This window comes from Pyrus communis, chromosome 17 (assembly GCF_041283825.1).
Source record: "Pyrus communis isolate YQ-2024b chromosome 17, ASM4128382v1, whole genome shotgun sequence".
NCBI classification, from domain to species: Eukaryota; Viridiplantae; Streptophyta; class Magnoliopsida; order Rosales; family Rosaceae; genus Pyrus; species Pyrus communis.
This window is the reverse complement of record NC_142581.1, coordinates 18,404,733-18,468,947: the sequence shown is the minus strand read 5'-3', so window position 1 is coordinate 18,468,947 and position 64,215 is coordinate 18,404,733. Positions and strand designations below refer to the sequence as shown.

Below are 64,215 nucleotides of genomic sequence, written 5' to 3'. Positions count from 1 at the left end.
ACTTCCTTCGACCTCTCTAAAAAAACCGGGTATAGTTTTCTCTCCTCGTTATCCTTCTTCTTCCTCTTTTTCTTTCTTTTTCTTTTCCCCTATTCTCTTCTCCTCCTCATTCAGGTTCCTCCTCCCCCTTTTTCCACCCACTCCACTTTTTAGAAGATTCTCCCATTTTCTTTTCTTTAATTAATACCAACACCGTATTGCCCTTATAACACTTAGAAAAATATTGAGTTTCACAAACTTGGGTTGTCTGCGTGAAATATTTTTCTTGTTGAACACAGATGCAACCCAAATATAAAATTTCTCGTTGTAGGTGTGAATAAAAGGCGCCCTATTTAAAACTTTTGGAAAATTATAGCGGGAATGCTACAGCAAGAACCCATTTTCCTCGCTAAAAATTTTATTCAGCGAGAAAAACAACAGTTTCCTCGCTAATATTTTTGTAGGAAGGGAATATAATTCCCGCTAAACCTAGAGCGAGAAGACCAATTTTGACTCACTAACATTATGTACAGCAACAAAATAATTTTCTCGCCAAAATTATTTTTTCCTCGCTGTTTTTTAGGGATGTAAGGAGACCAAATGAGCTCACTTTTTGCAAGAACTTAAAATTTTCCTAGCTAAAACGTTTCTCGCTAAAGGACCAATTTGTTGTAGTGGTTATTTGGCGAGGGAGTTGTGGTTGTCTATAATTTGGATTGTTTTTAAGCCGTTGATGGTTTCTGACTTCAATGTGTTTCCTATGCTACATAATATTTGGGCTCACCAGAGATAGGATTGATGAGGGGTCCACGAGTCATTTGCGTTTGCGTTTGTACTGTGCCCAGAGCAACCTTGATGTGCAATATAATCCACTGGCGTGAGACAAGATAGGTGGCTTGATAGTTAGGGATATTAGCCAATTTCACACTGAAGACTGGGAAGGTATCTATGAGAGCATTTTTGGGTTATCAAATTCAGGATAGGCCAGGTCACAATGACACCATGTTGAAAGAGGGCATATTGTTTCAACAATATTTAGTTTATGCATATGCAACGTTTGAAGAATATAGGTTAGATTTCATTAGGGCAAATCAAGCTCCTTTGAGAACAAAAGGTCTTAAAAGAATTCATGAAGCATTGAAAAAAAGGAAATGCAAGCAGTTCTACTGTTGCCAAAAATGTTATTTTGCCAACTTCGTTTGCTGGCAATGTTAGATATATAATAAATAATTATCAGGATATCATGGCTACATGTTGTCACTTTAGAAATCTTGATTTATTTTTCACGTTTACCTGCAGTGGTAAGTGGCCTGAAATTGTTGAAGATATGTGTAATAAACCTAGTTGTATGGCTGAAGATAGGACACATATAGTTTCCAAAAGTTTTAAAGCAAAGATCAATATGATTGAATACATGAAATCAGAAAAACCTTTTGGCCATGTCGAATCTGGCTAGTTCATTACTTTTGACCAATTGTTTTCTTTATTTGTTTCTCTATCTTTTTGCCGTAAGTCCGAAGTGTTTTTCTTGGATGTCTCTGCATTTTTTTTTTTTAAAACCAGTAATTTACATGGTGGAGTTCCAAAAAAGAGGATTCCATCATTGTCATATCTTGCTCTGGGTCAATAACTATTATAAATATCATTCTCCTTATGATGTGGACTCTATCATTTTGGTTAAGATTCCTAATGAAAAATGTGAGAAAGCTGGGTATGGTGCAGTGTCGCAGTACATGGTCCATGGCCCATGTGGTATGCGAATCAATTTTTGCTTTGTATGAAAGAAAAAAAATATTCGAAAAAATTTCCTAAACTTTTCACAAATGAAGCAACATTTGTTTCTAATGGTTATGTTGCATATAAGCGTCGAGATATAGAAAATCATTTTTTTTTCTCTGAAAAATGGAATCAAGCTTGATAATGCATTTGTTGTCCTTTACAATCATGAGTTTTATTGAAATATGAAGCGCATATAAATGTTGAATCATGTTATCAATCAAGTATCCTTTTAAGTACATAACTAAAGGCGCTGATAGGACTAGAGTTGTTTTTGAGGATGAAGATTTGATGATGTTGTACTAAATTGCAGATATTTATGCCCTTATGAAGCAATTTGGAGATTGTTACAATTTCATATTCATTTTTAGAGAACCATTGGTTGATAGGTTGTGTGTGCACCTTCCATCTTACCAAAATATTGTTTTTAGGGAGACTGATGATCTAAACTATGTTGTTAACCAACTTAATCTTGAAAGCACAATGTTAACACTATGGTTTGAAACCAATGCTCAATTTGATGCATGTAAATTGTCTTATGTTAAAAATTTCCTACCAAGTATGTTTGGAAAAATGATAAGAAACAGTGGACTTGTAGAAAACTTAGTAAATCTCTGGGTAGGGTTGCGTATGTTCACCCTGTTGCTGGTGAATTATATTATTTTAGGTTATTGCTGAATTATTAGAAAGATAGCTTTAGTTTTGATCATTTGAGGACGGTTAAAGGCGTTCTTAAGCCTACATTCCAAGTTGTATGTCACTTAGTTTGTTGGGAGATGATAGGGAATGGAATATCGCTATGTTAGAAGCAGTTGTCACTGCAACATCCTTTCAATTGAGACAGTTGTTTGTTACATTGGTTTTCTTTTGTGATGTTGCTAATCCATTAGCTTTATTTGAAGCGCATTAGAAAACAATGTGTGATGAAATTTCCAAAAACATCCTTAATGATTTTGGGTTGCAAGATGTCTCTAAGTATGAGGATAACTTAGAATTCCCTTTTGTATGAGTTAGAAAAATCGTTTGCAGTTTCTAATAGTTCTCTGTCGAAGCATCATTTCCCTTAACCAAACAAGCTAATGATGGATATACTTAAGAAAATGAGTTTGAAAGAAATGTTGAGTTACGATATTGAGTCATTGAAACAGAAGCACTTGCTGCTAATCATTCACTTAAGCAAATAGTAAAAACATGTTTATGATAATGTCGTGGAAATAATGAGAACAAGTTTGGCTACAATTTTTTTTTTTTTTTTTTTTTTTGCATGGTCAAGGTGGAACATGCAAAACTTTTTGTGGACCACCATTATAACTAGAATTAGATCACACTATCATATTATTTTGGCGATGACTTCATCTGGAATTGCCTCCTTCTTGCTTCCTGGTAGAAGAACTACTCACTCTAGATTAAAAAAATCCCATTAACGTTACAAATTGTTTGATATATGAAATTAAAAAAGGAACTCATCTTGCAAAACTAATCATTGATGCTGCTCTCATTGTTTGGGATGAAGGCCTAATGAATCATAAACGATATTTTGAAACTCCAGATAGGTCCATTTGTTATGTTCTTAAAGGGTCAAAAGTAGGTTTTGCCCATTTGCCATTTGGTGATAAACCAATTCTTTTCGGAGGTGATTTTAGGAAAATTCTTCATGTTGTTCTGAACGGAAGTATGGTTGACATTGTTGAAGCTTCATCGACAAGTTCATACCTTTGGCCTTATTTAACTGTATTCTTTCTTAAGCAAAACATGAGACTTTCGATAATAGGTTTGAACGAACGGGAAAAATGAGAGCTGGCTGATTTTGCAAGTTGAATATTGGAACTTGGAAACTGTGATGCTGCCAAATCTATATCTTCAGCTAATGAAGAAAGCTCTTGGGCTGAGCAATTTCTCATTAGTTATGATGAAGATCCCATCAAAGCCATGAATTTAGTTGTGTATACAAATTTCGAAACAAATTATGAGATGTGTCATATTTGGAAGAAAAAGGTGTTGTGACATCACGAAATGATACAGTGGTTGAAACAAACAATTTTATGTTGGGTATAGTTCCCGGGGAAAGTTGTATGTATCTCAGTTTTGATCCGATGTCTTCTTCAACAGAAAATTCTGAAAATTTAGATGTTTTTTATTCAATGGAATTTCTGAACCAACTTGAGTTAGCTTGTTTGCCGGACCCCAAGTTGGCTTTAAAAGTTGGTACCCCCGTGATGTTGATTAGAAATTTAAATTAATGTTGTGTAACAGAACACGGTTGGTTGTGATGCAATTAAGCGATGGAATTGTGGAAGCAAAGATCATAACGGGGAGCAACATTGGTGAAAAAGTTTATATCCCAAGAATAATTACTGAATCATCTCAACATAAATATCCATTTACTCTGCAAAGGCAACAATTTCCTCTCGTAATTTGCTATGCAATGACAATAAAAAAAAGCCAAAGACAATCCTTGAAATTTGTTGGGTTGTTTCTATCATATACTATTTTTTTCTCATGGGCAACTATATGTTGCGCTATCCAAGGTCACCTCAAAAAAAGGGTCTCATAATTGTCATTACTCACGATAGTGAGATGCCTTATGGTTATACAAAAAACATAATTCATATAGATATTCTGAAACATTTACATAAAGGTATCTTGGTTTCTATTTATGCTTTTGAGTTATTTTTCTATCTCTTTGTTTATTGTTCTAAATATGACTCAATCTTTTCTTTGATGAATGAGCTTATTCAATTTTGAATTTAATTTGCTTCAAATTCTTCAGTTCTCTAGATTGATGGAGTCAATGTCAGTTTGTTTTACGAGGCTACTAGCATTTTTATGTCTCTAAACGCTACAAGTCTCAATTGTGTGTACGTTAATAAATAGGAGAGAATTTTAGACCTTTTACTTATCATTAGATACCAGCATTTTTATATCTCCAGATGCGCACACCGTGTTGTTAGCACAGAAAACTTTTGTGATCACATATATTCTAAAATTCATAAACAAACTACTCTGTGCTTTTCCTTGGCCAATTTTATTTTGCCTGCACATAATTAACATTTGTCTAGTTAATTTTTTTCCTAGATTCAATTAACAAACTACTATGAAATTTGTTTTTATGCTGGGTTAACAATTTCATGCAAATGGAAAAGAAATGAAAATTTCATTTTCCCGATATAATGGCATAACTTAGAATAAATTTTGTTTTTAAAAAGATAAGATTCAAAGTTTTCGATATGGACACTTTTACTCTCTTTGATTTTCACTAGAAATATCAATTTATGTTCTATTTAAGGAAGAATTTAGAGTTATACAAACAAAACTAAGTATGAATTATCAACTTGTTTTCTTATTTTGTTTTTGTTTTTTTTTGTTTTTCTTTTTTTTTTGAAGTTCACTTGAGTTTGTTTTCCATTTAAAATTTTAAATAATATTTCATCAGTTAATGTTTAATCAATGTCGACCTGATTTAATTAGTAATATGTTTTTACAAAATTGCCTCAATTGCTGACAGTTTGATTCTGAAAACAATCTCCATTGTTGTCTTACATATGATCTTAAATGTTATCTTTGTAATTGGAACTGCGTTTTACGTGCCATTAACGTGATTCTTAAACCATCTGTGTTAACACAGATTTAATATTCAGTCTAATTTTGTTTTTCTCCTTCTGAAAAGGGATGCGGCTCCAATTTTATTTGGACCATCTGAAAGTTGGCTTCACATACAAAATTAACAGATTTCATGTTGTTCGCAACAAGACATCAAGCAAGGTTGTCCATCATGCTGCCATAGTTGAATTGAACAAGAAAACCACAATCGTTCTTGTTGACAAAACAAGCCAAGAGATCCCAATGCAGCGGTTTAATTAAATTGAGTTTGATCAGCTTTATAAAAGAGTTGATAGGAATGCCGAGCTTACAGGTAACAAATTTGGGTTTAAGTGCTGTTGTAAAATCTGAGATATGATTTTAAGTTTTTTGTTGACTTTAGTCTATCCTCATTCTGGTTGCTAAATATCGTCTGTAGATGTATTTAGTTGCTTGACGGCTATACAACCGACTGAAGAGGTCACTATCTAGAGCACAAGAATTACGAAGGAAAGAAATCTTAAGCTCCAAAATATCAAGTAAGTTATGCTTGTATTAAATTCTTATTGCAATTTGCACATGTAACATTATATATATGACATATAGAAAACGATCACTCTACCTATTAATTACAAAGGAGAAGAAGTAAAGGTCACCTTATGGACATAAATTGCAACGAGTTTTGAGAACAGTGCAATACAATCACTTTTGCCACCCATCTTCGTTGCTTTGACTACCCTTAAAGTCAAACAAAACCAAGGTTATAACCCAACACACTTTATTTAGTTACTTCAAATTTCAGTTTGTTGATTGTTATGTTTTATTTATTGGAAAACATGTTCTTGAAAGCACATGATCAACCGTTTGTTTTTTCAATCCTGACATTGCATAGCTTTGCGAATACAAACAGCCGTAAATCAACAATCCTTCTTTAATATTTTATGCATTTATATTTTTTCAATAAATCTCACCTTAAATATGCGCAAAACAAGTTTGAGCATCTAAAATCACAAGTTCAAATCCTACCCACCTCAGCTGACATGTTTATGGGGTGTGCTATCAATGTTGATTCTGAGTTAAAAACAATTGACAATTGTTTTTGCTTAACCCTGCATTGAACAAGGTTAGTCCGTTTTTGTCAACCTATTAACAAAAATCATTTTTTTAATTGAATTTTTGTGCTGCATCTTGCTTAATTGTCAGTATTAATTGGCAAAATGCCTCTTATTTGTTGTTGCGTATTGTGTTGCGCTAGCAAAATGCCCTATGGTTTGTTTATTTGTCTGCTTATACTTTCATGTTTCCGAGATGATGCTTAAATGTCTCTAATGATTTGAAAATCATGTGATTTTATAACAGAGTGCAAGTTTCGTATGCCATGCAACGATTGTTGGATTCGATTTAACCAAGGGATGGTGATATAAGTCGTGCCCGTCTTACCATAAAGCTGTCAAGAAAGCATCTGGGTCGTTTGAGTGCCATGAGCATGGTTTCATAAAAAAATTACCTAAACCATGGTAATGTTCTTTTACATCATTTATAACTTTTTCCGATAAATATGGTGTTCCTTGCAACTGTGGATTACTTAACTGACTAACATAGTATCATCTTCTCTTGCATAGGTTCAAAATGAACGAACCAACTCTACTTCTTGATGATAGGAAAGCAAGCCAAAAAGCTACTTGGTGTTTCTTGCCACAGTCTGGTATAGACGACGAGTATGAAGATCTTTTGGTGGTACCGTCAAATTTGAAAAAAAATTGGTTGGCAAAAAAAAAAAAAAAAATTTCAAGCCCATTTTGGAAATCAAAACAATGACTTTGGAAATGAACTTCATAGGTCATGGACTGCTTGAAGACTAGGCACCCTCAAACCCAATAATTGCCTTAATCGAACCATAGACACCTGTTGCCACCACAGGAAAACATATTATGGGTAAAGCAACCCTTACCCCATTGACGCCCTTGCAACGATTAAATCAGCAACCCAAGTAAGTTACGTCCAGTAAGAGTTCGAAGAGAGTGTTGTTCCCTAATCAACGGGACTAATCTAATAGGTGAAATTTTCCTCTCAATTAATGTTCTTATGTGTAAATCTTGATATACTTGCCTCTCTTGGGTATAATGAATATGTTTTGCTGCTCATAAAAAACGCCCTATGGTTTGTTTATTTGTCTGTTTATACTTTCATGTTTGCGAGATGATGCTTAAATGTCTCTAATGATTTGAAAATCATGCAATTTTATAACAGAGTGCAAGTTTCGCATGCCATGCAACGATTGTTGGATTCGATTTAACCAAGGAGTATCGTCAAATCTAATAAAAAATTGGTTGGCAAAAAAAAAAAAAAAAAAAATTTCAAGTCCATTTTGGAAATCAAAACAATGACTTTGGAAACGAACTTCATAGGTCATGGACTGCTTGAAGACCAGGCACCCTTAAACTCAATAATTACCTCAATTGAACCACAGACACCTGCTGCCACCACAGGAAAACGGATTATGGGTGAAGCAACCCTTACCCCATTGACGCCCTTGCAACGATTAAATTAGCAACCCCACTAAGTTACGTCTAGTAAGAGTTCGAAGAGAGTGTTGTTCCCTAATCAACCGAACTAATCTAACAGGTGAAATTTTCCTCTCAATTAATGTTCTTATGTGTAAATCTTGATATACTTGCCTCTCTTGGGTATAATGAATATGTTTTGCTACTCATAAAAAAGGCTTGAATAATCTTTTCACATCACTGTTTAGCACTTTTTTTTCGTGTTTATCACGTATCTCTCTAACCTTTGTACCTTGATTCATGGCAAAAAGGCTCGTAGGGAATAAGCAGAGACAACGAATTTTGTCATAATTACTGGATAATTCACCAAATTGGTTGTCCCCAAAATTGAACCAACAGACAAAACATTGATAGCCACGCACAAAAGCAGATTTCAGACTAAAAAAATGAAAGATAGGGAAATTACAGTTTGTTTTTCGCTCACACGCCTAAATAGCACCCATTATAACGACAGTTATTAAATTATGGTTTATGTTTTTTGTTGTAGTGCGAATGATGTCCACTCTTAAAAGAAATAAACTGCCAAAGTCTTCATGATCAACTGGTGCAAGGGAATCTGCATATATTTTGGTTTAAACATTTGTAATAGCTGTTGGGACTTGAACATAAAACTTTTTATATTTTTTTGTTAACTACTGAAACAGGTACATAGCTTGTAGGATATGTATTTTGCCATGTTGATTGCACATACAAAATATATGTAAACTACATGCTGCTTTTGTTTCTTATGGAAACAGAGTATGTTTTGCGATCATGACTTTTATAATTAGTTGTACAATGCCTTTTCACATTAGCTGAATTGAATCTATATAAAAACTAAACTGCTGATCTTACTAGCCCCAATCAACCATATGTTGCTTATATTATTTGAAGACTCCTATGTTCATTCATGATCTTGTTGAATTTACTAAGCAACATTTCAGGATATCATTCCGTTCATGCCGCCAATTTCGTTTACTTTATGTGAAAATTATTTATGCTTGTTTCAACTAATACATTCAATCCGCATAGTAAAGTCCAAATATTTTTTCTAGTGTATTCAATAATGATGCTAAAGAAATCTATAAAAGTATAGGTGCAATCAATTAATTTGGTAGATTTTTTTAGTACTTTTTTATTATGAAAGTTTTTAAAGTACTTCAAAAAGTGAAAGATTTTGGTACATTTTAGTTAATTTGTAGTGTATTTTAGGCCATGACAAATTATGCCTTCCTTTCAAGATTTTGATGGATTTTATTTTTCCCTTTCTTATGGGATAATCACACCATCTTTACTATCACTAGTATCTTCCCCCACCACCCACCATTCCCACTACCATGCCATCCCACTTTCACGCCCATCATGTCGCCACCACCACAACCACCACAATTGCCTTCATCACGGTTGATGCCATTACCTTACCACTTTCACCGCCATAGCCACTAAAACAACCATTGTCCCCATCACCACCTTGTCACAGCCGTCACTACCCTACCACCATGACACAACTTGCCACTATCACTACCACCATCACCACCACCACTTCCAGCACCATCTTCACCATCACCCTACCATCATCGCCATCACCACTGAAACTACCATTGTCCTCACTGCCACCCTTCCTTGTCACGATCATCCCCACCGCTACTTCCATCACCACCTCTATCACTGCCACCACCAACATCACACATGATGGCCTACCATTATTTCAAAATTTTAAAACTAGTGAAATGCCCATTAAATAAGGCATTAAAAGTTCATGAGAATACATGCAAGCACAGTAAAGCCTATAATAAAGACTCACAAACCCCATTAAATTCCAAACAGAATTCACTGAAACCTATGTGAAGTCTCAAAAACTCTCTCAAAATTAATGAATTTCTATAGATTTATAACTCCTTCAAAATCATTTAAAATCTTATTTGAACACTCTCCCTTAAACTTATGATTTAGATTTTTCAAGCACGTTTGGGGGGCTAGACAGGATAACATGAATTATTCTGGACTTGTTAGGTTAGGATTAGATTTGATAGGTTGGGTTTTTTGTCCATTGTCTGGTGTAGATTGACTCAATCAGATAGGGCTTGGATTTAAAACTATCAGCCATGTCGGATCCGGGTCGACTTTTAGTTTTTTGCTATTTTTGCTTTGTAAAAGTGGCAATTTTTCTCACGACCCACACTCAACACCGTCATGTCGCTCATGACGCTGTTACGACGACGTACTCAACACCCACCTCGTTACTCGCCCATGACGTCATTCTCCGACGATCCACCCAAGACCCTGCTTGCGACCCATAATCCATGGCCCTTTCAAACCTACAAATTTGATTTTAGATTAGCTGGTGTTGCCTAGTTTTGGTTAGGGTTTGGTGGCGACAAAAAAATTCAATTCTCTAGTGAGAATGAGGTGCAAAGTCCGATGCCAACCAAAATGTTGTGGTGGTTATTGGGTTGAGATTGATTCGGGTTTTATGTGAATTACAAAGATCCATTAGTATTTCATGAAGACAAAGTGGAAAAGAAGATAAGGTAAGGAACCATAGCAAAGAAGAAAGTAGGAAAAAAAGAAAGGGAAAGATTACATCTTCACATTCGCAAAAAGAGGCTTGCAAGACTCATAACCCATGTCTTTGGTCGGGTACATAGCCGTTGCTATTTTGGACACAAGTACAAGATCCGGAATCCAGTCCATGTTACACTTTGTTTCATCCAACAAGGATTAAGATTTGTAGCCATTTTAATTGGTCATAACCTATCCTAGCTGGCCCCCAAACGGGTTCTTCATGACCTTGCAACTATAGATGTTGAATGTCTTGCAAATTATGGGTTGAATATAATCTGGGTCGTTTGCCCCTTTGTCTATGGTGTGGTTTGGGCTTTATCCTATTCCCTTATGTCCACTTAGATATGAGTGATTTCTTCTAAAATTTGTTTTCATTGTATTTTTTGCTTTCTAAATATAATCATAATTATCAATAGAAAGTGCAATGAAAATGAATTTTTAATAAAATTTCTACAAGTTATATTAAAAATACTTTTAAACTATGAGCAAAATTACATTTTACAAAACTAGTTAGTCAGAAATAGAGTGAGTCCATAAAATGGTAATTTCCATCTCTTTTCTCCAAGTCTATAAGAGGAAGTCTCTGAGGCAAAGAAAACAAGTTAATTTCCATCTCTTTTCTCCAGTTCAAATTTTCTTTGAGTTCACATTGTATTCAAAGAAATCAAATATTGCACTCTCATTCTAGAAAAGAAGAAGGATGCTTACGAGCACCATCATCAAGTTCTTTCAGTAAATTTTATCAGTCAATTGTAAGTTTTCAAAAGTCAATAATAAATTCTATTTTCAATATATATATATATATGTATGTATGTACGTATGCATGTATGTATGTATGTGTGTATGTATGTATGTACAAACAATATTGGGAAGAGAAATCGAAGTTAAGAATAATGGTCAATAATGAGTTTGTCTGACTCAATTCGCCCCTAAAACTTTAGGCTCAAAACAAGTTTGGGGCAAACCATTTCAAACCTAAAGACTTCTATGGGTCGAGGCATGGTTGGGTTTCAAAATTGTAGCCCTTGCCCATATATGCTGGGAATGGATTTCCCCACACTATTGTTTTTTTACACACTGCATATTTTTTATCTTAATTTTCTTTAATTCATTATTACCAAATATTAAATATAAACAAAAGTGTGTAAAAGTAGGAAAAAAAATTTGCAAAAAAATTTCCATAAAATAAAGGATTAAATACTTAAAACCCCTCAACCTTTTAGTGTCATTCTAAATTGGTCTCAACCTTTTTTAACATTCCAAATAAGTATGCCACCTATTGGATATGTCACATCTCTTAAGCCTCAGTTAAAAATTTGTTACATTAACTAGGCTTACTTTGTCTCCAAAATCCATAGAAGGTCATGGAAGCATAGCCTCCACCAACCAACGGTTACCACCATTTGCATCATGCTATCACCTCCAAACCTAATGCAAGTCCACCAACTCCACCCTACAACTCAAGCCGCCAACATCAAGAAGAAAGTCATGGACTTTGCTGAAATGGTGTGAATTGCCATGATGTGATGACCACCATCTTCATCGCCTGCAAAGAAGAACTGAAAGATTTACGAGCCGAGAATCGGCAAATAAGGAAATCACATGAGTAGAAACAATTCATTAAAACCATATTTGAATTCTTAACCCTCTTCTCCGTTAAGAGATTGCCCTCCTCATGCAATTCAATTTGGGTTAATTTTCAATTCAATTCAATACCTATTTGATCATTGGGTTTCATTTTATATAATTTATGTTTCAAATTTAGATTTTGAGGCAACTAATATTAATATTGTCCATGGTACATCGAGTTTGGGTTTGAATATAATCCATGTTTGAAAAAACAAAGAAAAAGAAAAAGTAATTAAGGCTCAACGGATGTGACATTTTTAATAAGTTTGGTACTAGTTTAGAATGTTTAAAAATGTTAAAACTAATTTGGACTGACACTAAAAAGTTGGAAAGAGTTTTAGGTATTTAATCCTAAAATAAAATAGGTACAAAACTCGTTGTGGGCTATTAATAATGGGCCGTTCCCAAAATTTTCCATAAGAGTGAATTAAAAAAAAAAAAAAAAAAAAAAAAAAAAAAAATCCCTGAACTATAAAGATAAACAGGTGGAAACGTAATTGAGAGCGGATGAGAAGTCGAGCAGTACACCATGCCGGTTGAATTGCTGATGCAGGACCGTATAAACCCTAACCCACACTCCGACTCTCGTACAGATTATTCTTGGGGAGACCGCCGGACCAGGTATTTCCATCCTCACAATTCTTATTCCTTTCAATTTATCTTCCTTGCTCAAATTCAATTGGTATTCGACGGCGATCATCTGTTTTTCTATCCAATTTCCAGGTCCAAGATTGATGCTTGTTTTCTGAAAAGAACCCTAATTTTTGTTTATCTTGTAATTTAATCTGGGTTTTTATTTGCTGATAACTTAATCATGTTCTATGTATGTGTTTGTGGTTTGATTTTTTTTGTGGAAATTGTTTTCTTGTCGCTTGTTTTTCTTGAAAGAACCCTAATTTTTTTTTCTTGTAACTTAATCTGGGTTTTATTTGCTGAGTAATTTAATCATGTTCTATGTATGTCTTTGTGTTTTGAGTTTTTTTTGTGGAAATTGGAATTTTTTTTTTTTTTTTTTTTTTTTTTTTTTTTGAAGGAGATAAAATATTTGATGATAACAGATAAATAATTTTCAATCAGGTCCCTTTCAAGTAGTTGATAGATAATGTTGAAGAGAGCCCTGCATAAAAATTTAGGAGTACCTCGTGATAGGAAGAGGAGGAAAAGGGAAAGCGTCTCTGGCGCGTTAGGTATTGATTTGTGTACAGAAGCATCTGGAATTGAAAGAAAAAGAAAGAGAGGAGAATTAAGCATGATTGACAAGAATGTTAAGCTTAAACAAACGAAAGGGACCGTAAATTTGAATGGTGTGGAGATAAGAGTTGAGTGCGTGGATTATATCTCGCACTTGCCCGAAACTGTGATCCATCTCATCCTGTCTCTCCTTCGTAGTACAAAAGATGCCGCTCGAACCAGTACCTTGTCAAAGAGGTGGAGGGACTTGTGGACCTCTTTCTCTGTTTTGGCATTCGATCAGCGGAAGTTTCAAAAACCAGAGGGAGTTAAAGATAAGAGGAAATGCAATGCGATGTTTAAGGAGTTTGTTGACAAATCTCTCCAGAGCCACTTTGACCGTAATTTGGGTATATATAAGCTTGTGCTGCATGTGAACTCGTTTGATCAAGATATGCCTCATCGTATTGAAAAATGGATTAGACTTGCAGCTGAAAATAAAACAAAAGAGATTGGTTTCCATGCTCACAAGAAAATATGCGGTCGCTACATGGTGCCTAGGAATGTCTTTGCTTCGGAAACCATAACTGGATTAAGGCTAGAAGGCTGTAGAGTGGATACTTCCAGTAATATAAAGCTTCCTAATCTGCAAAAGCTGTATCTGCGAAAAATCCATTTTGATGAATCAATAATTATAAATCTCATTACCAGCTGCCCTCTAATTAACGATTTGAGACTCATACTTTGCTCGGGGTTAAATAATCTGCAGATTTCAAGTCTCCTTAAACTTTATAGGGTTGAAGTACACTACTGCCATGGACTAGCGATGATTGAAATCAAAGCTCCAAGTCTTGAAACATTTTGGTTTTGCGGGAAGAAATACATGTCCTGCAAAATTAAGTTGGCTGCATGTGAGTCTCTTAAAAGACTGACATTAGAGGACAGTAGAATGACAGACAACCAATTTCGTGATCGGTTCTTTAAGTTTCCTCTCCTGGAGAAACTGGATCTACATAAATGCCTCAACTTGAAAAATATAAGAATTGCAAGCCATCGGCTGAAAAGTCTAGTATTAAGAGGTTGCAAGAAACTAGCGGATGTTGAAATTGATACTCCTAATCTTCTTTCATTTGAGTATGAAGGTGATGAAATGCCCTTTTCTTTTCTGAATCCTGTAAGTTTGAAGGAGGCCAAGCTTTCATTTGCAGCAGTAAGAAACTTCATATCTGAGCCTGAATGGTTTCTTAAGATGCGAGAATTTCTTGGAAAGTTGGATCATAGAGCCTTTAAACTGGTTGTTTACACCAATAAGGTAATTTCCTTTTGTTATTAACAATTGTAACTCATTTCTGCTTCTCTTAATTTATCTTATCTTACATGCTTTCATTGTCCAATCCAGAATGTCATCATCCACGAAAATATTAGAAAAATTTCACTTCCTCCAAACTGTGGTCTCAAATTTGAATTAATCCAATCATCAGTGGGTACCGAAGAACTATTAGATAGTTCATTGCAGAAACGGCAGCTGGAGACCCTATCTATAGTGTCGTCTTCCAGCAGTGAATTCCTCAAGGTATGGTAGTTTCCTTGCATCCATTTTGCTAATTGCTAACCTATTACATTAACCGCAATTTGCATACTGTGGATTCTTTTTCGGATCATGGATCCTTCAATTAAGTCCACCATGTAGAGTGAGATTGAGCCATCAAAGAATAAAGTGACATTTTGTTTTCTCGGCCGTTGTTTTTACTTGAACTACAGTTGGTACGTGAGAAGATTACCAGAAAGGAGGATCCAACCTGCTGCACAAGTATGAATTCAACCAATAAGTGTTGGAGACACTTCTTAAAGGACGCCAGGATGGTGAACTTGAAAGCGACCAAACACGTTGCTCCATGGATGGCTTGGTTGAAGTCACATCCAAGGGTTAATGAGATCACTTGTTTTAGATTGAAATGGAAATCTGACAAAGATGGTAAGGAGGCATCCCGCTAAGGTTTACATTTTAACTTTTAAATATCAAAACTTATATTTCAGCTTTAAGTTTACTTTTGTGTGACAATGAATTGATTCATTTTGGAATCCAATTTGAAGATTATTTTTCTGGGGAGATTATACGAGTGCGGTCATCCTTTAAAGTTTTTCATTTAGTTTAGTTATTTTTGAGCTATCTTCCCATAAATAGAGGTGGAGATTTCCAAAACTACAAAAGCACACTTGCAACTCTGGTTATGTTAGTGTTGAATATTTGGAGTGTTTTATTATTGATTGATTCGAGAGCTAACATTGTTTTCTTGTTATACAAGCAATCCTAGGGGAGGGAGATACGAAAGTAGGATCTTGTAAATGATTCTTTTACCTCCTTGAGTTACAAGCTTGTATCCCGTACTAGAACTTTTGAACAAGAAGCCGGGGTTTTCGTTCTTATGAAACAGTGCAACACTAGGATGATTTTTAGCTCCTAGAGGAGGATTCAAGGTATACCGTCAATTTTGACGATTGGGATTTGCTGAGCTACGTAACCCTATTTTGTAACCTCACGGTAAACAACTCTCCGTGGTTGTATACAAGCGGTGATAGGGTTTGTGTAAAGGGGATTATTCTGTTTGAATGTTACTTTTGTCAAGGAATTACTTAGCCCAGATGCCTACAATCAGAAAGTGGAGAAGAGAGGGATAGGAATCGGAAAAAGTTCTACACTTAGCACCACAGGATCACATTCACAATATACCGAGATATCTACAATTCCAAAATGTAGAACAAGAGAAATGCTAGCAACCCTTGCACTAACATTTGCATTTGAACCTTCTTACTTTATCTAATGTTGTGTGTGACTTTTTACACAAAAAGCAACACATTTAATGTCTTTGAAATATTATTTTATGCTTTTCATCTTTAATCTCTAGGTAAAAGCATTATAAATTCTTGTTTTCTTTTTATTTTTTTTATTTATTTTTGGTGTAGAAAGTGACACATGGTGTTGCCATTTAGTGTTACGGTCAAGTAATATTTCTCTTCACTTATAAGTGAGAGGTCTTAGGTTCATTTCTCGTCAAAAGCAAATTTAAACCATATTATGCAAGCCCATTATGAGACTTAGCCCACCTCCTTCCTTTAGACAACTCAGGAAAATGTTAGGGGGATTATATTTTGTAAACTACATGATATATGAAGTGTAAACAACTAAAGAAAATGTTAGGGGGACTATATATATATATATGAAGTGTAAACAACTAAGGAAAATGTTGGGGGGACTATATTTTGTAAACTACATGATGTGACAATTGATGGTTAAGTTCTATTTTTAATGATTTAAACAAGGAATTCAAGTATCAATCGCTATATCATGTGGTTTAGAAAATTTGATCTGAAAAATAGTCTTTCTAGCATCACCCCAACACCTAATTCGATTTCAGTGTCATCCACTTTAGATGTCCACCAAGTGGCACTTTTTAATTTAGATGCTATTACGGTCACCATGGTTTCATCTCATTTTTGTTTTTGGCAAAGAATCGAGCTGATTTTAACACACGTTTTCTTAGCCTTTTACACCTTTCTCTTTATTTATGGTCATCGATTGAGTAAAATTAAACGGAAAAAACATACATAATTTTGTTAAAAAAAAAAAATTTGACATAATTAGATAAAAGTTTGTAGGAGAAGGAAAAATATATATGTTTATCATTTTCGGTCGAAAGAACTTGAAGTTTGTAACTCAGTAATTAAGAGTGCTAATTTTTGCACTTGAAATCTTTTACGAATGAGGATCCTCTCCGGATCCTCTTTGTGAGGAACCTGAGGATCCTCAAATCGTATCCGTTCGTCGTATATCGTGCGGTTAGAAATTATTTTAAATACTTTATTTAAAATTAAATATGAATAGTACTCGACGAAAACTGACTGCAAAATATACGATAAACAAACACGATTTGAGGATCCCAAGATATATTCAAATATATGCTTTTCTAGCGATATTGACTAGAGTGATGACCACCACAACCGTTCTCAAATGTATAAAGCAAAAGCATGATTCCGAGTTCCTGCGTATTGCTAGAATTGCTTGAATAGAATCAGATACTATCCCCCCACCATACTTAGCACTCACCAATTAACATATGTTTTCACATTCAATTTATAGGGTCCACTTTGTAATGTATTTGAACGATCCGAACGATCTATATTTAGTTCATCACTCATAGATCACTCTTGCAAAAAATTAGACAAATCCAAAACTATTAATACATTCATTTGTGGTGAAGAATATAGATGAATATGGATCTACAAAGAAACACTAAATTTACTCTAACGATCATATGTTTAGGATTTGGGTGACTTTAGTAGATAAAGATAAAACATTAAAGATAAACGATTAGATCGTTAAAATACATTACGAAGTGAGGCCCGTAAAAGCGGGTGTCAAAAGTGTGCGTCCCCTAACCTTAACCATATATCTGTCCCTGTGTGTGTTTATATACTCTCAATAAGAAGCCCCTTCTTTTCTTTCACATATTCTCTCTATATAAAGCCTTCTTTTCTTACTTCTTCTCTGTGTTTATCATGCTTCCGTTAAGCACAAAGGTAAGCATTAAGCTCTTCTTTTCCACATCTACTTCTTACTTTGTTGTTGTGCTTTCTTTGTTTTATTATTACAAGCGATATTACTATTCTAATCTACGTCACAAAAGAATAGGAAAGAGTTTGAATCCAAAAGATAGTCGGTTAAAGAGGAAGGCCGACTCCACCATTTTCTACGTTGTTATGCTCTTGATCATCAACTTTATTTACCTATTAAAACTATGATTTTGTTTCAACGTACTTTGAAACAAGGAAACTGGTGTAACTTTTTATGTAGGAAGGTGGGAAGAGGAAGACCACGGTAGTGGGACCATGGGGAGGAAATGGTGGAACTCCTTGGGACGACGGCATCTACAATGGCGTGAGAGAAATCACGGTTGTTTATGGCCAATGCATCGACTCCATCACCGTGGTGTATGATAAAAACGGCAAGCCTGTCAAAGCCGATGCACATGGAGGCCGCGGAGGCACTCAGACCGCGGAGGTCTGCCTCGCAGCTCGTAGTTTTCATTTTATTTGGACAAGTATTGTCATGAAGATTTGAACTCAAGACATGCCTTGCAGATAAAGTTAGAGTATCCGTATGAGCACCTAGTCAGTGTGACTGGGAACTACTGTCTGTTGGCGTACGGCGGCACAGCTATCATCCGTTCGCTTAAATTTCAGAGCAATCGAAGAACGTTCGGACCATTTGGGATAGAGGAAGGCACAACGTTTACTTACAACGTTGAAGGAGGAAAAATTGTTGGGTTGAAGGGAAGAAATGGTTGGTACATGGATGCCATTGGGTTTCATGTATCCCCTGCCCCTACAAAACTCTTTCGGAGAGTTCAGAAGAGTTTCAGAAGGCTCGGGAGCTTGGTTACCTTCGGGCACCAGAGAAACTGAAACGACTGCTCCCAAGACTAAGGGATTTTGAATGTATAACTATAAGCTAGTCTTTCTGCTTTTGATTGATTGTTTTCATGTATACTTAAGCTATCCAGATAATTCAGTTGCATTTCACTTTTCTTGCTTTTAGAATCCAGAGACATACGTTTTTGACAAATATTTTGACACCTATTTTGTAGGTCTACTTTGAACTGTGTATATTTTTGTACATCATTCATAGATCATTCTTGCACAAAATTAAACAAATATAAAATCATTAACACATTTGCCACTTAATATTACGGTCTAGTGATATTCCTCTTTACTTGTAAATAAGAGATTTTAGGTTTGATTCTCGCCGAAGGTGAATTTAAACCATATTATTATAGTTGGAATATTGTAAGACTTGACCCATTTCCCCACTCCCTTTGTGGATGGTATCATTTGTTTTAATGATTTGTTTTAAACAATCATTAAACATTCATTTGTATTGAAGAAAATAAATGAATACTGGTACAAAAATAAGCACTAAATTTAATTCGAATAGTCAAATAATTTCGGATTTGGGAGATTTTTAGCAGACATAATCTTTGACATAAGACAACGTGTCAAAAACGTGTAACCCAGATCCAATAATGACTTGGATTTTTGGACAAACCCTGCAGAGCAGGCGGGCTCTCTCAGGTCTACTTTGAAAACGTTTCTCTAAAAATCATTTCTGATATAAAGTGCTTTTACTAGAAGCAAAGACCCGTTCAAACTTTTAGTAAAAATCCAAGTGCTTTCTGAAAAAAAGAAAACTGGAGGTGCTTCTGTAAAGCAAGTGATACATCCTTAACCTATAAGCATTTTTAACGTTATTTCAAATGCTTTTAGTTAGATGCACAAACAGAATTGAACAAATGAACAAATGAACAAATGAACAATTTACAAACTAGATAGGTGGCTTTCCCATCAGCCTTTATAAACACAAACCTCCATTGAATTCAATTCATGATAGTAATGAGTGTTTTAACAAGACTAACAATAACATCTAACAAGATGGTAATCATATTCCACAATCTTAAACCGCAACGAAATCACAACATATAAGCTCAAGAACGAAATCACATGATGTAAACACAAGAACGAAGTCACATGTAAACGAAAGAACAAAATCACAACATATAAACGCAAGAACGAAATCACAACATATAAATGCAAGAACGAAATCACAACATATAAACACAAGAACGAAATCACATCTTGCAATTCATCTGAATGCAGTACTAAATTGCAGAATGTGAGAAAATAAATTCCAGACCACAAAGCTTTGCTCTTGCCCAACTTTCATGATAGTAAATATGCATTTGAGTCACACAGATTACAAACCAACCAGCATACATCCATGAAAAACTACTCATCGACGGTATCATTTCTAATATGAAACAACTATCACTAGTTTTCATGCATATACACAAACTAACAAAGGTTCACTCAGAAAAAAAGTGCATGGATCAGCATCGAAGCACGACATTCTCTCAAGACACTGTACCATTTCGTGCCAGATTGTTACAAGCCATAATTAATTACCATAAAATAAGGTGGATGTCTTAAAAAACCAAGGACATAAAAATTGCAATACATCAACAGATTCAACAGACATAAAACATGAAGAAAGTTCTGACTGTAATGTACAATTACATATAAGCTTTTATACGCCAAAATCAAGAATGTCTAAGTTCATGATCATATTCAAAAACACTAAGCACAAAATGGAGCAACAGATATCAAAACATGTCCTTCCTCAGAAAACCTGAATAGTGCATAAGACGACTAAAAGCTAATTCAGCCAATTAACATACATGTACTTCAACAAACATTGATCCTAATTCCAATCAACAGAAATTATAATGTACTCCAAAGTATCTAGAAACACTAGTACCCGTAAGCAACAATCAGAAATCATACATCGAAATCCTTGTGCCCATCAACAAATTCGTTCATAATATCACATCACAAACAGCACTTGCAACTTAAGCAAATGGTGTTTCTGCCCGAGCGAAACAGAAAAAGGCAGCAACATCCAAGATCCACCAACCAGTCCCAATCTGCCAATTCACTCAATCAAAAAAAATTGTAAGCTCATTCTCAATAAGCACAGGCACACAGCACATAGCTATTATACATATAACGAAGAAATACAAACAGTGACTTGAATGCAAAGAAAATCCCCGTAGTAGTATATGGCAGCGAATTCAAATTTGTTAAATATACACAAATATCAAGTTGCAAATTGTTCCAACACGAGCCATAACTCATAATTAGCAATGAGTACAAATACAAAAGCACATCATATATATTCTAATTCGCAATGCAAGCTGATCACTTTGCTAATTTAACCTCTAGCCTTGAGCTCCGCAAGCCTCCTGGAGAGGTCGTCCTCGTCGACCTTCTCGGTTTCCTTGGCGGGCACGGCATGTGCAGCTGGCTGAGGCAGGCCAACGGACACCTCAAGGCCATAGTCATCCGCAACCTGTTGCATCAAGCTATTGACCTCACCTTCCGGCGTCGAAAGCGAGGTGGAGCCAGCCATAGCGGTCTCCATGAACTCGGCCTGAACCTCCATGTTCACGAACTGCTTCTCGAACGAGTCCATGGTCTCCGACATCTTCTGGAGGTTTCCCGTGGCCAGCGACGACTCGAGCGATTTGACGATATTGCCCATTGACTTGTTGATGGTGAACATCTTGGCCTGGGTGTCGAGCCGCGCCACCACGGCGTCGAGCCGCGAGGCGAGGCGGAGGTAGTTCATCTGCTCGGTGCGCTTCCGGATCGCGTTCTCGGCGTAGATCCGGGCGCCGTCGACGTTGCCTTTCTCCATTGCCTTCTTGATCTTGAGCTTCTCGGATTTCTCCTCCTTCTCGCACTTCCTGGCCTGGCGCTGGAGCGACTTGGAGGTGAATTTGAGCTCCATGATCTGGTTCATCAGCTTCTCGGTGTTTCCCATGATGGAATTTGGGGATTTTTTTTGGGGGGAATTTGACTTTCTAGGGTTCGGGTTTTGGATCGGAGGAAGAGACTCGAGCTTTTGTGCGTTTTGGACTTGCGATACACGCGTTTCGCGTCCGCGTCTCAGAGATATCACTGAGGGTGAGGCCGAAGTTTCCTAGTTTGCTTTTTTCGGCTCCAACTTGCAATATTTTGGGCTTCACTTGCTTTATGCCTTTGCAAAATACGAAAAGCCGGGTTTAGTGATATGAACTTGTATGTGACTCTTTAATATTACAATCCACTTGTATTCTTCTTCACTTATAAGTTAAAGATCGTAGGTTCGATTCTCGCCAAAAACAAATTTGAACCATATTATTATGGCTCGCCCATTGTTAGCTTTAGTCCAGTCCCCCACCCCCTTTGTGATATAATATCGCTTGTTTAGGAAAAAATAAACTTGTACGTGAGAGAATTTATAAGCTTATTATATTAACATTCTATACATTTGTTTAGGCCCAAAATATTATTTTGGGCCGAGCTTTGAGTCATTCTCGGTCCAGTAACATTCATCTAGAATCTTGTCATGGGCTGTCCAGTCAAGGTTGGATCCTATTACGAAGAGGATTGGTTTAGATAAGGATGAGGTAGTCGAACCCTAGTGCAACAAGGAGTCTTAAAGCTAAGGATGCTTAGTATTAGGGGATGAATCTAGTTCGTTAAGGAGCTTGGTTCAAAATTCTATAGGGGTTAGAATTGGGTGAAACCTGATCAGATTCGGTTGAGGAGTTCTAATCCAAGTAAATTTCTAGTTCGACCGTAAGGGGGTTCGCTGCTATAACTAGTAAGGGGAGTGCATCGTTCAAAGCTCATTCAAATCAACACATAAATTGCCCTGCGCAAAGCTTCTCAACAACCCTGAGATTTTTTCCCTCCCTATTTCTTCTTGCCAACACATCTTTAGTTTCGATAGACAGCATTATGAAGGCAACTAGCGACATCTTCAGTTTGGATAGACAGCATTGGAGCCGTAAAATCGGCCGACCGAGGAGCACCTTCAGTTTGGATAGACAACACTGCTTCGAGACCGACTGGTTATTTATCCAAGTCTCGGTCAACAAGGATTTCTAAGTCCTTGTTGGTAGAGGTCATCTCATCAGCCTTCTCGGCAAAGTGAGGTGTTACCAAGTTACTAGGCTCGGCACATTGAAAGCCGAGTTTTATTTTATGATTGGATATTCGCAAGTACATTTTAGAGTTCGGCATTCTGATGGTCGAACCACATTTACAATCAAGACATTTATCTCTTTCAAGTATTTGTGTCTGTACAGCCTAGTACCAATTATGCGTACTTGTACTCTCACGAATATAATTACTGAGACCGAACCTAGTGTCGACAATTTGTGAACTTCAAAGAAACTAGCAGCCTTGTCTACAGGCTCTAGAACCCAAAGGTCAAGACGTGTTCCTTCCTCGGCCATAATCACAAGATCAAGAAGTCAGCAGTGCGCCTAACGCCACATCAACATATTTTACTCCTCGATCGAACTCGACCGACAAGTTGGCACACCCCGCACATAATCGAATGACTTAGTTAGCTTATTAATTACTCGGCCTACGCGCCATGTAGGCTTGGTAATTTTTAGGGTCAACATTTTGGCATGCCCAATGGGACCTAGTGCTAAAGCTGCGAAGTTCATGACCATTAAAACATGGTTAGTAAAAAAAAAAAAAAACAAAAAACAATCATGGGTAAGTCAATGACTAATCTTCCACCTACAGTCCAAAGCCCAGAACAAGATGGTTTGTCACAGGCACATAATCCTCCTACTGCCGTAACACTTGAAGCCACAAATACAACATGCCGAGAAAAGGAAATTAATCTCGGCGGTCAGACTCGTGATACAGAAATCCCCATCAAAATGACAAAAGGCGTTTTTGTTGAAGGACTAGTGGAGTACCATCTAGATCTTTTCTTCGGTGACGATTTGAAGAACAATCCTGGCAGTTTGAGCAAATGTTCAACCGAGAGGTAAAAAGCATATTTGAAGACATATGTGATAATAGCGCTGTGCACAACAGATTGCTCGAAGTTCTGGTTAATAAAGTCCAGGAAATTGGACCCGCTTATCGACCCAAGCAACCTCATATTCTAAAGAATAATCAATTGTTATCGATACAAGCTGAGACAGGATCTACTCAGCCCAAAATGATTGAATTAGAAAAAAATGGCGAACCAAGTAGCAGATTGGTCAAAATTGACCGAGGAGCAGAACCAGCGCCTGTTGACATGGTTGAAATCCAAAGAATGATTGATTCGACTTTACAAAAAGGGCCGAAGTTCCTAAAATCCATTCACCTATATCTAGCCTTTGTAGAAAGGTTCGAATATCCTAAGGGATTCAAGATTCTAGACTTTAGCCTTTTCGCTGGAGAATCATCCTTGTCCTCGTTAGAACACGTAACTCGATTCATTGCTTAATGTGAAGATGTTAACAGTGATTTTCATAAACTACAATTGTTCAATTTCTCGTTAACCGGCTCAGCGTTCGCATGGTACATCAACCTCCCACCCAACTTCATCCAAAGCTGGGAGGAATTAGTCAAGAAATTTCATGAGCAATTTTATCGGCCAAGGATGGAAATGTCAATTTGTTCTTTGGCCAGGATGGCTCAATTATCCGACGAGTCACCAATGGAATATCTTATGAGGTTTAAATCGGCCAGAAAGTAGTGCCGAATACCCCTTCCTGAAGTTAAGTTTATTAAGCTTGCCATGAATGACCTGGATATGGAGACAAAAAGAAATTCTTGAGGGAAAACTTCTGAGATATGTACGAACTGGCTTAACATGTCGAGCAATATGATTGTTTGCTTCAAGAAGAGAAAATCTCGAAATCCCCAACCCGAGGGATGATTTACAAAAACCCAATGGTAAGTTATGCATTGGTCGAAGGCGAAAAGTCCCAATATGCCAGTATAGATAACATATGCAAAGCATTGGCTCACGCTAATTCCAAAGATGTCAAAACTTGCTCGACCTCTGTGGAAGCTGCCGTCAAAACGGCAAAGGTCTACACTTTCAACATCACCAAGGCCGACCCCATCTTCGACCAGTTGTTACTTGCAAAAATCGTTAAGCTTTGGCCATGGCATAATATTCCCAAGGCCAAAGATATGAAAGGAAAGATGTATTGCAAATACCACAACTCAAACAAGCTTACGACAAATAATTGTGTCATATTTCGCAACGCCATCCAAAGCTGGATCGACAATGGAAAACTTAAGTTTCCCAAGAAATTTCCAATGATCGTTGATGTCAATCTTTTCCCTTTAACGATGGTAAGCATGGTAGATGCTCATCTACCCAAGGATAAGAGAAAATAAAGAGTCGAGTTTATCTCGAAGCAGTACGTCCTTAAGAAGAATTCTCAGCCACGATTGAAAATTGATCTATCTTCGAACGAGACACCCAAATAATTTTTAAACCCAACTTATGCTAAGTCAATGTTAGATTCCAGCACAGAGGAAGTTGACTGGCCAATGGTTTTATGTAGTTGGTTCCAATCAAATGTCTTCATAACTGAGTCAAAGGAACAGCCACTTCGAGCTGAAGCACTGCAACTAGCGCCTTCAAATGCAGCAACATCTAAAAAAATGCTCGGTGTAGGCTAACGCCAGAAAGTTTTTGATAGGCTCGGCCCTTAAACACATAATAACAAGCCGTCTTCGGCCAAACGGTGACTTGATTTCGACGTGCCATTTTACAATGAAAATTATTATACGCTCAACTTTGGCAACTCAAGTTCACCCACCAGTGAACCTTCAAGCCACCTGAGTCACATGACTAACGTTGGTATAGCTACAATTCCCCTATCAGTGTATATATCGTGTTGTCCAAATTGCGAAAACGTAGTCACCAAATAATAGACTGTATGGCTCGCCGACAAGTAGCCCAGGCTACCCTAACTACCAAATGGCAGCCGAAAGAAATGGTGGGTAATGAAGATGACCGACAACCTCCGACAATCATGATCGAGTTACTTAAAGGAAAGAAGGTAATCGATCGTGATTTTGAAACCACAATTGAAGAATCCAAGAAGCGAATCAAACTCCTTCTTCGGCCTGGGGAGATGAAAGCTCGCTTCGAGCACTTCCGGAAAGAAGCCGAAAGCAAACTTCTTCTGTTACCCCTACAAGAGCCATTAATTAAAGTTAAACGAAATCGTTACCCGCCGTTTCTCACTAAGGCTTTGGAATGCCAAATGCATGCCAAGAGTCTCTTGATCTGGCGTTAACCTCCCCCGATGCCGAATAGATCATCCAAAAGTGGTCAGATTTGAGAATGAAGGCTAGGTTCTAACATATATGCGAGGCTCGAGTTCTTGGCTTTGAGGTAGAACCATATATTGATTGATACTGTCGATCTTCCTTTCTCTCTCAAGGACCTCAAATATCTACGGTACCATTTTGAAGTTTTCTCAACCGATTCCCTTTTCAGCCTTACAGCCGATGAAAAAAACCGCATGGCGTGTTTAGATGCTTACCTGGACACAAGAGATGCTCGCATCACATATCAGGAGCGAACTCGCAAGGCTTTACAAGCGCAAGACCAAGTCTCAACGCTGAGACAGCCAGTAGTCGAAATTCAAAACAAAACGGCTCCGACAAACATGTCGCATGAACGTGCTTTCGCTGCAGCCGAAGATGGCCAAGCGAGTAATGCCCATGAGCAAGACATTTCGCCCAAAAATCCAGAGGATGAAGACCACGACCTGATGGGCTCTTCGTTCATCGACAACATAAGAATCAGGATGGTCCATGTCTTACCTGTACAATTCCGACCGACAACATCCCAACCAAAGAAACTGAGTAAATAAGCAAAGAGGATAAACTTAAAACAGCTCTCCTCGAACTATTTCCCCATTCTTCATCTATTAATCTTCATCACTTGAAGTCGTTGTATGTCACAACCCATATTGAAGGATACCCGATTTCCAAAATTTTTGTCGACTGTAGAGCAACGGTCAGCATCATACCCGTTTCTATCATGAAAGCATTACATCGCTCCAAAGATGAACTTATTCCGTTAGGGGTAACCATGGGCAACTTTATCGGTGACAAATCTTAGACTAAGGGATTATTTCCTTTAGAGGTGAAAATCATAGATCAAAATCACAAGACCGCGTTTTTTATAGTCGATTCAAGGATCGAGTATAATGCATTGCTTGGTCATCACTGGATCCACCAAACTGGTTGTATCCCTTTGTCATTATATCAAATCCTTATCTTCTGGGACGACAAATTGGCTATAGTTCATCCCGTCGATAATCAGTGGTTCGAAGCTAATATGATTCAAGGTCACTATTACGATGATCATGTCGGCTACATCACCCTGCAAGGTTTCAACGAAGAAAGATAACCGACTCGGATCTCACTTCAGAAAGTTATTGATGTTGACGCCGAGACTGTTCAGCAGGATTCGGTGAGACTCGGGTTGGCTAACCTAATTGATGATCCTGATGCCTGATACTAAACATGATATACACCGAGCTGTGGTTTCATCTATCATAGAATGCCTGTTGGCCCATTGGTATACTATTTCCAGGCAACCGAATTCTAGCGTGAACTTAGTTGAGTTCTTCACCTAAGGAGACAATGGTCCAGTCCTGTCACTTGATGAAGTCCAAGTTGCCCCAGCCGAACACTAAGACAGTCGCCCCCAAGTAAAAGATCCATTAGACATAATACATGTTGGAACGGCCGATGACCCTCGACTGTTATTTATTAATTCTTTGTTGCCCCAACCTATGAAAGCGAACTTTCTAAACTGCTCGAAGAATTTAAAGACTGTTTCGCTTAAAGTTACCATGAAATGCCTGGCCTGGACCGAACACTCGTCAAGCACGAATTATGCATCAAGGTTGGTTGTAAACCTTTCCGCCAACCCCCCTGACAATTCTCGACTAAAGTTCAACATTTAAAAGTTGGTTTTATTCGAGCAACCTGATACGTCGAATGGTTGGCAAATATTATCCCAGTTTTAAAGAAAAATGATACTCTACGTATTTGCATTGATTTTGGTAATTTGAATTTGGCAACCCCTAAAGACGAGTATACAATGCCAATTTTAGACTTGTTAATTAACGTTGTAGCAAACCATGCTATGTTATCTTTTATGGACGGCCATGCTGGTTGTAACCAGATTTTCATTGTTAAGGTCAATGTCCACAAAACTGCTTTTTGTTGCCCCGGGGCACTCGGGACCTATGAATGGGTTGTCATGCCTTTCGGACTTAAGAACGCTGGTGCCACATATCAATGTGCTATGAATACCATTTTTCATGACCTGATTGGCACAGTCGTTAATGTATATATCGATGATGTTGTGGTCAAATCAAAGCATTGGTGAACACATTTAGATGATCTTTGGCAAACTTTCCTTCGTATGCGCCAATATAATCTTAAATGAACCCTGCAAAATGCACCTTTGGTGTATCGGTAGGCAACTTCTTAGGTTTCCTTATACATCATCGTGGTATTAAGGTAGATGAGAATAAATCTTGAGCGATCAGTGATGCTCCACCTCGACAACCAATAAGCAATTACAATCCTTACTCGGCAAAATCAATTTCCTTCGCCGTTTCATTTCTAACTCGGCGGGGAAAATGAAGGCTTTTTCCACGCTCTTGAAACTTAAGGATTCTAACAAATTCAAATGGCGCAAAGAACATCAGAACGCTTTCATGCAAATGAAGGTCTCCTTCATTACCCCACCTGTCCTTGTGCCACCTTGGCGTGGTAAACCTCTTAAGTTGTATATCTTAGCTACCGAATAATCCATTGGCTATCTTCTTGCGTAAGACAACGACACTAGGCGGGAGCAGGCCATTTTTTATCTTAGCCGGAATCTTAACTCAACTGAGATAAATTATTTAGCCGTCGAGAAACTTAGTTTGGCTTTGTTCTTCGATGCGTCTAAACTTAGGCATTACATGCTCCCTTCTGTTACTCAGGTCATTGCGCAGACAAATGTTATTCGCTATATGCTTACTCGGCCGATATAGTAAAATGCCGAATTGGGAAATAGACATTGGCGTTGTCTGAATTTAGTTTGCAATACATGCCTCAAAAAGCTATCAAAGGACAGGCGTTGGCTGATTTCTTAGCTCAACATCCTTCTCCATACAGTTTTGGGGGCAACGATGTCGAAATTGGCATGGTGGAAACACGTGATAATTATTAGACGATGTATTTTGATGGCTCTAGTACCTCGACCTCGGCCAGCGTTGGAATCATCATCCAGTCCCCTGATCACTACCGATGGTATTTTTCTCTCAAGTTGGATTTTGATTATACAAACAATTAGGCTGAATATGAAGCCCTCGTCATTGGCCTTAATGTCCTTCACGAATTGAAGGCAGCCCGCGTGCTCGTCCTTGGCAATTCAGAACATGAGATTAACCAACTCAATTGGACTTTTCGTTGCATAAGTTGTACTTTGGCGCCCTATCATATGGTTGCCAGCTATTTAGCTAAATCATTTGCAGGCACGATGTTCAAGCAGATCTCACGAGTTCACAATATTGATGCAGACGCTTTGGCTCAAATAACTTTCAGAGAATAACTCATGGGGGGCAAACTGGGCCGGATCATACTAGTGGTGCAACGTCTACACTCGGCCTTGGTTAATCAACAATTTCTCCAACACGACCACGTAATTCGTACAAGAGTTATGTCTCTGCCTTCGCTATTGGAATGAGAGGATCCTATAGATATTTGCACGATCGAGACATTACTAGACGACTGGAGAAGATTAATTATGCAGTATCTTGATGATCTCAATGGCAAACACGACCGCAAGACAATGGTATATGCCACGAATTACATAATGTACCAGAATGAACTATACCAAAAATGTGAAGATGATATTTGTTATTGTGCCTCGGCCCAGAAGAGCCCGCCCAAGTTATTACAGAGATACATAACGGAATATATGGGTTTATCAATCCGGACGCAAAACACGTTGGTTGCTCTGCTGACACGGTTAATTTTGGCCTAGTATGTAAAAGATTGCTCTGAATATGCGTGGGGTTGTGTACAATGTCAAATCCATGGGCCTATACATAGGGTCCCGATCGAATTACTTTACTCGATCACTAAGCCATGGCCATTCAGAGGATGGGCCATGGATGTAATCAGCAAAATTACGCCGTCTTCCAGATTAGCAAAGCATGCATGGATACTTATAGCAGCTGACTACTTCACCAAATGGGTTGAAGCAAAACCATATGCTGAGTTAACATATAAAGAAGTTTGTAATTTTGTAGAATAAAACATCGTGACAAGATTCGGAGTACCAAAAACAATTATAACGAACAACGACATGATTTTTATGGCCGACAAGTTTAAAGAATACACAGCAAGTTTGAAAATTTTGCTCAAGTAGTCCACGTCGTATTACCCACAGGCAACCAGATAGGTTGAAGCAAGTAATAAAGTTTTAATCAATATCCTTGAGAAAATGATAAAAGAAAAGCCCGGTATGTGGCATTTGAAGTTAAACGACGCACTATGGGCATATCGAACTTCACTCCAATCGGCAACAGGGACGACCCCATATGCGTTAACTTATGGACACGACGAAATGCTACCGATTGAGGTAAGCATAAACTCTTTACGAGTCATCGAACAAAACAGTTTGTTCAATGCCAAGTATAGTTAGGCCATAAGGTAAAAGTTGGAAAATCTGGAAGAAGCTCGGCTCGATGCCTATAACTTACTAGTGGCGTAGAAAAAGATTGCCAAACGAGCTTAAAATCAACGAGTTAGGCAAAAGACGTTCAGTGAAGGTGAGTTAGTGTGGAAAACCGTGTTACCAGTAGGGATTAAGGATCCCAGATTTAGGAAATGGTCGCCAAATTGGGAAGGAACATTCATCATCTACAAAGTTCTCGGCAATGGGGCATACCACCTCAAGGAACAAATTGGTTTAATTCATAAATTACCAATCAATGGGAAATTCTTAAAGAAATACTATCTGGTCACTTGGGAGATGCAAGAATGAAGGCTTTGTTTCATTAATTTTCAAAGGGAGTACACACAAAATTACAAAAAGAAATCGACCGGTCCATAAGTCGACACCAGAAAAAATTCTAGGGAGTCACTTTGCCCATTGTAACCTCGGCCTGTCATGTTCTTTTGTCAGCCTTTAGTTGTTGTATCCACTTCGAGCCAGCTGCGTACTCTGCCAATTGAGGTTTGTTTGACTCAAAATCTTTTTCGAGCTCAGAAGCAACGACCGACCTTTGACAATGAAGTTTGGCGATTTGACGGTTAAGGTCGGCCAGTCTTTCCTTCTTTGCCTTTATTACCTCGAGCCCTGATCAGATAGCTTCGTGAGTGACCATTGCAGCCTTCAGGTCGTTATTTGTCTGCACTTTCCCACAGAGTCGAGGCCTTTGCATTGGAAGATTTATAAGGCCGAGAGAGATAGAAGTTCATGCAGCTTGGCAATGGCACTAGACTCGGCCAAGGTTGCAGAAGACCCAACCGTCCCCGAAGTGTTGGAGAGAAAAGCAATAAGCTCGACTTCCCATGAAGGCTGCACAGAGAAGAGTTGTTAGAGAAAAGAGAATTCAAAAGGATGGTAGAAGATGAAGTTGTTTAGGACCTGCTGAGAAGAGACTTTGGCCATATTTATTGGTTCGTTGGTCGAACCCAGAGAACTTAATGGCCGAGCCTAATGTTTAAGGTAGCTTTTCAATTCATATAGCCAATGAAGGTTATCTACATTTGATGGCTACTAGGGTGGCCAGGAAATATAAATAACATCATTCAACGCATAGAATTTTCGGTGATACAAGCGATTGGGCACCTGGCATTTAATGCTTTCCTTGGTTTAGAGTTCTAAGGCAAGAAATTATAAAAGAAAATGATGATGAATCTTACAAAGGTCGAAGAGACCTCCTGATGACGGATGCCGAAGTTCTTGTCCTGGGGATGAACCGGCGTCTTTATCGTCGCTTCTGGCTCAACAAGAGGCACCGCTTCATGTCCTGGACCTACTTTGGCCGCATGAGGGTCAACCTGGCCCACCACCTCGACCGTCGATTGGAAATCACCCAGAGGGGATGTGACACCTTTGCCTTTGCCCAGAGGCAAGGGACTTGTAATTGGTGGTTGAACTCATCGAAGGCGCCTCACCAGCGAGGGTACTTCGCTATCGTTCTCTTGATTATAAAGGAGGATCGTCTGTTAGTCAAGAGATCCATTCAAAATGAAAGGGAAACCATTATTAAAGGAAATTGTTGAGGTCAAACGGTTTTGTGGTACCTTTGTCGAGACCTGGATAACAGGAGAAGGAAGAGGGATACTAGGAGTGGTTGTCTTGTGTTCTGGCTTGAAATAACATTATTCTCTCGCTCTCATTTCTTTGCCTTTTTCTGAATATGCTTTTGGCACTGGATAAACGTTACTAGTCATCTTGACCTCCAGGCAAGGCAGTTTACTCGTTGTAATCGGCGTATCAGTGGTTGTCTTTTCGACTAAGGAAGTCCCGATAGTTGCAACCTTCTTTGGAGGAGGATTGAGTTTCTTCTTGGCTATGACCATCGCAACCACATCGGCCCTTTTATTTGCATGACCACCTGGAAAAACTAAGCCTGAGTCAGAATGAAGTTTGAATAGATGAACAGAGAAATAAAAAATATATACCTTGAGTCGTCTTCTTGGATTTTAGAGCAAAATTCTTCTTTGGTTGATCGCCAAAAAGTTTCTTTGAAGTTTCCTCGGTTGAAGCACCAAAGAAATCCTTGACATAAGCATCCCACCAATTGGCGAAGGTGCTAGTACTATGGGTTTCTGGAGTATTCGGCCAAAGGTGGAATTTGGTACATTACTCTTGAAATTCTTACTCGGCTTCCTCGCATTCTCCCTTCGAGGAGTCGGATAGGTGTTATCGGTTCAAGAATGAGCGAGAGATAAGGACTGGCACTGGACAACCCTGAAGAAAGCCCAATTGACGAACTACGAAGTGGGGATGGTAGACATCTTATCTAGCTCGTCGAGCATCGCAACCAAATGGAAGGTCACAAGCTAGGGTAAACGATCCCTAGAATTGTCGAAGGTCTACTTCCTCCCATGCTAATGTGGAGAGTTTGATGGAAGACATATATTTCTGACGGCGGTAGACCAGAAATTCGTTATCTGATAGATCTTCCAGGCCGAAGAAATACTTGAAGATGTCTTCGGCCGAGTGAGTAGGAATGGGGCACGATGCCAATTGAAGACCCATCACTTTAGAAGAGTTGAAGCTTGGGATTTCTAGCCTTAACGTGGCAAAGTAGACATGCAACCAGAGTGGGCCGTTCTGGTATGGATCGATTTTCCCAACAGAGGCCTCGGCCAAACACCGAGTGAGATTGGCAATGATGGTTGGCCTGAGGGCCAGGACATGGCCACTGGTATATTTTCGACCAAACACTTGTTCAACTTGGTACAAAAGATGAATTTATTGTACCAGTAAAACAAAAAGGCCTCGTGTTCTCCTTTCCTGAGACATTCCTCCTCTGAGCTAACAAAGTGGCTGATTAAGGTGTTGTAGTTGAAGAAATTCTTGTGTAGTTTGTGCATATCTTCTTTTTATGCCGCTTGATCTTTCTTTGTCAAAACTTCTACTGCACGATCGTCAAAGACTGTTTTCAAAACCAGGATGAATTGATACCGAGAAAGAGTAGTATCAATTGGGAGACCAAAGGGAGAAGTGCCAAGTATGGTTATGACATCCAGCACGGTTGGACCAATGGACCAATAGGAAGAACCATAGTATTGGTGGCCGAACACCAGAAACTCAGGGCAGCCATCAAGAGCTCTCAGGTCCATGTTGATCTCAAGGGTCGAAAGTTTGATGGCGTTAAAGATACCGATAGTCTTCCACTCATCACCAAAGTGTGGCTCCATTCGGGTGACCCAAGCGGCCCAGGTCACGGGGGTCGAAGGCTAGGCTCCTTAAGCTTTGGTCGATTCCCACTTTGACCAAACATACCATTGGAATAAGGGTTTTAGGTAGTGGGCCTTTAGCATTTGGTGATCATTTTTGGGGCATTATCCTTGAAGAGTGGTCCCATAATCTGGTGAGAAGCATTTGAATGACCCTTAAATCAGAGGGTTTTATAACATTCTGGTCGATGAAGTCTTAGCAGTTGTTGAATTCCTCGGTGAGCTTGGTAATGAAAGTATTGAAGGCCATTGATGAAGGTTTGGAGGTTTTTCTGGGTTTCGAAGTTTGGGTTCTTTTTCTGGGCTGAGAGAAAAATGGCAAGAATTTATGAAAGTGGAAATCGTGAAAGTTCAAATGAAGCTGGTCAGAGTATTTATAGGCAATTGGGGGAGAATATCAACGGTTTAAGTTTAAGAGATGAAGGGTAAATCCAACTGGAGAATTTCATAATCATAACAGATCTTTTGAAATCTAGGTGAAGAGGCCGAAAAGCATGTAAATTAAGGTTGCATGATTGTGTGTGATGGTGAAGTTTATGACGAAAAGATGTTTCAGTGTCTGCACGCCTTGAATGTGGGGATACGCGTTATTGAAGAAGTACAGTCATAATGAGGAGCTACCACGTGTCAAGTTTTGCAACGTTTTAAGAAAACTAATAGGGGTGAGAGATTGTGCTTAATAAATGCGTCTGGGTGGTTGTAATATTCGAGGCTTGCAATGTTCACTGGTTTTTTTCTAGAAGGAATATGTTAAGAGTTTATTCTTTGGCAATAAATCACTTATTCAAGGTCGAGGCTCAGCCAGGAATTATAGGCTGAAAACTTCAAAATCGAGGGGGCAATGTTTAGGCCCAAAATAATATTTTGGGCCGAGCTTAGAGTCGTTCTCGATCCAATAACATTCATCTAGAATCTTGTTATAGGCTGTCCAGTCAAGGTTGGATCTTATTACGAAGAGGATTGGTTTAGATAAGGGTGAGGTAGTCGAACCCTAGTGCAACAATGAGTCTTAAAGCTAAGGATGCTTAGGATTAGGAGATGAATCTAGTTCGTTAAGGAGCTTGGTTCAAAGTCCTATATGGGTTAGGATTGGCCGAAACCTAATCAAATTAGGTTGAGGAGTTCTAATCCAAATAAATTACTAGTTCGGCCATAAGGGGGTTCGTTGCAATAAATAGAGAGGGGAGTGCATCATTCAAATCTCCTTCAAATCAACACATAATTTTCCCTACGCAAAGCTTCTCAATAATCCTGAGATTTTTTCCTCTCCCCCTTTTTTCTCACCGACACATCTTCAATTTAGATAGATAACACTGAGCCATAGAATCAACCAACTAAAGAGCACCTTCAGTTTGGATAAACAGCACTGCTTCGAGATCGACATGTTATTTATCCAAGTCTCAGTCAACAAGGATTTTCGAGTCTTTGTTGGTAGAGGTCATCTCATCAGCCTTCTCGGCAAAGTGAGGTGTTACCAGGTTACTAGCCTCGACACATTGAAAGCCGAGTTTTATTTTATGATTGGATATTTGCAAGTACATTTTAGAGTTCGGCATTCCGATGGTCGAACTACATTTACAATCAAGACATTTATCTTTTTCGAGTATTTGTGTCCGTACAGTCTGGTACTAGTTCAACGTACTTATACTCTTACAAATATAATTACTAAGACCGAACCTGGCACTGATGATTTGTGAACTTCGAAGAAACTAGAAGCCTTGTCTTTAGGCTTTAGAACCCAAAGGCCAAGACGTGTTCCTTCCTCGGCCACAATTGCAAGATCAAGAAGTCAACAACACACCCAATGCCACATCAACATATTTTACTCCCCGGTCGAACTAGGCCGACAAGTTAACACGCCCCGCATATAACAGAAGGACGTAGTTACCTTATTAATTACTTGGTATGCACGCCACGTAAGCTTGGTAGTTTTTAGGGTCAACAATATTGTTGAATAAACCCGACATACCTAATACACTCCATATTTGTTTTTTCAATTACAAATTTTCCTAATACACACCACATACTTCCTCATAATACCCTCACACCCCACATTCTCAATACATACCTTACATTTTCTACATGCACCCCACATTTTTCAAATCTTACAACACTCATTTTTAATTTTCAAGGATTGAATCGAGCTACCCTACTGTTCCCATTTTCTACATTTTTTTTTCTGAACAAACAATATTATCTAAGAGGGAGATGGTGGGCTTACCCTTACAATATGCTAGCAATAATGTGGTTCAAATTCACCTTTACCGAGAATTGAACCTAAGACATCCCCCTTACCAATATAGCGACAAGCACAAATAATATATCTATATTTGTTTGTTGATAAAAATTTGAAGGACAACAAACAAGTTTACAATCATTGGTCGGTCAATAAGATATTCAAGGACAAGCACAAATACCCCCTTGTCCATGGAAAGATTAATTACACAATACTCAAAATTATTTAGTCCAATGATCTTATTGATAGGAGCATATTTAGGCGACTTACTTAGCTTGTTTTCGTGCATTTATATTGTTAATTCATAGTTGTTTTAGTCGTTTAAGCCATTTTCGTGTGTTTTTAGGTTCATGTGGCTAAGGAAGCAAAAAGATGCATTTTGGAGCATTTTGGAGCAAAATTGGACTTGGAAGGGATAGCTTATACTTGGAGCTAAAGGAATGGACGAAATTGAAGAGTTGATGTCACAAGGATTCCTACTTGAAGTAGCCACACACCTTCCACATTTCAGCCACATGCACTTATTCTTTCATCGTTTCACCACCAATTCAACCACATGCACTTGTTCCTCCATCATTGCACCAACAACAACCTAGCTGTCAAAGAACATGCACATTCACCTTTCATTCCAGCCATTCCACATGCATTTCCAACCCACATGCACCCTTTAATCATTCAACCATGCAGCCACACATTCACCCACATGCATTCCCCCTTTAATCATTCTTTTCCTAGCTGTTTTTCCATCATTATTTCAGCCACATGCATTCTCAATCATAAGAGCCACATGCACTCTTAAACAATCAGCCACATATTCTCCCATTCCCCCTATAAAAACCCATGCATTCATACACAAAAGAACCACCTCTCATACACATTCATTCACGCCAGAAATTCATTCCCTCTCTCTAACACAGCCATACTTCACCATTCTTCATATTTTCTGCCCAAAAACACTCCTTGCCATCCCCTACATCCATCCTTACCCTAAACACATCATTCTACATCATCCATAACCCCCAAAACTCACCAAAACCCCTTGTGCCGTAGCAACTAGGAGAGGAAGGAAGCCTAGAACGGTTCATGCTTGCAGATTGGAGCATTTTAGGTGTACTTCGTTCTTGTTTTCAATGTTTACTTTGTTATTCCTTTCTAAGTTTGTTGTAATCATGAGTGGCTAAACCCCTAATTAGTTAGGGGAAAGTTTGAAGCCATGAACATGTTTGAAATATGAATTGATTTCTTCCAATTGTGATTTGTTAAGTTGTGATTGCAATTCAATTATCTGTTTATTAAAAACTTGTTTTTGTATGTTGATTAGGGATGCATACTTAGTCTTCATGCATAAACTCGATGCTAGTTTACAAACGAGTTTCACCTAATCGTCACAAGTTTATAAACATGAGTAGTGAAGGTTGCTAGTCACAACCGTGTTAATTGAATTCTTGGCAAGAGTATCATGCATTCATAGTTACAATTGCCTCGTCAACACTTATAATTTTCATAGAGCATAATGATCTCTCATTGTATCTCTTCTATGCATTCATGTTGAGAACCATTGGAGAATGATTTGAATTGTCGCATGCATCATCCAATTCAATAGCATAAGGAAAATTTGAAGGTTGATTAGTGCATCACGGTTAACTTGGGGTGTTGAGCATCATAGTTAATGAAAAGCAATTGGAGAATCGATTCATATATAAATGTGTCATGTGTGGAGAATGGACCTCTAACTAATCCATCCATCATATTGTTTCCAAAATTCGTTTTACAATCTGCCTAGTTTTACAACTTGTTTTGTTATTTCAATTTTCGTCAAATCAAAACCCCCCTTTATTTTCTTGTTCTTTAGTGTTTAGAATCTGTTTAGTTTATGTTTTAAAGTGTTTTGAATCAAGCCATAACCTTAAATTCGTCCAAAATTGTGTTTAAGGTCAGAAACTGCCTATTTAGTGTTTTTAGGCAGTTTTGAGTCTTTTGAACCTATTTTGAGTCCTTTGAGTCTTTGTGAACGTTTTTAACTTTGTTTTTATGTTTTTGAGTCAGTTTAGAGGTTTTAGCAAGCCTTCCTAATCCCCGGTCTAGAACGATCCCTACTTGCATCTTTACTACAATTTGACAACAAGAGGGTTAATTTGTGTGCGTATAAATCTCGCATCAAATTTTGGCGCCGTTGCCGGTGATTAGAAAATTTGCTAATCCCTTGGATTGTTTTATTTTTGTTTGTTTTTATTTTTCCAGATTCTTAATTTTGTTTTGTTTCTTGTTTTAGGTACTAGTTCATGACTCGGAGTTCTCATCCGATTTGTGAACATATCCTGGAGTGATTGGGTTCTTCGTCTGGCTGCAAGACGTAAAAGAAAGCGCTACTTGGGAGGCAACCCAATGCGCTGAATAAAACAAAGCATGTTCATAAAAAAAAAAAAAATAAAAAAAAAAAAAAAGATACTAAACATGGAGAAAGGTGGAGCTTCACAAAGGTTGTTTACGTGAAGCCCCACTACGAGGCGTCGAAGCGGAAGGCGTCGAAGCGGAAGGCATCGAAGCGGAAGGCATCGAAGCGGAAGGCATCATAGCGGAAGGCATTGGAGCGGGAGGCATCGGAGCTAGAGCATTCTAGGCCTCAATACTTGGCCAAGCGCTGGATGAGCCAGGAAAAAGGTGCCTCTGGAGGAAAGACGAAAACCTTTGACGGTCACTGTGAATTCGACCTTCAGACTCTTGCAGCTCATCAAGCTTCCTCTTCATGCCCGTCGAATAGTTGTTTGCAAGCACATGCAAACTTCTATTCTCGTACTTAAGCTGCTGGATCTCTTGCTTAAGACTTTCCACTTCTGCCATCAATGATTCCAACTGACGGGAGCGGGCAAGCAGGCGTTGGCCCATGTTGGACACAGAACTCGCACACTGAACACTAAGTGTGAGGGACTCTTGAACGGCCAACTCATCGGACCGTCCTGACAGCAGCCTACTATCTTTTGGAGTGAAGAGGTTCCTAGCTACTATTGTAGCTGTTGTGGCGTCCTGCATCACGGAGTCTTCACCTGTAAGAAGACCGTTAGAAGATAAGAAAGAAGGGCGCCATACGTTACCTTGACGCGGCGCGCCCGTATCACTGCTAAGGCTCAATTCCAAGCTAAGGTTCGATGAGTTTGCCATTTTTCAAAAGTGTTCAAAGAGAAGGGATGGAGTTAAATTTCAAAAGGCCGGAGTCGATTTTCAAGAATGGGAAGTCTTCAGAGTGTGTTTGTTGGCGGTGATCGATACCTCTATAAGAAGCCAAGGCGACGCGTCCTCCGATTCAAAAAGCCGGAATTTCCGGCGAAATTTAGGCGACGCTTTCTCGGCTTTTCAGAAAACGCGTTCAACTTTGTCAAAAGATTTCTGACAAAGCTGAAAACACGTGGAGGCCATCATCGCAACTACACGTCTTTAGCCGACAAACGCAAAGTTCGGCGACGCTTTCTCTGCTTTTCAGAAAACGCGTGCAGCTTTGTCAAAAGGAACCGCATCCGCACTACCACGTGTCGTTCAGAAAGCAAAGGGGCGTCGTTCAGAAATCGAAGGGGCGCCTGCTCAGAAATCGAAGAGGCGTCGTTCTGATATCGAAGAGACATTTGTCGACAAGGGTAAAAGAATAGTACCACCATTTGATATTATCTCTATATATGTCGACCTTCGTCTTTTATGGCAAGGCAAACCTGAAGAACCATGCCCAACTCTCTCTCACCTCTGAGGGCGCACTCCCAGCAAAGCCTTTCGAAATACTCAATTCTTTCTTCTTCCCCAAAGATGATACCAGATGCCTGGAGTACAGATGACCCAGGAGGAAACGGCGGATTGAAGTATGCTGATTCATTCACCGCTTCTTCAAAAGCAAAGGTATCTCATATCATCAAGGTCAAAAGCAAAAGTATCTCATATCATGCTCTTTCCCTGTCTTTTTCTTTGTCCTTGTTCTTACTCGCATGGCAAAGTAAAAGAAGCAATCAGCCGGCACTTGGAGTCAGTCTTCCGATCTGGAGCCAACTGCGTGGAATCTATTCCTGATTGCTTACCTAGCGTTGCTCTCGAGTAGTCATCTTCAACGGTTGATACACTTCCAGAGAAGGGACCACTTCTGCAAAGGGGAGCGAGTAAGGCAAGTGAAAATGATACATTGAAGCATGTGGAGACAAACTTAGGCTGAGTTATCCTCCAACCCTTTTCAATACGAATTGGAAAGATTGAACAAAGAAACAGACCAAAGGGGTAAGCTCAGACCTTCGGGGAAGACCAAAAGAATCCTCCAGCCCAGTAGCACAAAGGAAAATCAACAAGTGGAGGAGACCAAAAGAATCCTGCTGCCCAGTTCAACAGTAGCACAAAGGAAAATCAATGATGGGCGGAAACCAGTTCAAGAGTAAGCCTGTGGAGTCACTATGATCAAAGCCTCAATGCAATTACCAATGAGAAGAGGGAATTTACACTCCATAACCAGATTTGCGTCCCTAAACTCTTCTCTTTGTTAATTACATTCTGCCATGTTTAGTATGTTTAAATGCTTTTTGTGTGTTTACTTATGCTTTGTTTAAATCTATGCTTAAAACATTGAGGACAATGTTTGATTTAAGTGTGGGGGGGGGGGGGTAACTAATGTTGTTAATGCAAATTCGTGGGATTTTATCACCCATTACTTCAAATGTTGTCCTTGCTGTTTTAAGATGTTTTTAAGTTGTTTTAAAGTGTTTTTAGTGTGTTTTGTTTTATAACTCCGAAAATCACATAAAAATTTGAAAAACATGTTTTGAAAAGCCTAAAAAGAGTGTTTTGAGTCGTTTTTGTGTGTTTGTGTCTTAGGGTACCTTCCAACACAATGATAAGGATTTGGTTTGTAATTGCATGACTGTTAAAAAGAGTTATAAACATGGAGAATAGTTTGATTTACTCTTGGTATATGCTTGGTTATGGTTATAATATATGACTTCACATGCAATCATAAAAGAAAAATTCATTTTTGTAACATGCTTGAAGGAAGAAACTCATAATAACGCTACATCCCTGTGAGACTCGAGCCATTACTTTCTTTGGAGAGTTATTTTCTGTGATTCTTTGTTTTCTAAAGTTGTTGCATGATCTCATTATTCCTTGCTTGGTTACTACTTAGAATGCAATTGTATCATGATAGAACTAAATGCTAGAACTTATATCCGTTTCATTCAAAGCATGACATTGAATTGCATAATATATATCAAGATGAAGTTGTTGCCACCATAACCAAATAGCCTTACTTCCCATATTTCGTATATATTAGTTTTAACCCCGTTAAGCCTCGTTTAGCCTATTTTCTTTGCTAACCACATCACCCCTTACCTAACCTAGAGTAGGACTTTCCTATACCCTTGTTCTTGAAGTATAGTGAAGCATGACTTAGAATGAACTCCTTTTGATCAATATATTGCAGAAAATAAGTGTGGGGGAAGATAATAGGGCACGGCAAAAGAATGAAATAAAAAAAAAAAAAAAAATTCGTGGAAAAATAAAAAGAAAATAGAGTTGAAAAGAAAGAAAAAGAGTTGAAAAATAAGTGAGAATGATCTCACAAGTATTGGTTATTGAAGGAAGGGTCCTAAAGAGTGAATTTGACCCTAGTTGTTGCATGAATCTTCCCTTGTGTTTAAAAGTTGATTTCTGCCATTAAAAGTGAGTTTAAGTGTCAATTTCTTTACTTCGCTTCCTATTACATTAAGAACCTTTGTTTTACTTTACCTTTCTTTATTAAACCATTACCCTTAGCCCCGTTACAACCCTCAACTTCTATCTTGATGTTATGTGTTCAATTTGTGGAGTTTGAATTTGGTATGAGCATATGGAATCACTGGTTCTCATTCTAAGTAGTAGCATTCCATTCATGAGATCATATTCATGTCATTGTCGTAAATCCAGAAAATGCTTTCTTTGTTATAACATATGTGAGTGTTAGAATTCATATTTACATCAATCTCCTCACATATACCGAGTGTAGGGTGTGGAGTTAGAAAATCTGTGTGAAAATTGAGTGCATTCTAGTAAGGAATTGAGGGAATTCTCTAAGGCATGTTACTACATTCAAAATGTTGTTTTAATTGATTAAATGTGAAATAATAAGTGGTAACTATGATTAAGTGTTTGTTGAAGTGTAAAGTAAGCTAAATGTCGTGGGAATGATGTTCTATATTGTGTCATGTTCATTTGAAATCCCTGAGGTACATGTTGGAAGGTTTAGAATGTGTTTTGGTTTGTTTTTAGTTTCTTTCGTTTTGTTTTACTCGAGGACTAGCAAAAGCTAAGTGTGGGGGAATTTGATAGGAGCATATTTAGGCGACTTACTTAGCTTGTTTTCGTGCATTTATATTGTTAATTCATAGTTGTTTTAGTCGTTTAAGCCATTTTCGTGTGTTTTTAGGTTCATGTGGCTAAGGAAGCAAAAAGATGCATTTTGGAGCATTTTGGAGCAAAATTGGACTTGGAAGGGATAGCTTATACTTGGAGCTAAAGGAATGGACGAAATTGAAGAGTTGATGTCACAAGGATTCCTACTTGAAGTAGCCACACACCTTCCACATTTCAGCCACATGCACTTATTCTTTCATCATTTCACCACCAATTCAGCCACATGCACTTGTTCCTCCATCATTGCACCAACAACAACCTAGCTGTCAAAGCACATGCACATTCACCTTTCATTCCAGCCATTCCACATGCATTTCCAACCCACATGCACCCTTTAATCATTCAACCATGCAGCCACACATTCACCCACATGCATTCCCCCTTTAATCATTCTTTTCCTAGCTGTTTTTCCATCATTATTTCAGCCACATGCATTCTCAATCATAAGAGCCACATGCACTCTTAAACAATCAGCCACATATTCTCCCATTCCCCCTATAAAAACCCATGCATTCATACACAAAAGAACCACCTCTCATACACATTCATTCACGCCAGAAATTCATTCCCTCTCTCTAACACAGCCATACTTCACCATTCTTCATATTTTCTGCCCAAAAACACTCCTTGCCATCCCCTACATCCATCCCTACCCTAAACACATCATTCTACATCATCCATAACCCCCAAAACTCACCAAAACCCCTTGTGCCGCAGCAACTAGGAGAGGAAGGAAGCCTAGAACGGTTCATGCTTGCAGATTGGAGCATTTTAGGTGTACTTCGTTCTTGTTTTCAATGTTTACTTTGTTATTCCTTTCTAAGTTTGTTGTAATCATGAGTGGCTAAACCCCTAATTAGTTAGGGGAAAGTTTGAAGCCATGAACATGTTTGAAATATGAATTGATTTCTTCCAATTGTGATTTGTTAAGTTGTGATTGCAATTCAATTATCTGTTTATTAAAAACTTGTTTTTGTATGTTGATTAGGGATGCATACTTAGTCTTCATGCATAAACTCGATGCTAGTTTACAAACGAGTTTCACCTAATCGTCACAAGTTTATAAACATGAGTAGTGAAGGTTGCTAGTCACAACCGTGTTAATTGAATTCTTGGCAAGAGTATCATGCATTCATAGTTACAATTGCCTCGTCAACACTTATAATTTTCATAGAGCATAATGATCTCTCATTGTATCTCTTCTATGCATTCATGTTGAGAACCATTGGAGAATGATTTGAATTGTCGCATGCATCATCCAATTCAATAGCATAAGGAAAATTTGAAGGTTGATTAGTGCATCACGGTTAACTTGGGGTGTTGAGCATCATAGTTAATGAAAAGCAATTGGAGAATCGATTCATATATAAATGTGTCATGTGTGGAGAATGGACCTCTAACTAATCCATCCATCATATTGTTTCCAAAATTCGTTTTACAATCTGCCTAGTTTTACAACTTGTTTTGTTATTTCAATTTTCGTCAAATCAAAACCCCCCTTTATTTTCTTGTTCTTTAGTGTTTAGAATCTGTTTAGTTTATGTTTTAAAGTGTTTTGAATCAAGCCATAACCTTAAATTCGTCCAAAATTGTGTTTAAGGTCAGAAACTGCCTATTTAGTGTTTTTAGGCAGTTTTGAGTCTTTTGAACCTATTTTGAGTCCTTTGAGTCTTTGTGAACGTTTTTAACTTTGTTTTTATGTTTTTGAGTCAGTTTAGAGGTTTTAGCAAGCCCTCCTAATCCCCGGTCTAGAACGATCCCTACTTGCATCTTTACTACAATTTGACAACAAGAGGGTTAATTTGTGTGCGTATAAATCTCGCATCACTTATATTTTGACAAATGATAGCATTAGTGGGTTAAACTGTTAGTTGTTAGGAGAGAAGGGAATCGTTGGAGATTGAATTCACACCAAAGTGTATAGACGTGATTACTTTCTGCCATATGGAAAAACACCATTTAGTTTAATCTCAGTATACTAATTTTTATTTTTAGTCAACAAAGTAAGTTTAATTAAAAGAGAAAACTAGTACAAGGTAAAGACAATACAAAGAAAGAGTCCAAAATAGCCAAGCAAAAGCCCAACTCCACAAAAGAAAATTACAATGAAATAGGCTCTAACTGAGCAGTCCATAGCAACATTCCAATAGAAAAACCTAGACTTGAAAAAGTAAAGGAGCCACCTCTACCAAAACAGCCTCACCACCACGACAAAGTCGTCGCCACCACTTGGAAGAAAGACCAAAGAACCAAAAAGATGAACGGAAAATGGGGGTAGGCAAGCTACCCGTGCCATAAAGTGCACTTTAAATGCTCCTAACCACCCAAGCCCATTGTGGGAGGAGACACCCGATGAAATGAGTAGCATGGGTAGATGGTGGGGGATTCACGATAAAGAGTGATATTTGAAAAGGAACAAGGCATAAGAAAATGATCGAAGACAAACGTGGAGCAAATTGAGACAAACTCAGGGCAAACTGAGATACGAAACGCTCAAAGTGATGACAACCGAAAAGCTAAGGGCATAAAAAAATAATACAAAACCACCAACAATGGTGGTTTGATGTAGGAAAGGGAAAGGTTAAAACCAAAAACAGGGAATGATGGAGGGAGATGGAGGATTTAGAGGATGAGAAAGAAAGGGTAAGGGGGATGGGGGCTAGGAAAGGGTGGGCACTGGGCTGCTGCTGACCCTAAGCCGAAGCAAGGGGTCGACATCTAGTAGATTAAATGAGGTAAGGGTTTTGGGATAGAGGGAGAAGGAATAGAGTCATAGCAGAGGAGAGAGTCTAAGTTCTGTATATATACAAATGGTTGAACAAAGTAAAAAGTCCCACATAGGTTATCTCACAAAACAAATCACAATTTATATCAAATGTTTCCACTTCTAGTTGTATCAAGGTATTTTGCATAAAATTTCAACACAGGTAATTTAAGTAGAAACAATATTGATGCAATTAGTGATGGACCGCAACCTGCGTCTCTAAAACTTTAACATTGATTTGATTGCCAAAGAGTTGTTAGCATTAGTGGCAAGCTAGGAATTTAAAACGATGAGGTCAAAAATAGCTTTCAAAAATCAATCATACTTTCATTTATAATTGTCCACGACATGTTCTCGTATTTTGGAAATGTCATATCACAACATCATTATCAATAAAATGAAAAAACATCTTTCTCAATGCATATAACCAAACTATTATTCAACCATTGATCATCCATCCTATTACGATGTGGATTCTTCATAATTTTCATACCGAAAAAGCTATTTCAACTAAAGTAGTTACAACAGGTAAAATCAATGCTAATTTCACTAGGAAGTACATCAAAGGATACTGTCTATCCCTCTTTGTCTCCACCAAATATTGTGAAAGACTACAAATTCCTTTCAACACAGAAAATTCATTATGCAAACGCATGCCAAAAATATAATTCTTAAGTTTGTTTTCAAGAAGTGTGAGCTCCATATCAGAAAAATTATTTAAAATTGACCAAGACAAACTAGCTTTTCAATGTCAAAAGATGAGAATGAGTCATCCGAGCTTAAGCATGCAACACAAAGAAGCAACTATGTACTTGCCTCATTAAAACGACTGTCCAACTCTTAAAGTTACTTATCAATAACATCAATAAAGAAACCAACTCAGTAGTGATGAAGGTTTGTCAAATTTTCAACTCTATGTCGTGATCGCCCTCGAGCTACAAAGATATCATTTATATCAGGAATGTCAATTTCATGCTTGCCAAAAAAAGAAGAAACTTTATCAAGCCAAGCATCCCATCCATTATCCCTCAATGCTTATATTGTTGCTTACATGCTTTGACTAAATTCATAGTACTCACTATATCGAGATCTTCTTTTTGCAATGTCTATAACGCATTTTGGGATTCCCAATATTTCCTTCATTAGAAGAAGGCTAGAGACAAAATCAAAAGATTGAACATAATATCCACTTCACCTCTTTGATCAAGACTTTCACCATCATCTACAATCATCTAAAGTACCTCAATTACATAAGAGAACATTTTAATCAAACTTACCAAGGTATCATAGTGCGAGCCCCAACATGTCTCACTTGCACGTTCGAGATTAGTTTCTTGGTTCAAGCCTTTGCCCACTTAGGACCTTATAATTTTGAATAGCTTCCATATCTTTGGCTTATATTTCTCTAACCATGTCTCGACATTTACATGATGCTCTGGTAATAGCAACAACATTATTAACCAAGCAAAAAAAAAAAAAAAAAAAAAAAGACAATTTCAACATGATTTTTTGTCACAGCTATAAGAGCAAGTTGACGTTTATGCGCAAAGCAATGAATATAAAATGCACTTTCAATTTCTTTCAAAATAAGTGTCCCAAGACCATTAAGCTCACCTTGCATCTTTATAGCCCCATCATAACCTTGTCCACACAATCTACATATATTCAATCCGTTTATAGAGAATAACTGATCAATTGCCTTTTTAAGTGATAAAGCAGTGGTATTAGGAACATGTTTTATGCCATTTGCTTCTTAACTGATATATCACACGATTCATCAACCAAAATAGAAAAGAAGGCATCATCACCAATATTAGACATAATAGCATTGGTGGTTTCACGTGTTGCTGCAAACATAATATCTTTTTGAATATTAGGTGATGTTAACTTGAGATTTTATGGAGTATTTTTAAACAACGCATTTTTAATACCATTATTATGATCTGTAAGAAACTTCAAAAGCTCAAGAAAATTACCATTATTGCTTAAATCTTCACTTTCATCATGACCGCAAAAAGCAAAACCTTGTCGCAGTAAAAAGCGAATGCAATCAAGTGATGCATTCAAATGAGTGCAATAACAATACGTGCTTAATCTGACTGCTTGTGGACAATTTTTTGAATATGTTGATTCTGATTCATTAAAGCTTCACAATGAAGTAAAGCTTGGTTGTGAGCACTATTAGGGCCTCCAACATAAACTCGGAGTCGACCTATTTTCTTCCAATTATGAAAACCTTTGCTAGTAAAATTGTCATAGCTCACTTGATCTGGAACCTTTAGCTTAAAGAGATAATGACTTTGACAGAAAACAACATTTTTGGATATGCTATACTCCAACCAAGTAAGAAAGTCATTGAACCATTTTTGATTGAAACGTTGTTGCACTCTTTACAAATGACATATATGGGAATTAAGGGGTTCGAGGTTGAACCAATTCCCTCTGTAAATAACCTTTTCAGACTTGATCTCTAATATTTGGATCATATTCTGATATCCAAAGTCGAAGCCAAGATCTCCTGGAAGATTTACCAGTATACTTTCTAAGTTACTTTCATTGGAAGTTTCAGGAATATTCGTTGTAAAGGGTGAAAGATTATGTTCGGTTGATTTTCTCTTAAAACCTCTTTATAACTATATTAAATAATACAAAAAAAGTCAACAACATAATATAAGTTTGATCAAATTAACAACCACTGACTCAATCAAAACTACAAGCAATAAAAAATTCTTAATTCGGCAGTTTTAGTCTTTAGTGATTGAGGCTTGGCTAATGAAATTAACTAATGGAAAATTATGTCCAATCCCCAATGAAAATTTGGAATTAACTAATGAAATTTGGAATAAACAAATCATGAGTATATTTTGCATATGCACTAAAAGAATACCTAATCTGACTAAATTATACTACATTCAAGAACTTTTTTCATGCCCAATAATATAAAAGGAGACAAGGATGACACTTTGCCACTCTCAGACCTAATTCTAAGTTTTGTTTCCTCCATCTGATTCCTTATTTTGCTTCGTTTAATACTGGAATTGAATGAATAACTTAAAAACCGAAATAAATTTGAGATAACAAAAATTACCGATGATTGGAAATTTGAGATTTTTGGGTAATACGATCAATTCAGCGGAGGTGTTTGATTGAACTTGAACAACGGAGAACCTTGAAATTTAGATTGAGGATATGGCGTTTGTTCTATGGTGAAGGAGTCGAGCGCAGAGGTAGTTTTGTTCAATTAAAAAAAAGTATTAATTAAAAATCATTATTTATTTCTTAAATTTCATATGTTGTTGGTTGCTGCTGCAATGCTACGATATGGGTAAAAGAAAATTTTCAAATGGATAAGTTTACAAAGTTATTGGGGCCAAGGGATGGTAATGCCCTTGCATTGGCTTTGCTAGTGGTTAGCATACACCTTTACCAACTTAAAGATTTTATGGTTCCAAGGCCCTCTACATTGGTTTGTATCAGTTTTTGTTGGTCAAACTTATTTATGTTAGTTTGATTTTCATATATGGCAATTAAGGTACTCAAGAATTGAACTCAACCTGTTATATTCAAGGTTTTTTATTTTTTTTTATTTTAATAACTAAATTTGTAAATTGAATATTATATGAATCAAAATTGACTACTAAATGTGAAAGACTCAACACCTAAGAACCTTGCTACAAAATAATTTGTATACGTTCATGTAAATTGCATCAAGAGTCGAGAGTGCTCAAACAAATTTAAAAAAAAAATTAGAGGAACTAAATTATAATGTTTTTCTTATGATACTAAATTGTCCATCACTTTTGTTCAAATATAAGTAAAGCATATACTAAATGTAGAAATAAAGAGATGCACAATAATATAAGCATAGAGTAAATTTAAGGATTTAAAAAAAAAAAAAAAAATATGGGGACCTAGGGCTCAACCATTGGATTGGATTTAATGAGATTGTGTGGTTAAGATTAAATAGGTCATAAGATTTTTCTTTCCCCTTTTTCTTTTTCCTTTCCCGTTTCTTCGTCTCTTCCTTTTCCTCATGAAACAATGCAAGGACACACAGGCACAACACAACCAAAGCTTCGCGCAAAGCTCTAAGAATCTTAGACCATCGCCTCTAAACTTTGCAATTTCAGGTATGGGTCTCCTCCTCTTTGATTATTATAGGTGATTAATTTGGATAGTGGGTTGAACAATTGGGGTTATGTTTTCCAAATTCTAAATGCAAAAACATATTGTGATCTGATTTAGGGTGGTTCTGGTTTTAAATGGGTTCAAAAATTTGATAATTTTCTTTCGAGGTTTAGGGTAAAACTTATTGACTCACTGAACTTGTAATATTTGGAAGGAGAGAAAATGAGTAAACCAACTTTACTATTGTCATTGTTTTAATTTATTGTGATAATTAGCACGGAATTTTATTTTCTAACTCTAGGTTTGTTGTTGATGGATTGTTCCAAAATTGACGCACTATCTAACAACCAAGGAGTTAAACATTGGAAAAGTAAAGTTCAAGGAAGAGTTCAAAAAGATTACTATGTCAAGATATCATTGATGATTTAATCTAAGAGGACGTATTGATATGCATGTGATGTGGCAACTGGTTTTCTACCTATATGAACTGCTTGAGTTTTGGCCTTTGAATATAAGCCATCTGTGCATTTATCTAAACAGCAACAAGCAGAAGTATGAAACTGAAGTTGCAAAACCCATGCTTTGAGCAAGCAATGGTGAAATTAGCAACAAGCAGCAATATAAAAATGAAGGTGCAAAACTTACGTTTTAGTAATTAGCAGCAAGCAGCAATATGAAAAAGAAGTCGAAGCTGTACGATGTCTTTCATGGTGCCTCCAAAGTTATTTATCAAATATTTTGTAAAGTGTAATTATTTTTCACTGTGTAAGAAGCATTGTAAAAGAATTGGATTAATATTGATAAAATGAAAAAAAGGCATTAGATGTCTTCCATGTTGCCTCCAAAGTTGGTATGCTATTGTTCTTTATCATGGAAATGTAAATTTTTGAATAAAGTTATGCAAAACACTCAAATTCCTCAAGTTCATGATTAATTCCTCCAAATTCATACCGATTGTGGAGCTTCAGACAGTGCCTCCAAAGTTGGTATGCACTTGCTGCTTAATCAAGTAGTGGTGAAATTAACAGCAATCAACAAGCAAAAGTATGAAAAAGAAGTTGCAAAACTCATGCTTTAGCAACTAGCAGCAAGCAACAATATGAAAAAGAAGTCGCATGATGTCTTCCATGTTGGCTCCAAATTTATTTTTCGGCTTTTTGTAAATTATAATTTTTTTTTTACTATGTATGAGAAGCATTGTAAAAGAATTGGATTGATATTCATGAAATGAAAAATGGAATTTGATGTCTTCCATGTTGCCTCCAAAGTTGGCATACTGTAGAAATAAATTTATGAATAAAGTCATACAAAGTACTCGAATCCTTCAAATTCATGGTTAATTCCTCCAAATTCATAAAATAAAGTTATACAAAATAGAGGAACTCTATTAACATCATATAAATTAGGAACATCAAAATGAGATCAACATCCTGCAGCTAATGAGTGCTCTTCACCTACAATTAACCAAAATAGAAATCATAAAAATATTATTGATTAACAATAATAATGCTTTTATACCTACAAATAGTGTTGGAAAGGTAATACTACCTGCTATCAATAACACTGTCATGAAGCATTTTGGTCCATAATGGGCATTCTACATCAAAGCCAATAAACACATTTCAGCTATTGATACATTAATTGCACAAATATACATAGAAAAACAAGCGAAGTATGTTTTCTTATCGATTTTGGAGCTTCGGACAATTTCTTTTGTCATAATTAACTTCCTATTGCCCACACCCATGACAAAGGTTATCATTAATCCTCTTCTTGCATTTTCCTTTCTCTTTGCCCTTTTTAAGTTTTTTTTTTTTTTATTTACCAAATCCTTTGGTCTTAATAGGATCGGGTTCAAGAAAACCAACATCACCTGCTATAGATCTTATTTTTGCATGAGGTTCCACATCTTCATTGCTACCACTAACCAATGGCTTAATCTTCACATTCACAACATCCATCACCTCACAAAAGAGTTTACCTGCCTCATCATTTAAAATGACTATCAATTAACTATGAATGTTGTTGGAATAATGTACCAAACCTTTCAACCAAGGATTTTTCAACAAATATCTCCACACCAGAGTTGTCTACTACAACCGAAGATTTTGCACCCATCTCTTCAAAATGTATTCATTTGGCAATATCTAAAGTTAAAGTATTTTATGCAAATATGCCAAAAGATAGTTGCATGGAATTCCTGAACTGTCATAACTTTTGTAGCTACATGAGGAAAAATAAAATCCTTGGATTTTTCACACAAAATTTTACAAACTTAACTTTTTCATCATCAATGCACAAAACTTTAAACATGCTATGAGCACTATTCTAAAAATCACCGCCAATAGGCGGTTGGCTACTACCTCGATTAATCCCTAGACATTTAAAAATAAAGAAAGGGCATCTAGACTTACTTAAGCGCTTGCCTAGAGCACTTAGGTGCCTGCCTAGGCCACCCAAACCTGCCTAGGCACATCGCCTAGGACACAACTCTCACTTAGACATAAAATAGATAGCTTTCATTTTGCATTTTAGTTTTTTTTTAATAAATTGTGAGAGTCTTGGTGAATACTTAGATCAACACACATTATAAATTTGTTTCCCATGTTTTCATTATGTTCTAATACTTTATAATCTATATGTCATTATATTTTGTAATTTATGTATCACAGTGCAATTATGTATTTTTAAGTATAAGAAAACACTTTTGTATATGATAAACAATAGATTTTACCTAAATCCGCCTAATCTACCTAGAACCCGCCTAGCCACTTAGGCGCTAGGCCCCAGCCCTAGTCCGACTAACGCCTAGTGTCTTTTAGAACATTGGCTATGAGTATCATTTTCACTTATAAGATTAACATTATAGTTGTAACATTCTCACAACTGCTCTCAAAAATCAAGGTAAGAGCTACATGTATAAGTATTGGCCATTTGTGTATTCATCCTAATAGGGCATTTGAGTTTTGGCCTCTCGTTCAAATCAATATGATCTGCCTTCAACTCCAAATGGCGTTGGCATACCAATGCCCTATTATATTTAACCATAAAATCGAGGAAGAAGTTATTCTTGGAAATATATTTCTTTAGAAATGAATGTCAACTCTCAACTCTTTGACTAGTGGAGCAATTTGTAGATAAAACATGATTCACATAGGTTGTAACCCAAGTAGATCGAATTTTATATATTGATTGCAACTAGCCGTTACCAAATAATCCAATTTTTTAACAACGACCCTTCATTTCACATCCTCTTAGTTTCAAATACATGCTTTGAACTCTAGATACTGATCTTTGTATATGATCACAAGAAGCTTGTTCAAGAACTTATCCAAAACATGTCACGTACAGTATCTGTGAAATGTGTTTGGAAAACAGTAGGGAATGACTTTTTTCATTGCCGGATCTTGATCAGTAATAATCATTTTTGGACCATCACTTGGCATGACATTCAAAAATTCTCTAATTAACCAAACAAATGAATTTTTCGTCTAGTCACTTAAAAAGGCACCAGCAAAAACAATTGTTTGACTATGATTGTGTACACCCATGAAACTTATATGATTGCCTAGAACTTGCATCGGCCCAAAAACAATGAGTAATCTTGTGCTCTTCATCTACTTGAAACTTGAATATGAATTCATAATTTCTTTCTTGCTCTAGCAAAAAATGATCATGCAACATTTTTCCATCATGTCCCTTCATCTTATTCCACACTTATGTTCAATAACTATATAGATCTTCTTGTGTGCAACCATATTCTCAATTCCACCTACCTAAAATTCAAGAATGTCAAATTGTTTGTGTGGAGGTATGTTTTCCATGTTAGCTAATATTTTATGACACTTCGTAACCTAGCAATGGGACTTTAGCAAGTGGCGTCTTCATGGGGATACCATTGGATGATTATGACCCTCATCAAATATGGTGACTACATACCCACCAAGTTTTGATCTCATAACTATAAATCTTGCTTAACAACCCTCTTTGGTTAATCCACGATGCTTTTATTCATCACCAATCCATTCTTTTGTACTACGTCCCTCTTTGTTGCACACAAACACCTTTCTCATGATCTCACCATCCTTATTTTTAAGTTGAATGCATTCGGACACTAAACCCAACCTCCCTTGCATAGTTGTTGTAAAATTCAATCACTTCATCTAATGTTTCTAAATGTTGACCTATGGTAGGCCTAAACTCATCCATTACTTGAAGATAGAAAAAAGAAATGCCAGCTGCTGCTTCTAACGGATTTTCTATGGGAACTTGCATCTTATTAGCTTCCATAACTTGAATAGGCATTTCATTAGCTTCTATAAATTGAATAGGCATTTCATTAGTTTCCGTAACTTGAATAGCCATTTCATTATCTTCCATAAATTGAACGTGAACATTAGCACAATCAAATATCCACAAGAAAAAGAATAATAAAAAACATTAAAAAACTTGAAAAGAAGAACAAAAGTCAAATTATTCAACCATTTTATAGTAGAACATCCAAACCATTGAGCCAATTTGAATTAGAATCCTAAAACCCGAAAGAAAACTACCAAATTTTTTAACGCATTCGAAACCATAACCACCCTGAAGCAAAACCCAATAGGTTTTTGCATTTAAAATTTAAAAAAAAATACAAAACTCCAATTGTTCAACCCACTATTCAAATTAATTACCTAAAATAATCAATGAGGAAAGCCCGAATCAAAACCTAATAGGTTTTTGTGCGAGGTGCTGGTACGGCTGTGTCGCGAGAAAGAGGAAACGAGACGAAGAAACCAAAAAAGAAAAAGGAAAAGAGAAAAGAAAAAAAGAAGAGGATAAAAAAAGATTTTATGAGCTGCTAATTTCAACCACACAATTTCATTAAAACTAATCAACGGTTTAGAGTGTGATCCCCATTTTTATTTTTAAATGGGGATCCCTCTCCTTAAAGAACCTGCGATACAAGTAAGCATATACTAAGGGCTAGTTTGGATTGTGGTGATTTTAAGAAAAACAACTTATTAAAAAAATCTGGAACATCAAATGTGTTTGTTAAAATAAAACAAAAGTGTCTTTTTAAAAAACTGGATGTCCCAACTTCTACCTATCAGCCTATGTTATGTTATGTTATTTACAAGATTGCATCCAAGGTTTTGGTGAATCATTTGAAGCTTGTTCTGCCCAAGCTTATTTCAGACCATCAGAGGGTTTTTGTCCCAAGTCGGTTGATATCCGATAATACTATCTTGGCCTCTGAAGTTGCCCATTTTCTTTTCTGACGCAAGCGGGGTAAAAAAGGTTTTGTGGCTATTAAACTGGACATGATTAAAGTGTATGATCATGTTGATTGGCATTTTCTCTGTTGAGTTATCGAACGTATAGGCTTCCCGTTTAGGTGGTCTAACCTTGTGATGCGGTGCATTTCCTCTATCTCGTACTCATTTTTTATCAATGGCTCTCCGTGTGGTTATATTCGCCCGGAAAGGGGACTTAGATTGGGGGATCTTTTCTTCTTGTACCTATTTCTTCTTGTGTCGAGGGAATGTCCGTTTTTTTGTCAAAATGTGGGGCGGATGGAAATATCCAGGGTATTTCTATCTGCAGGGGTGCCCCTATTATTAACCACCTACTGTTTGCATATGACATTCTCCTTTTTGCTAAGGCAGACCATTCTAACTAATCTCAGATTGTCGAAGTGTTAGGCTGCTATGAGCAGGCATCGGGTCAATTGGTAAATCACACTAATAGTATCGTGTGCTTTAGCAGAAATGTCAACCGTTCATTGCAAGATTCCCTAAGCAATTTGTTGGGAGTAACTAGGGTGGATAGACATAAGAAATACTTAGGTCTCCTTACCCTTGTTGGCCATGATAAGAAGGCATATTTTAATCACATCAAGGAACGTCTTTGAAAGCGTCTCCAAGGCTGGAATGGATGACTTCTAAGTGCAGCGAGCCAGGAGTTACTTATTAGGGTGGTGGCTCCGGCTCCACTCTACACGATGCATTGTTTCCTACTCCTTAAATATTTTTGCGATGACCTTAACCGAATGGTGGCTGCGTTTTGGTGGAATGGGTTCGATGATTCCAGGAATATTCACTGGTTATCATGGGACAAACTTTGCGCTCCTAAGCGTGAATGGGGGGGTTAGGTTTTCACAACATGTTTGCTTTTAATCTTCGCTTGCTAGCTAAATAAGGCTGGAGATTGACCCATGATCACCAATTGTTGGTGGCCCGTACTTTAAAAGTGAAATACTTCCCAGATGGCTCTTTTTTTGGGGCTAAGGTCAGCAGCAATGCATTGTTTGGTTGGCATAGCATATGTTCTGCTTGCTCTGTTATCAAATAGGGTTCTCGATGGTTTGTTGGGTCGGGCTCATCTACTCGAATCTGGGACGATCCTTGGATTCCCTACCCGTCTCGATTTGAAATCTTTCTCCCAAGCCTCCGTGGTGTAATCTGGTTTTTGTGGAGGAACTTATTTGTAATCAGTCATGGAATGTCCCCTTGTCAAATCACTTTTCTCAGAGGTCGAATTTAATGCTATCATCTCTATGCCCCTGAGCATTCGGAATATTAGTGATAAGCTGATATGGCATTTTGATAAAAATGGATGCTTCTCGATGAAAAGTTCCTATCAAGGGGTGTGAAGGGGTCTTATAGGCAATTCTTAGGTGTCATCCTCATCGGGAACTTCATCTCTTCTTTGGAAAAAAATATGGTCCACTCGTGTTCCCCCCAAAGTCAAGATATGTGCTTGAAAATTCTATAAGGATATTGTTCCAACACGGGTATCTTTGATCAGGAAATATATCCCTGTGGATTCATGCTGTGTTTTGATGAAGCTCTCATTCACCTATTGCATGATTGCTATTTCGCATCCAGTGCTTAGATGACGACCATTTTTGGCAAGCCTCATTGTATGGATAGAGCCTATCGGTTTGTGATTGGGGGTTAGAGTTAACTTCTTCTCTTGATCATCATAGCTTCAATCTTTGTTTAATGGTTTGGTGGGCCATATGGGGTGCTCAAAATAATATGTTGTGGAATGGAAGGACTAATAGACCAGATATTATCATCGCTAAGGCAATTAATTGGTGGCAGGATTTCCAGAAGATTGCCTCGGTGAACTGCTCTAGCCCTGTATCTCGAATTTCTTTGTCTTGGACCATACCCCCACCTGGTTACTTGAAGATAAATGTTTATGGTGCTTGGAGGGAGTCTGAGATGCTCGGTACTGTTGGACTAGTCGTTTGTAACCATCTTGGCCATTTTGTGGCGGCCAAAGCATTGGTGTTTGAGTTTGTTTCATCGCCTCTCCATATCGAAGCCCTTACGATTCGGGATGAGTTATTATTAGTGATTCAAAGAGGTTATCATGATATCATTATTGAGAGTGATGCGCTCCAGATTGTCCCGACATTACGCAATGGTCTTCCCAATGGTTCCTTGATCGGTAACATTGTGGAAGATTCGAAGGCGTTGTTGTCTACAATCACTGGAGCTACGGTTACCCATACTCGTCGCCAGATAACGAAGCTGCTCACCTCATAGCTAGATATGCTATTTCTAGCTTGACCAACTGGTCATGGACCATGGTTTGAGGAACCTCCGGACATTATCTCTGATATTCTTATAACTTATTTTAATGTCTAAATTTTAGCTTCTTTTTTAGGTTGTAGCCTTAGGTACTTTTAGGGCTTTTGGCTTTCCTTTTATACTGAACCTTCTATCTATGAACTAATATCGTTGCCTTCAAAAAAAAAAAAAAAAAATTGTTGTCAATAATAATAGAAAAACATAGAAAAGTAAAAGCAAGGTTTACCATGCTTCTAAAAAAAATATTTTTTATTTCCATAGCATAATAATTAGTGTCCATTTAATGAAATTGTGCAAGTGGCAAGTACAAGCTCATATATTTTACAAAACTACAATCTTTGCCCCTACATTATTGTCTTTAACAATTATTATATCACATTAAATATCATATCATTTTTAGTCATTTAACATATTCATACCAATTTATTTAAAAGTTTATCAAACACTCAGACACTTTTTTTTTGTTAAAAAACTTTTGCAAAAAAAAAAATGTTTATCAAACACTCAATAACTTTAGTTTACGACTGTTTATTCTTATAACACAACAAAAACAATTTTTTTTAGAAGTACAACAATACCAAACCTAAACCTAAATGTAAGAACAGACTGTTACGTACTGTGCATACTCTAAGTTTGAAATTTGAAGCGTTTAACAATTAAATACTTCTAAAATAGTTAAGTTAAAACGGAGACCCGACCCGAGGTGACATGGGGGTCGTACCGTTTGCCTTTCCTCCCTTTCCCAATATCCATTCCAAATTCCAATCTGGAAAGCGCAAAAACTGAAGAAACCGCCAAATCCCGGATTCCACGTGTCCCTCCTCCTTCCTCACCATCCTATGTGTCTTCCCATCGCAACTTCTCGCCCCGAATACCCGACTGCTCAGCCACCTGTAGTCTTCTCTCTCCTCCCACTCTCTCTCTAGAAGCCCACATTGCAATATTTCCAATCCATTGCGACACACATTTGTCCATCATTTTGTTTCATCTGAGCAGACACACCCCGACATTTGCGCAAAACTTATCGACCCGGTTCGGCAGAAAAATTTCGCCTTTTGGCACCGGAAAGCTCGAATTGTTCCCAAATACAATGGCCCACTACGCCATTTGAGCCGGTTTCTGCAAAGTTCGCGTCTTTTGTTGATTTGGGCATCGTTTGGATCTCGAAATTTGCGACCCCTTCGGCTGCTGGGGGCTGAAGTTGTTTGGTGGTGGGCAGGAGATGAACGCCGTTGAGGAGGAACAGACTGCCTTCGAGATCGGGGTGGTGGTTCCGAAGCGTAATGTGAAGGAGGAAGATAGAGCTTTTGATTGTGTGGAAGTTTTGCTGGAGGAGTTCAGGAATTTGGGTTTGGTTGTTGAGAGAGTGCATGGCGTTGTCGATGAGTTCATCAAGGTTTGATTTTTCAACTTTTCTACTTTTGTTCATTTGCATGTGTTTTCTTTTTTTAATAATGTTTTGTTCGAACGATATTCTAATTAATCTAATTTAAATTTGAAATTCGAAACTGGGTGCAAAAGGAGAGAATGTTCTTTTGTTCTATATACTCCCACAATGATTTTTTCATTTGGGTTTTTAGGAATTGACTAATTGGCTGATGACGGCAGATTTTGTAAATTGTTTATGATACGATATTTGTAGGTATAATATTGCTTAGTAAGGAAGGAAAGTTATTTAATTTGTTACTGTACTACTGAAAGAATCATATCTATTAAAAAACGTATAAATTTCAGGGCGTTTTGCAAATTTACGATAACGCAACATTATTCGTGGCCCGTTTTGCCTTTTGATGAATGAAAATGGTACATACAATTGGGCAGTATTTGAGTTTGGTTTCTAGTTTCTAGAGCTTAGCTTCTTTCTTTCAGCTGGCAGCACCTTCGGAGACGCTGGGCAGGGCTGCAGCGGAATTGCAGATTAAAAAACGAACTGCTTTCGGTAATGATACTGTTGTATTCAAGTTGGCTTTCAAAGTTTCTTTTATTTAAGTTCCATATCTGCAATGTGATTTGATTTCTTCTACTTGAAAAGTTAATATGACACTGGGTTTCAGGGATGGATTTACAATTTGAATGGGAGGAGGTTGATGCTTTTGTGAGACAGCCTGATGGTTCAGTGTTCAGTTGGTGTGAGCGTTTTCGCTGCTATAGGCACTTAATCTATGGAATTGTGAGTCATTCGGCATATACTCATACTATAATGTTCCAATGGCTTCTTCCTTTCCGATGTTTTGTTTCACTCTTTCACTTTGATTTTACATTTCAGTTTCATGTTTGTCTCCATCCTTTTTTTTTTATTACGCTTTGGTGATTACATCCATCAATTGGCGGCTGATGTTTCACTTTTTTTTCAAAATGTTGTATAAGTAGATGTAATGCAACTGAAACCCTTTGAATAAGTTCAATATGACTATATTTCTGTGTGCAAATATTTATCCATAAATGTGCCGTTGACAAGGTTTGAATTGTAAATTTACAGATTAACAAGAGCCGGTCAACTGTAACTTTAAGATTTGATGATAAAGAGCTCCATTGGGAAGTCGGGGAGTATTTACTTCAGAAGTTGGAATCAGAAAGGATTGTCAAAGAAGTGTTTCCTTTACATGGTATGCTTACAAAATTTTAAACAGTTTGTATCTCTGTTGAACTCTATATTAATATGATTTTTGACTGATAGATGAAATAAAAAGGAAGAAGCTCCTTCACTCATGGGCACTACACTGGTGGGACTTCACAAACCAGCCGATAGATGAGATTTATTCATACTTTGGTACAAAGGTAAACTAGTTGCATTAGCAAAATAATCTTTTTCCATATTTTGTCCAACACATTAAACAAGAATTTAACGTCTTTTGTAGATTGCCATCTATTTTGCTTTCCTTGGAATGTATACAAGGTGGTTGCTCTTTCCAGCTGCATTTGGGCTTATCATGCACATATTTGATTTTGGGTGGGTCAGAACACTATTTCTTAGTTTCCCTGATGGCTTTCAACATTATTATATTTGTGCATTTTTGCTTATTTAAACCGCTGTGTGTTTGTATAATGCTTCTGTAGGTCATTGCAGTTACTGGTGCTCCCTATTTTCTTCATAAGCATAATATTGTGGGCTATAATGTTTTCACAGTTTTGGAAACGCAAAAATAATGCCCTTTTAGCCAGGTAACTTGGTTTACAAGAAAATTGTATTGTAGCTATTAGATCTATGCTTATTCATTTTTAATTTCTTTTGTTCTTTTGTCTTACTTTAACTCTTCTCTTTCTGGGTTGCGTATTTAGATGGCAGATTAGTTATCCAGTTAGAGCTGACTTGGGATATAGACAGGGTGTCGAGTGGAGTTCCTCACCATCTGTTGAGCTCGCAAAAAAGTGGGGGACAGACAAAACAAAAGAAAAAGAAATGTTCCAAAGAATTGAGTGGTTTGGACGACTCATGAGATTCCGAAATGATGCTATCGTTTTCTTCAGTATTATATGCCTTCAATTACCATTTGAACTGGCATATGCTCATATTTATGAGGTTATTGAGTCTGATATTATGAAGTAAGATGCCGAGTCCTCTTGCATTCATACAAATGCATATACTTACATGTTATAATTAAGAATGAAGATGACACTTATCGCAATTTTTTCCTTTTCAGGTTTGGGTTGACAACCGTTTATCTTTTTTCCATTCAGTTCTTTACACAGATTGGAGGCAAGATCTCCGTCAAGCTCATTCAATATGAAAATAATGAAAACAAAGAAAAAAGAGCTGACAGCTTGGTCTATAAGGTGGGTTAAGTGGAAATTTATTCCATCCCTGCTGACTTTGTTGCTATCTCTTGTAGAGGGCTTTTTTACACTTCAAGGACTTTTTGTTTTTTTGCAGGTGTTTGGTCTTTATTTCATGCAGTCGTATATAGGAGTGTTCTATCATGCCCTTTTGCACCGCAACTTTTCTACTCTCCGCAAAGTCTTGATTCAACGCCTCCTTGTGTCTCAGGTAGATGTTATATTTCATTCACTGTTGTTCTTTCTCTAGTTTATTTCTCATGTTCTTGTATTGGACAATGCTTTGTAGGTGTTGGAAAACTTGTTGGAAAACACTTTGCCATATTTAAAGTACAGTTATAAGAAATATAGAGTTCGGTAAGTCTGTACTATGTATTATCTTTTGGACATTCATGTTTTTGGAGTATTTTAAGTTTACTTGAACATAACCTTGTCTGCCATTCTGGTGTAAAGAAGCAAGAAAAAGCGTGAAAAAGGTTCAACGACAGGGAAGATTCGGTTTGCTTCTAGGGTAGAGAAAGAGTACCTGAAGCCTTCTTATTCCGCTAGCATTGGCATGGAACTTGAAGATGGGCTGTTTGATGGTAATATACTATTATGTCAAGTATATTCAATTATATATTCTTTCTGGCGTCTTTAAAATTTGAATTTTCCTCATTATTTGTAAGCAATTTTCAGTATATTTCTATATTTTCAGCTGATTAGATCTGTGTTTGACCTGCAGACTTTCTTGAGGTGGCATTGCAGTTTGGAATGATCATGATGTTTGCTTGTGCATTCCCCCTTGCTTTTGCCTTTGCAATTTTGGTATGTTATGCTTTATGGCCGCTTGTTCCCTTTTAAGTTTTTTATGTTGGTAGTATTCTGCTTAAAATTACACTTTCGCAGAACAACATCACTGAAATTAGGGCAGATGCATTGAAGCTTCTTGCCATGTTGCGAAGACCAACACCTCGCTTTTCCACAACAATTGGAGCTTGGCTGAACATATTTCAGGTACTTATGGTTTGTGGTTTTGTATATATCTTGTGAAGCAAATACAAAGTTCATGTCACTGAACTTTGTGTTCCTACTGTTTGTTTTGCTCTTTCATCGTCGTCTTTGTAATGCGGGGTTGTCTGCAATTTGTAGTTTCTCGTAGTTATATCTATATGCACCAACTGCGCACTTCTAGTATGGTTATATGATGAAGAGGGCAAATGGAAGATAGAGCCTGGCCTGGCTGCAATTCTTGTTATGGAACATGTTCTCTTGTTGATCAAATTTGGATTCTCCCGCTTTGTTCCCGAAGTGATTTCCTTCTCACCCTTCTGAACACAGTTACATATTTTCTAATGGTTAAAAGGAAGATCAAATCACCAAATAAACATTAAACTGGTTTTTCTTGCAGGAACCTGCTTGGGTAAAAGCCAACCGTGTGAAAAACGCGACAACAGCTGAGAACATGTGTTCTAAACAGCTCTTGAGGAGCATTTCTGGAGAGAGGATGACGTTTGGTAATGTCAAGAAGTCGCAATGAGGTAGGAAGTATAGGTTTTGTGGTTGCTGTCTTCTCATAAGTTAGAAAGTAAGCCGGATTTGTTCTTCAAGAGAACTTTTCTACAATGAGGTCAGAGACTTGAGCTTTTACAAAGTTGGAGCTGAAGTGGCACCGAAATTTGGGTTTTAGTTTTTTCTTGTTCTTATGGTGGACTTAAATTGTTGTGTAGGTAGATAGTATTGGAGAGTATTTACTTTCCTTGAGATTGTTTAAATTCACATTTAATATAAGATATAGCAGAAATGTGATGCAATTTTGTTCTTATTTTGCGAGTTCAAAATCAAGTATTTACATTTAATATGACTATTAAAGCTTTCTTAATATTATGGTCTAAATTAGTTGCATATTTTTTTTATATATATATTAACCAATTATAGTTCATGCAGCAAAAAAGATGTAAATACTGTCAAGAAACTCGAGGATGATTGCTTGTCTTGCCAATTGTCTTCCTCACTTGGTCCTCATGATGCAGTTTCAGCCCTTATGTATGCCCCCGATCGGTGCGATGTCAACGTAGCTCCTTTTGATACTAGCTTGCTTGATATTGAGATTTCAGACGTTGACCATTGTGCACCTGAGTAGTTAACTGCACTGTCTTCCAAGAGTGCGTTTAGAGGTTCATATTCTACGTCTAATGAAACTTGTCATTCGGTTGATCCTGACGAGAGTGCATTGGATTTACTTGAGAATTGTGACTCTGAGGCGCTACTTGAAGGCTGTGAGTTGGTAGAGATTGCAGGAACAGGTAAGTTTGAAGTTGAGAATGCAAAATTGAAAGCAGAACTGGCTTCTGCAATGGCTGTGATTTGTTCATTTTTGGCCTGAAGTAGACTTTGAATCATTGGATGGTAGTAAAGTGGATAATTTATTGAAGGATGCCCAGAGAAGACAGCTGAAGCCTTGCACCGGAAAGATGAATATGGAAAGCATCTACAATCTGCTTGGGGAGAAGCAAATGCGGTGTCTTTCATTGAGAAACGCATTCAAGAACTTGAACAGAGACTGTCTGATCAGTATTCGCAAAGCCAGAGGATTTCAAATGATAAGAATGCCTCTGAATTTGGAATTTTGTCTGATAAGATTGATAACTGCAAGTACGAAATCTTAGGTGGTAGGGAGTTCATATACCTTGCTCATCTAATACCGTCCCAAATAGAATTGACCACTCAACGGAATCTCAAATAGAGTACGATTTCGGTCCACTCAACGGTCCACTCAACGAAATTGAGGCGAAGCGGGACGGATTAACCATACGGAATCATAGACATCCATCCGATAGCATGATTTCCCAATGTGGATTAACCAGGTAGGATCGCCTATGGATTTGATGTACCCAACTACGTAGTTACTCCCAATGCAGATTAGCCAGGCAGAGTCGCCCCTCAAATGCGTACAGTCCCGTACTGCGGATTAACCAGGTAAGATCATAGGCAGCATCGAATAGTGTGGTCCCACAATGCAGATTAACCAGGCAGAGTCACCTCTAGGGTGTGCATGGTCCCCTAATGCGGATTAACTAGGGGAACCATGAACATGCCTCCAATAGCATTGGATTTGGTACAGTTGCCGTTCTAAAATTCTCATATCAATTACCATATTAAATTTTGAGTATCTCAAAATACATTAACAATGCCATGCTAAATTTTTGGAATACCAAATTTTGATATACTAAATAATTCGGTTGGTATTGTGACAGCCCGTCCCAAATCATTTGTACCGTAGGTGTGAAATGACGATTTTTCCCTTGGTGGTTAATTGCCATTTTTGGGTGTTGTTTAGTTGTTCTTTTTGGTTGTGAACTCATCTAGGACCACACACCCGTGGACCTTTCTCTCTCCCTTCTCTCTCGGACTTTCTTCCATTTTCTTCCTTATCGTACGGACAACTTCGAAGATAACGTTCCACGCACGGATCGAAGGTTTGAAGGTTGGTTTTGGACTCCTTGCAAGCCCAAGAACTCATCCATACCATTTTTAGTATGTGAAACCTTCGAAAACCCGAGAACTCAGTTTTGGTGCACTGTTCATGCACTCGTGATCGTGGAGGTTTCATCGAGTTTTGAGGTTGTAGGAAGCTTTAGGATGTCTTCACAAAGCTTGGGGAGTAATTTTGAAGTGTTT

General features: G+C 37.5%; 4 protein-coding genes and 1 long non-coding RNA gene across 7 annotated transcripts; 3 read left to right on the top strand and 2 right to left on the bottom strand.

The window, feature by feature from the left end:
- Positions 1-12,538: 12,538 nt before the first annotated feature.
- LOC137707617 (F-box/LRR-repeat protein At2g42730) lies at positions 12,539-16,140 on the top strand. 3 transcript variants are annotated; one of them, XM_088689116.1, is made up of 5 exons: positions 12,539-12,692; positions 13,149-14,553; positions 14,641-14,814; positions 15,003-15,216; positions 15,557-16,140. In XM_088689116.1, the coding sequence occupies exons 2-5, from the start codon at positions 13,174-13,176 to the stop codon at positions 15,589-15,591; spliced, it is 1,803 nt and encodes a 600-aa protein (XP_088545242.1). In that variant the 5' UTR covers positions 12,539-12,692; positions 13,149-13,173; the 3' UTR covers positions 15,592-16,140. The 3 variants fall into 3 exon arrangements, with proteins under 3 accessions (XP_088545242.1, XP_088545241.1, XP_068302628.1); XM_088689115.1 differs by having other exon boundaries at positions 15,548-16,140; XM_068446527.2 differs by lacking the exon at positions 15,557-16,140 and having other exon boundaries at positions 15,003-15,351.
- Positions 16,141-16,249: 109 nt separating this feature from the next.
- LOC137707618 (jacalin-related lectin 19) lies at positions 16,250-18,836 on the top strand. Its single transcript, XM_088689117.1, has 3 exons — positions 16,250-17,819; positions 18,094-18,300; positions 18,381-18,836. The coding sequence occupies exons 1-3, from the start codon at positions 17,799-17,801 to the stop codon at positions 18,702-18,704; spliced, it is 552 nt and encodes a 183-aa protein (XP_088545243.1). The 5' UTR covers positions 16,250-17,798; the 3' UTR covers positions 18,705-18,836.
- A 1,977-nt stretch (positions 18,837-20,813) lies between these two features.
- Positions 20,814-21,857, bottom strand: LOC137707494 (ESCRT-related protein CHMP1B). The gene has a single exon (XM_068446370.2). The coding sequence runs from the start codon at positions 21,673-21,675 to the stop codon at positions 21,064-21,066; it is 612 nt and encodes a 203-aa protein (XP_068302471.1). The 5' UTR covers positions 21,676-21,857; the 3' UTR covers positions 20,814-21,063.
- An 8,854-nt stretch (positions 21,858-30,711) lies between these two features.
- Positions 30,712-31,770, bottom strand: LOC148689561 (uncharacterized). The gene is made up of 2 exons (XR_015958345.1): positions 31,608-31,770; positions 30,712-31,260 (listed from the first exon to the last, which is right to left on the bottom strand). It is a non-coding gene; the product is annotated as an uncharacterized LOC148689561 (long non-coding RNA).
- Positions 31,771-56,742: 24,972 nt separating this feature from the next.
- On the top strand, positions 56,743-62,359 carry LOC137708542 (anoctamin-like protein At1g73020). Its single transcript, XM_088689705.1, has 16 exons — positions 56,743-58,177; positions 58,651-58,720; positions 58,836-58,951; positions 59,261-59,387; positions 59,459-59,559; positions 59,640-59,731; positions 59,839-59,943; positions 60,061-60,324; positions 60,423-60,555; positions 60,653-60,766; positions 60,845-60,912; positions 61,009-61,139; positions 61,280-61,362; positions 61,444-61,551; positions 61,687-61,845; positions 61,946-62,359. The coding sequence occupies exons 1-16, from the start codon at positions 58,004-58,006 to the stop codon at positions 62,072-62,074; spliced, it is 1,974 nt and encodes a 657-aa protein (XP_088545831.1). The 5' UTR covers positions 56,743-58,003; the 3' UTR covers positions 62,075-62,359.
- The last annotated feature ends 1,856 nt before the right edge of the window (positions 62,360-64,215 follow it).

Bases quoted from the DNA above. Each gene is read 5' to 3' on its own strand.
- LOC137707617 (XM_088689115.1), top strand. From the start codon at position 13,174: ATGTTGAAGAGAGCCCTGCATAAAAATTTAGGAGTACCTCGTGATAGG. The intron at 14,554-14,640 runs GTAATTTCCTTT...TGTCCAATCCAG, and splicing joins TGGTTGTTTACACCAATAAG to AATGTCATCATCCACGAAAA. The intron at 14,815-15,002 runs GTATGGTAGTTT...CTTGAACTACAG, and splicing joins CCAGCAGTGAATTCCTCAAG to TTGGTACGTGAGAAGATTAC.
- LOC137707618 (XM_088689117.1), top strand. From the start codon at position 17,799: ATGCTTCCGTTAAGCACAAAG. The intron at 17,820-18,093 runs GTAAGCATTAAG...CTTTTTATGTAG, and splicing joins TGCTTCCGTTAAGCACAAAG to GAAGGTGGGAAGAGGAAGAC. The intron at 18,301-18,380 runs GTCTGCCTCGCA...CATGCCTTGCAG, and splicing joins GAGGCACTCAGACCGCGGAG to ATAAAGTTAGAGTATCCGTA.
- LOC137707494 (XM_068446370.2), bottom strand. From the start codon at position 21,675: ATGGGAAACACCGAGAAGCTGATGAACCAGATCATGGAGCTCAAATTC.
- LOC137708542 (XM_088689705.1), top strand. From the start codon at position 58,004: ATGAACGCCGTTGAGGAGGAACAGACTGCCTTCGAGATCGGGGTGGTG. The intron at 59,388-59,458 runs GTATGCTTACAA...TTTGACTGATAG, and splicing joins AGAAGTGTTTCCTTTACATG to ATGAAATAAAAAGGAAGAAG. The intron at 60,556-60,652 runs GTGGGTTAAGTG...GTTTTTTTGCAG, and splicing joins CTGACAGCTTGGTCTATAAG to GTGTTTGGTCTTTATTTCAT.